Source organism: Muntiacus reevesi, chromosome 14 (genome assembly GCF_963930625.1).
Source record: "Muntiacus reevesi chromosome 14, mMunRee1.1, whole genome shotgun sequence".
Taxonomy (NCBI): Eukaryota; Metazoa; Chordata; class Mammalia; order Artiodactyla; family Cervidae; genus Muntiacus; species Muntiacus reevesi.
In genome coordinates, this window is record NC_089262.1 from 46501247 (window position 1) to 46573335 (window position 72089).

At 38.9% G+C, this 72089-nt stretch overlaps 1 protein-coding gene across 2 annotated transcripts; it reads right to left on the minus strand.

Moving 5' to 3' along the window:
• Positions 1 to 2409: 2409 nt before the first annotated feature.
• Positions 2410 to 31306, minus strand: MIER3 (MIER family member 3). 2 transcript variants are annotated; one of them, XM_065905516.1, is made up of 13 exons: positions 31281 to 31306; positions 29796 to 29820; positions 26401 to 26546; positions 17568 to 17702; positions 16218 to 16338; positions 15246 to 15331; positions 14984 to 15056; positions 12605 to 12756; positions 10295 to 10376; positions 8821 to 8912; positions 6734 to 6861; positions 6508 to 6650; positions 2410 to 6394 (listed from the first exon to the last, which is right to left on the minus strand). In XM_065905516.1, the coding sequence occupies exons 1-13, from the start codon at positions 31287 to 31289 to the stop codon at positions 5937 to 5939; spliced, it is 1650 nt and encodes a 549-aa protein (XP_065761588.1). In that variant the 5' UTR covers positions 31290 to 31306; the 3' UTR covers positions 2410 to 5936. The 2 variants fall into 2 exon arrangements, with proteins under 2 accessions (XP_065761588.1, XP_065761587.1); XM_065905515.1 differs by having other exon boundaries at positions 8821 to 8915.
• Positions 31307 to 72089: the final 40783 nt, after the last annotated feature.

Here is a 72089-nt window from a genome sequence, read left to right on the forward strand (position 1 = left end):
ACGGGAACTTGTGAAATTAGGCCAAAGTGAGACATTTAGCTTGGGAAGATGAAGACTAGGGGAAGTTATTTCTGGAGTCTACCAAACAAAAGACAGGGATCAAGACCATCCCCAAGAAAAAGAAATGCAAAAAGGCAAAATGGCTGTCTGAGGAGGCCTTACAAATAGCTGAGAAAAGAAGAGACGCTAAAGGCAAAGGAGAAAACGAAAGACACCCATTTGAATGCAGAGTTCCAAAGAATAGCAAGGAGAGATAAGAAAGCCTTCCTCAGTGATCAATGCAAAGAAATAGAAAGAAACAATAGAATGGGAAAGACTATAGATCTCTTCAAGAAAATTAGATACCAAGGGAACATTTCATGCAAAGATGGGCTAAATAAAGGACAGAAATTGTATGGACCTAACAGAAGCAGGAGATATTAAGAGGTGGCAAGAATACACAGAAGAACTGTACAAAAAAAGATATTCACGACCCAGATAATCATGGTGGTGTGATCACTCACCTAGAGCCAAACATCCTGGGATGTGAAGTCAAGTGGGCTTTAGGAAGCATCACTACAAACAAAGCAAGTGGAGGTGATAGAATTCCAGTGGAACTATTTCAAATCCCAAAAGATGATGCTGTGAAAGTGCTGCACTCAATATGACAACAAATTTGGAAAATGCAGCAGTGGTGACAGGAAAAAGTCAGTTTTCATTCCAATCCCAAAGAAAGGCAATGCCAAAGAATGCTCAAACTACAACACAACTGTACTCATCTCACACGCTAGTAATGCTCAAAATTCTCCAAGCCAGGCTTCAACAATATGTGAACTGTGAAATTCCAGATGTTCAAGCTGGTTTTAGAAAAGGCAGAGGAAACCAGAGATCAAATTGCCAACATCCGCTGGATCATAAAAAAAGCAAGAGAGTTCCAGAAAAACATCTATTTCTGCTTTATTGACTACACCAAAGCCTTTGATTTTGTGGACCACAAACCAACCGTGGAAAATTCTGAAAGAGATGGAAATACCAGACCACCTGACCTACCTCTTGAGGTACCTGTATGCAGGTCAGGAAGCAACAGTTAGAACTGGACATGGAACAGACTGGTTCCAAATCAGGAAAGGAGTATGTCAAGGCTGTATATTGTCACCCTGCTTATTTAACTTATATGCAGAGTACATCATGAGAAATGCTAGACTGGATGAAGCACAAGTTGGAATCAAGATTGCCGGGAGAAATATCAATGATCTCAGATATGCAGATGACACCACCCTTATGGCAGAGAGTAAAGAAGAACTAAAGAGCCTGTTGATGAAAGTGAAAGAGGAAGAGTGAAAACGTTTGGCTTAAAGCTCAACATTCAGAAAACTAAGATCATGGCATCTGGTCCCATCACTTCATGACAAATAGATGGGGAAACGAAACAGTCACAGACTTTATTTTCTTGGGCTCCAAAATCACTGCAGATGGTGACTGCAGCCATGAAATTAAAAGATGCTTGCTCCTTGGAAAAGCTATGACAAACCTAGACAGCATATTAAAAAGCAGAGACATTACTTTGCCAACAAAGGTCTGTCTAGTCAAAGCTATGGTTTTTCCAGTAGTCATGTATGGATGTGAGAGTAGGACTATAAAGAAAGCTGAGCACAGAATTGATGCTTTTGAACTGTGGTGTTGGAGAAGACTCGAGAGTGCCTTGGACTGCAAGGAGATCCAACCAGTCCATCCTAAAGAAATTCAGTCCTGAATATTCATTGGAAAGACTGATGTTGAAGCTGAAACTCCCAATACTTTGGCCACCTGATGTCAAGAGCTGACTCATTTGAAAAGACCCTGATTCTAGGAAAGACTGAAGACAGGGAGGAGAAGGGGATGACAGAGAATGAGATGATTGGATGGCATCACCAACTCAATGGACATGAGTTTGAGTGGACTCCGGGAGTTGGTGATGGACAGGGAGGCCTGGCGTGCTACAGTCTATGGGGCTGCAAAGAGTCAGACACGACTGAGCGACTGAACTGAACCAAACTATGAACATTATAATAAGGAGGACTAGTTTACTATAAATATACTATGAAATAGTAACATCTAATCAAATTTCAGATTTCAGGTCTCCCTAAATGACAACAGTTACTGAAAACAATGTTTGAAACGTAACAGACATTCAATAGTATTTCCTGAATGAAACTAAAAGTACATATAATCCTCACTTTGGGATAGCTAGAGTTTTATTGTATTGATAGATGAACATTTATTGTAGAGGATTTAAAGTATTTTACCTATCAATTGTATTTACCTATCAAATATCATTTACTACATCTAAAACCAACTTAACAGTGCTTAAATATCTGCCCACGTGTTACAGCTTAAGAGTCATTAGATAAAAATCTATTTGTGGAAATACTCACACGAACCAAGAAAAAAAAAGATTTCCAGCTTTTTATTTCTGGAACTGTACACCAGGTATTAAAGTACAACAAATACAAAATAATGCTCAAAAAAATCAGTGTTTATGTACAAATATTAAAATCAATGCAACAATAGCAACTTCCTCTTGAACATCTGATACTAAAACTTGTTCTGATTGTCACTAATCAATCTCATACTCACGGCGTACTTATTTCAAACCAGGACAACTGGAATCACTCGTCATCTAAGAGGAGTTTTAATTTCTACCATATTTAACAATAAAACTAACAGTTTCCTCCTTTTAGTGAAAAAATTAAGAACTTTTTAAAAAACATAGTAATGTCAATATTTTTATAAATTATTTCAATTTCCATTTGTAGACAATGTGCTTTGAAACTCCGGGCAAACAATCTCCTTGGTGGTCAGGTTTATTCATTAGTTTACATTCAAAGTTGAAATATTTACTAGAGACTTTGGTTAAATTAAATAGTTTCACTATGCTCTATTAGAATCTGATGTTCTCAAATATTATGACCCTCAATTGTACAAATTAAAAAGGAAACAATTGCACAGTTCTTTGACCTAATTGTACAGACTTTAGTATTGTTTAAACAGTATTCTACATCCTTCAAGTAAATTCAGCAGTTGACCATAACAAGAGGAAAACTAAACACTGAAAAAGCTAGCATGAAAAAGTGGAGTACAACTAACAAAAGTAAAGTATTGCTATAATCACAGCACCAGTTTCACTTCTAAATGAATCCGCTGTCCTCTTCAAACCCCCTGTACATAAAAAGACACATCAGCCAACACTGCAACTGCTCACCGTGGATTTTTGGTTTGTTCATATGAAAATAATATGGCAAAGAAAAAAAAAGAATTTATCACAGTTTGTTATAAGAATTGTGCTTAACTCTTGATAATAAAGGCATTATTGTTTCTTCATAAGACTGCAAATCAGTTATTTTCACACTCTCAAACGCAATTCTTCTAAGAAACAGTAACAAATTCTCTGTTAAGATGCTTAAATGGAGAGGAAAAAAAACCCAGTAAATCCAGATTTAAAAGGAAATTCAATAAATAGTTATTTTACATGAATAAAGTCATAGTGGTACAATTATGAATGTCACATCAAGCATGCACAAAAATGGTATTATACATGGAGGAAGCAGTCAGAAAATATTGAATTAGATCTAAAAAGATATGAAGAATTTACAGATATATACAAAAATCTTGCAAATTATTGCCTCATTTTAACAAGGAATTAAAAGTAAACGTTACCAGCTAGTTAGCACTCTCTAAGAGGCTAAAATCAGATTGATGTTTAAAAATCTATTAAACTAGCTGGAATTTATTTTTCTCTCATATCATTTCTGGATTTTGGTCAAAAATCTTTATTTAAATAACTAAAGTGTCCATTCAACTTGCTGATAATCAAAACTTTAGATAAGAAACACTGTTTCCATCTTATATCAAGATCCCAGCAATGCATAGATAAACTGAATATATTACTGCATCAGCTACTGAGAATGGGCATGTTCATTTAAGTGCAACTGGTATTAGCATTCAGTCATCTTTGTGTAAATTATTTTATACAGACCAGCCACTGTAAACCCAGAGTAAAAATTAAAGTTATAACAATGGAAGATTATGGCCAGTATCTTACTAAATTATAGATGTATTCATTTTTAACAAAAGAAATTAGGTTCAAAGTTTAGCACAACACCACAGCAATATGAAGCTGACAACTTGGATAAAAATATCTGAAAGCAACAAAAAGCCCAGGCTACCCATTATTTACTGTGCGCATACAGGAATGCTGACTTTAGATGTATAAATTAGAGACTGACTTTAAGTTATTAATTTAACTACTTTCGTCCACTGTGCTAAACTAACTTTTTTAGTAAATGTGCTAATGCGTAAACACTTCAAAGCAATCTTCATTAAAATGCTGCAAAGAAAAATAAGAATACACATCATCCAAAACTAAGGATGTCATTGCAGTTCACAGTTTGTATAATAAATACCCTCCCTTTCCATCACTAAGGTCACTACATTCTATCTAGTCATCAGCACAACCTTGAAGCGACTTATACTTAAAAATATCAGCAATATAGCCAAATATTTACGTTTTGGCAAAGCAAGACAACTAGAAGAAATTGAAAAATTTAATTAAGACGGTGCAAAAAAAAAGGAAAATTCTATAACTGAACTATAAAAGCAAAGCTTATCACATCCTAACACTGCATTACATATTGCGTGAATTCACCTTATAACTTAAAGATGCATGTCTACAGAGCAAAAATGGCCAGAGTTTATGACAATGGTTTCTCATTCACAATGTTTAGAATAAAAATAAAAGTGAGTTTTGAGACGCATCTGAACGTCCATCACTTTTTAGAACTTAAAAGTGGTAACGTACCATTGTATTTCAGATAGAAACTCACATTTTTTTCCCCAACTGGTCCAAGTTAAACAGAAAAGTTTAAATATACTTCAAGGTTCTACTGCATTATGTGTAGGATCTAGAAATCCCACCTAAAGATTAACATTTGAACTGCAGCACTACAAAACAACTGAAAAGGTGTCCCAAAATGTAAACCAGTCTAAGTGGCAACATCCTCGGCTTCGCAGACTGGGCCCTGCAAGTCAACTGCCTCAGGAAAGACCAAGTCATCAATGACCGGTGTGACTTTTATGACTACAATCTTGATAATGGTGGACAAAATCCCGTCTAAATACCATATCTTCAAATGCCAATTTTTTAGCCATTAAATGAAATTACACAGAAGTTTTCCGGCAGTAAAATGACCAATTCTGTGTAAGGTAGCCCTGGTCTAGAATTTTGAAACAGGATCCAAGCAAGCGTCTTCATAATTTGCACGCAGTTCCTCGTGCTGGCTTCTATAAAGATGGACTTGCTGTTTTGTAAACTGAAGTGCTCTAGTTGAATAACATGAGAGAAGTTTCCATTTTAAAAAAATCCTTGCATGTTTGTGCAGTTTAAAGAAACCTACCCCTGCTTTTATTTAATTAAGAAAATAAAACCAAAAAATGCTACATTAAGCAGGGATCAGGATCGGTACCTGTAAACATTGTTATTCCACTGCATCCATTACGGCAAAAGGAATCTACACGAAGAGAAGCCACTCCATTCAGTTCAGAACATCTGTGCTGGTTTTGAGCTGGTGGCCTCTGTCTACAGGTTTTAAAACTGGGAGTGAGGGCAGTGGGGAACAGAAAAGAATAGAAAAAGAAGGGAGTGGGGAAGAGGTATTAGGGATGAGGAAGAGATAAGCAGAGCTTAAAGCTGCACCACAGAGTTCAATCTTAGTTCCCAACTCTGCTGATCATAGTTCATTTCCACATTTATGGATTGAAAATGAAAATACTCTTGATAAATCAAGATATAGTTCTATACATACTGACATCACTGATGTCATAGTGAAAAAAGTTCAAACTTCCAGTGAAAGACTAAGCAAACCTGATACTTTCCTGGTACTGGTACTGCACACCCATGGTTTCTGGGCCCTTCACTCGCTTCATTCAGAGTGCAGGGCGGCATGCTGATGCAGAGCGTGGGCACTGATGAAACCATTGGTCTCGTTGGCAGACAGACTGCCAAAGTCAGCCACAGACACAGCCATTTTGGCACTGGTGATATGATGTGTGTGATTTTCAAAGTCCACACCCAAATTATTTACAGAAACCTCATTCATAAAGGATTCAGGAACAGCAATGCCCATTTTCAATCTCTTTGCTGGTCTTTCTGACTCTTCACTGCACATGTTCATGGGGTTCAGCTCTGAGTGATAAAATCCAGTCTCAAATAAATTAAAACAATCACTTTCCCCATTGCTGGGCAGGGTGAGTAACTCCTCCGTTACAACAGGCACATGATTGACTTGTCCACGGGGCGTGTTGCCCAGTGGAGGAAAGCTATCATCCAAACAATTCACATCCGTTGGATTGCAGACGGTCGCTACACTGTTGGTCAAAGCTAAAAAGAAATGAGAAATGGTTTCAGTAAGTGGTCCTACATCATGCGACAAAGAGGATATAATTCTGTCCCACATTATACTAAAAAATGCAAAAAGATGCTCATGTTCTTACCTGTCAAATCACTGGCAGTGAAAGAGTTGAGAATGTTTAGCTGTTGATCAGGTACAGGCTCAGGTCGGTTAGAAGTTAAGGCTGAAGAATTTACTGTCCCACCCAGAGCTTCTGTTTCATCCACCAAACGATCCATATAGTCCCTAAAAAACACACCCAAATAATGTTGTGACTGCATATCACAGTTAAAAACAAAAATCCCTGAAGTCAAGCCCACGGTACTTACGTAACTCCAGGGTGATGGTTATATCGTTTCTTTCCAAATTTTGTCTGTTGAGCAAAGTAATCATAACGCTCAGATTTCTTCCACATATAGTAGAATGCTACACATTCAGCAACTGTTCTAGTTCTCACCTAATTAAAAAAAGTTGAATTTTTTTTAAAAACCAAAAAATTCTACACATTTTTTACACATTTTTAATAACTTTTTTTTACACCCTTCAGTCTTATTTTCTATCTTCCTAATTATGAAATTCCGAACATGTTACTAGTAAACTGTCTTTATTTTCATACTATTTAATAATGAGGCTACCTTCCAAAGCCCAAGGCTTTTTATTTAAATCAGAATGTAACAATAATAGTAATAAATGTGCACCCAGAAATTATCTTACATCTTTACTGAAAATCTTAAAACACTGGCACACTTTACTTTTCTTCACTGAACTTTCACCATAATTCTGACTGTACCAAGGTACTTGTTAACCCTGAGTGATCCATGAATGAGCCTCAATGGGATGTAGTAATTCCCAAAACGTCATTCAAGTACACTTTTCTAGTGAGAAGGGTGCAGCTTCATCAGATCATCAAAGGGCTCCATGACCCAAAAGAGACTCCGTTTGCAAAGGGATCAGTACTCAACCACATCTGGAATTTAAGATGATTGCCAGCTAAAGGCAAGATTTTTCCTCTACCATGCATTTGGTTCTTAGCTGCAACAAAGTCTGGTAGAAAATCAACAATGATAACAAAATTTGAGCCTCATTCAACTTGGCTCCACATCCAGACTAGGGTTTCTGTAACTATATACAGCTAAAGGTATGAGTTTAGACATACAGAAAAAAATTCCATATCTTTACCCATATAAACACTTTCTCCCCTGCTTAATCACCCAATAAGGAAGTTTCAGAACCTCTATTGTGATTAGTGGCTTTGTTATAAGATCATAATATAGGAACAAGCATTTTAAACCAAGAAATAAAGTATACCTTTCAATAAACACATTAACCATAAGTCTCCAAAACTTGAAAGCAATCAAGATGTCCTTCAAATAGCAAATAGATAAACAAACTGGTACATCCATACAATGGGATATTATTCAGTTATAAAAAGAAATGAGCCACAAAAAAAAAAACATGGAGGAACTTAAATGCATATTACTTAAGTCAAGAAGCCAATCTGCAAAGGCTACATACTGTATGATTCTAATTATATGACACAATTTTTAGATCACTGAAGCTATTCTGTAGGATACTACAGATACTACAGGTGGATATGTATCATCATATATTTTTAAAAATCCATAGAATATATAACACAAAGAGTGAACCCTAATGTAAACTATAAACTTTGGGGGATAAAAATATGGCAGTGTAGATTTATCAACTGTAACAAATACACCACTCTGGTGTGGGATGCTGATGGAGGAGGAAACCATGTGTGTGCGGGAGCAGGAAATACATGGGGCCTCTGTCTACTTTCTCTATTTGGCTATGAACTTAAAACTGCTCTAAAAAATAAAGTCAATTTTTAAAAAACTGTGTATATATTCTAAAAAGCTTAAGATAATTATATCTCATTAAAATATGATTTGTTTATTCTTTCTTTTTGTCCTACAGAAACTAGAATTCTGAAATATTTAACTGGATATTCAATGCTTATTGCTAGTCAATATTCTAGGCCTACTGCTTTTTAAACTAGATTTTGTATTTCGGAGCACTATTGGGTTTGTGGCTCGGATGGTAAAGAATCTGCCTGCAACGTGGGAGACATGGGTTCAGTTCCTGTGTCGAGAAGGTCTCCTGGAGAGGGAACTGGCAACTCCCTCCAGCATTCTTGCTTGGAGAATCCCACAGACAGAGGAGCCTGGCCGACCATGGGGTCACAAAGAGTCGGACACAACTGAGCGCCTAGATGACATGACACTGAGTTTACAGAAAGACTGTTCAGAAAGTAACCAATATGTTAATAGCATGGGAGCATTAACAAGTTATGGCTTTTTTCCCCCACCTAAGTGACTTATAAATTAGTTGCTTATATTCGTTGTAATCACTAAGCAATTTTTCTGTTTGTTTCTGTCTAATCTGCCTAACTTACCTTATTCTTCTGTATAAGATGAAAATCTTTTCCAAAAAGCATGAGTGCATGTTCAAAGCTCCGGCATTCTTCTTCTGTCCATGCAGTCATTCCTTCTAAAGAAATTTTAAAACAAAATAAATTGGCCTCAAAACTCATATACAAATCACTGATTTACTTACAGTATGGTTTCCTAATAAAAGACTATAAACTTCTACACACACACACACACAAGTCCTTACTGAAAGTATGCTTTCAGTAATCCTAACTAAAAAAATTTAGAATACCAAAATATAAACATTAGGTTTTTTTCTCTGACAAGAATTTATTATTTTTTCTGTAATTTATGTTCATTGTTTTTCTGATTTCTTTTTTTAAAACAATGAGCATTTTTAATTAGAAAAAAATAAAATGTTATTTCCTCTATGGAAAAAAAAAGCCTTACTTTGGTCTTACATCAAAATCATTTATGGTCTCTTTAATTAGAGACCATAAATAATCAACACACATTTATTTAAAGTCAGTTTGCAGAGTGCTATACTGCAGAAATATGAAGGGAATAAAACACAGCTTTTGCTCTCAAAAGACTAAGTCCCATTCAACTTCCCAGCAGATATTAATATTGATGAATTAAATCTACTTGAAGCAGAGGAGACCTGAAGTACCTCACTCACAACGGAGAACTGGTCCCCAAAGCCATTCACAGTAGTCCACACAAAGGTGAAAAACAGTTTGACTAAAAAAGAAAATCTTAGAAATCTTGAACTAAAGAAAAATTAAATGCACTTAGCTTTCCAGAGTTTTGAGAGCTTAAAATAATTTTTTCAAAAAAGCAGCTATTACAAGGAAACCTTTCAAGAGACTATTTCACCTGCAAGTTTCGATGCATTGTTTTCAGCTTTTATATTTTTCCAAGTTTATTTATATATATTATTAAGCATTATTTCACTCTACATGTACTTAATGAAAGCTATGGTGCATGCAATCCATTTATATGACAAAAATACTGAAATTAAAGTTAACCGTTTTCCTTGACACACACAAATCAAAACCTAAGCACTATAAAAATGTTTTACATGATTACTAAAAATATACTTCTTGCATGTTTATTATACATGCTTGGAATGTATTACACGTTTCTTTTTTTTTAATCTCCTTCTCATTTCCTGTCTGGTTTGAGAAAAAGAAAAACCAACTTTTTTCCCCCAATGAAATCATAAAAATCATTCTTATTAATTACTTCAGATATACTGTCATCTCTGGGGTCTGCTTTGTTCTGGAGGTGACAGGGGGGTAACTAATTTGTATTTGAACAATCTCTGGTATGTCTAAAAATAGAAGGCAAGAAAAGGAAAAAATTATTTGCTATGAAGATGAACACAGATCTTACACAAAAGTGTGATAGGACTGCTCCATCCTTTATGATACTTTGCTTATTCTGAACCCCAAGACCACCCCCTGTCCTTTCCCTCTTTTAATCCCAAGTGCTTCTTACCTTGAGATGCCTTTCCACTGCAGCAGTATCTTTCAATTGCTTCCTTTATATTATGGTTACACTTGAGAAGTTCATATAATGCCTAGGGGCAAGGGGAAAAACTATTCAATAAAATTAACCAAAAGTTCATACTTGGCAGCATTAAAAACACACACACACACACACAAAAACATGTGCATTATAAGAATCCTGACAAATACCAGATGAAAGGCTCATTGCAGGACTTCTGAAGCACATGTTTGCCCACACATTTAATTTATCCTGGACACTGACTCTGGTGTCCCAAAAGTTTGTTCATTCTCACGCTACTGCTCAGAAGTCATCTACCAGTATCATTCCTCGCTTTTTCTTTTTTAATTGCTAGATCTTCTGAGCTGGGAGAATTCTATTTTAGATGTTTATTTCCAGTTGGGAAAAGTAAGAATCATGGTCTTGTCTCTTGTTACCACCTACTCCCTGACTTTTAGAGTTTTAATAAAAGACAACAGCAGCAGGCCTGGAGTAGAAGGAGAGATATTTTAATGACTGGAGTTTATTATGGTCTTAGTTATTTCCATTTACTATGGAAGATACCATTTCTTAAAAATCAGAATTTCTTCCCATTAAATCTGTCTGGAATTATGAATATACTAAATAGCAACAGACAGAACCCAACTGAAAGTTAACTAATAATCTACCTTGCCAAGTAAGTTTCAAGAAAGGCAAGGATATGAGTAAACCTATTAACACATTAATAGGTTAATAATCAACACATTAATGATCAACCATTAAAAAAAATTTCAACAGTTGCTAAAAAAGCTTCAGATAAATCAGTACCCATTTTTATTTTTAAAAAGACAAAAAGTGTAACAGTTGTAAGTAGCTGGATATTATCTTATTCTAAGAAAACAGCCGGCATCAAACCATGGCTGGTATTAAGCTTAATGTAAAAACCTGAGGTGTATTCTGTAGTCACTCACTCAGCTGTATCCAGCTCTTTGAGACCCCAGGGACTATAGCCCACCAGGCTCCTCTGTCCAAAGGATTTTCCACGCAATACTAGAGTGGGTTGTCTTTCTCTTCTCCAGGAAATCTTCCCAACCCAGGAATTCCGAGTCTCCCGCCTTGGCAGGAGGATTCTTTACCACTGGGCCACCTGGGAAGCTCTTTCAACAAGAGCAGGCCTCATACCACTATTACTACCAAAAGTCTCTGAGAGTTATGGCTGATGTAGACATATAATAGAGTAAGAGATATAATAATGGTGAGGAGGGAACAAAAGTCTAATTCAATAATAACTTTAAGACTAGAAAACCTAAGAGAAACAACTGAAAAATCATTATACTAAATTAGTTTTAACAGCTTGAGAAAAAAAATTTTAATCTATATATTTCTCTAAATCAATAATATACAATACAAATATACTAGAGATCCCATTTACAAAGCTAAATACATACACACATTTCAGGACAATGAGGAATCAATTAGACACATGTGATATTTAAACAAAAACATTCAAGTGATTAAAAAAGTCAAATAAACAGAGAATCAGATCATGGTCTTCAAGTAGAAGGTTTAATGTTTTAAAGGTACTAATTCTTCCAAAATCAATTTACAGTTTTAACAAATTATCAGTAGAAAAATCCAACAGGATTTCCTTTTGACAGCTGACAATTATTTGGAAATTCAAGTTTGACTCCACCTATCTCTGGGCACCATTAGTCAGGTTTAACTAGACTAGCAATAACAAGTGAAAAGGTATATGAGGGGGGCAAAACAATCCCAGAGAGAAAAAACCCTTATAGGCCATACTCCCACCTCTATCCCACACACCATCAGGAGACTGCTCTGCATCTACAAGTACAGTACTTAACAGATACCCCTAAAGCAAATTTATACACACTTAATAGACATTAACTTTAACCACTTCCTTAATAAAGTTCAAGAATAATCCAAGAAGTGACTTCATTGTAAAATCTCAAAAGTTCAATCATAGAGAATGTCTAAATATACGATGGAATGTACAGTCACCAAGAATAAACTATTAAAGAAATCTCAATAGCAAAGAAAGTGAGATTAGGGGATTAAAAGGATACAAAATGGTATCTAAAGTAGAATATATGTGTGTATAAAGGAAAAAAGCCAGAAGACATGAAATAATACAGAATGGTTATCATTAGGTCCCGGGGTTTTTTTAAACCAGTATCTTCCAAGTTTTAGAATCAGAAAGAGACAGCCAGTTAATACACTAAAAATACTTTAATCAAATATAAGAATATCAAGAAGATACTACTTTAGGTAGCTGCTATTTCAACAAAAATTGATGTATACCTGTTCATTATCCCTTGTATGTGTTCCTGCAGAAATTCGATCCATAATTTTTTCATTTCCAGTTCTTAATGAGGTCTCAACAAGGTACTCCTTAACTTTGCTCTCCAAAACCACACCAGGACGCCAAAGTAACTGGTCTTCATTTTCATACACTGATAAGAAAATCCCATTAACACATTAAACGTATCAACACACTACAAGATATACACAAACTGTTCTCCCTCTTCCTATACAAGTTAACTAACTTTGAAGACACTGCTCATCTGATTGTCTAGCAAGCTGAGTCTTTCATCAATAAAGGTTTAAAACAATTTTTTTTTTAAACTTTATTAAGGACCAAGTATTCCACTGACTAAAGCAAGCAGGTTTTTTTGGTGGTTGGATTTACCAAATTAGAGGCTTTCTGTGTAGTCTAAGAGAGACTTTTCTAAGTAGTCTAATATAAAACCCAGCAGTGGTATCTTACATTCTTCTAATGAGGGGATAAAAGTAACCTGTGTAAACTCAGTAATAACCTTGGTGAAATTTTCTCTTTAACTCCCTAAATGACTCTATGAAATGTCTAGAGGTTAAAAATTGCAAAGAAATTAAAACAAATCAACAGAAACAAAAATATCAGCCAGTAATGAAATAACTAGGAAACATCTATTTTTCCTTTAATATACTGATTAAAAATGGAAAAGAATGGTAAACCGTAAGAGAAGCAAAGTTACCACCTTTTAAAGAAGCTCATACTTAATAAGCAAACATCACTAAAACAAACTGTTTATTAATGCAAACACTGCTACCATTCTCAAAGCTTCCACTCCACACAATAAAGTCACACAGATGGCCCAAGTATTTACCCCATTGCTTCAACTTCAATCCATTCTTTAAGTTTATAATAATTACTAAATATAGCTAATGAAAGTAATTTACTGAGAGCTCACTATACAGTGGAGACCATAAAAAAAGTGCTTTACGTTCACAACTGTATAAGGCTGGCACTACTACTCCCAATGAGCAGGAAATTTAAAAAGTGTGCCTATGAAGCAATCAGACTGAACTTTTGAGCTAAGTTTCTGGAACCAGTTTCTTAATTCTTTGGTCAAAACTTAAAAGGTAAAATAGTCTGAGTTTATTTCCTCATAAGACAGAGAAGGTATACGCTCCTTTCTGAAAGTGCAGAACTGAGCAAATATCACCTCCATTATGTCTCATCTAAGGACTGGCTGCTGCTGAGCATGAACTCTGCTCAGGGCCAAATCTATGTGGTTTCCAAGTTGAGCTAGGAAAGTGTACCGGGATTTTTACTTCCCACCACCTCATCCGTCCACATTTTCAGAACTAGCTATAGTTACAATATACCAAAAATGTGAGGGAAACTGATTACACTTAAGTAGGAGTGTGTAACAAAAGCAGCAGAATCCTTGAAGTAAAGTCAAAGTCGCTCAGTTGTGTCTGACTCTTTGTGACCCCATGGACTGACTATACAGTCCATGGAATTCTCTAGGCCAGAATACTGGAGTGGGTAGCCTTTCCCTTCTCCAGGGGATCTTCCCAACCCAGAGATCAAACCCAGGTCTCCTGCATTGCAGGTGGATTCTCTACCAGCTGAGCCACAAGTGAAGCCTGAGAACACAGGAGTGGGTAGCCTATCCCTTCTCCAGCAGATCTTCCCGACACAGGAATAGAACAGGGGTCTCCTGCATTGCAGGCAGATTCTTTACCAACTGAGCTATCAGGGAAGCCCTCAATCCTTACATTCTATCTTTCAGGGCTGGGGCAAGGGAACTTCTTCAAGCTTCATTTTTCTTAAGCATTTCTTCCCTAGAAGATTTTATCCCTACTGTTCTCATATCTCAGGTGATACAATGCAACCAGCTCCCACTGGAGTGGGATGTAGGCCAAAGAGTTGTACATTAAGAGCGGCTCCACTATTTTAACAGGTGCTTAAGCATACTAAGTGGCTCAGAGGGTAAAGCGTCTGCCTGCAATGCGGCAGACCAGGGTTTGATTTCTGAATCAGGAAGATCCCCTGGAGAAGGAAATGGCAACCCACTCCCGTACCCTTGCCTGGGAAAGCCCATGGACAGAGAAGCTGGTAGGCTCCAGTCCATGGGGTCACGAAGAGTCAGACACGACTGAGCGACTTCACTTTCCACTTTCCACTAGCATACTAAGAAGCACGGCAAGAGGTGGAGGGATGGAGGGGGTGAGCAGTGGTTCTCTGAGTCTCATGGCTAAGTTTGATACATTATTCCTAAATCAGGCTAACTCTTCCCTGACTCCAAATCTATCTTTACACTCACAGGATGAGTATACAATCAGATACTGAAATAACATACTGAGAGATAACTTGACTTACCAAATATTATCAACATTAAAAGCCTTTCTTACCTTTCTCATTACCAGCATATTCTCCAAGATACGGTGGAATCTCTGCTTGATATTGTAAACCAATCATTATTTCCTTCAGAAAAATTTAGAAGTAAAAACAACTTATTATAAAAAATAAATACTGGGGAAAAAGTTCCAATTCATTCATTAGTTACTACAAGTCTAAAGTTACCTTGCAAAATTACCTTAAATTATTTCAGAAATGTTTTTAAAAGCTACTTTAAGCCAAATGTTCTAAAGTTGCAATGGTAACTTAACATACCTTCCTCAGATCTTCAGGTGAGTTACCACTGTCTGTTTCAACATCTTCAACCTCTGATTCTTTATCTCCATCACACGTAGTATTTGCTTAAAAGAAGAAAATTAAATTTTTAAAAAGGGTTTTGCTGCCTTTCTTTGGAGCACCTGAAAGAGTGGCTGATATTTGTGATAAAAATTTGCAGAATAAATGAGATCAGCCCAAATACACTAAACTTCGTGTACTAGTCTAATCTTTACACTAGTCAAGACATTGAAAACATGAAGAAAATGCATGCTATCATTATAATTATTTGGTGTACAATCACACAGTTTGGAGAGGCAAGAGGAGAAACTAGAGCACTGGACCACACTGATTACATTAATCCAGAGAGAGACACACAGAGAGCGGCACAATGAGTTCATAAAAACAGGTTTTTTCCACACATATGTGTATTGTATTGGAACTTGTTAACTGAACAGTTCTTCTGCCATAAAAATATCTGAGAAATAAGCAAAACTGCATGCAAGAAATTATTTCAGTCCAAAGACCTTTTAAATATTGCTGATATATATCAAAAGATAACACTAAGGAATTAAAAGGAAAGCATTACATAAATCACTAAAACTACAAAAATACTGTTGGCAACTGATGGCAGTTTTCAAAACCAGGAAAGTAGGAGCTTTTTAACAGAAACCTAAAAAATGTCTATAAAATTTCATGGCTGAACCAAGACTGGTTGCCTTAGCAACAGATGAGTCTTGAGAAAGAAAACAGCTTTGCAAAACCAAACAAATGCTTTCATTTTTAAACAGCATATTAGTTTACATCTCTCCCAATAAAAAAAGGTTATGATCTTATTCAGATTATCATAGTATTCTATTTCAATTAAGTAAAACACTTAAAATATTCTGATAAAAACTACATTACGTAACAAAATGTACTCAAGCCAGCGCATCAGCGCTACTACTGCTCAGTAATGACTGGATATCTTACATCGTAAAGGTCGAGGGAAGAAGTCAGAAGTTTCATGGGAAGTCACAGATGGAGTCAGATCATCTGCAGAAGACTGAGTTTCCTCATCATCACCTGACAATAGGTCTTTTGCTATTTCCTCCTATAAGAAGAGGAATGCAACGCTAGGGTTAGAAATAATTATATCCCATCAATATTGAAAAAAAATCTTTATAACATTATTCATAAATATGATGGTATTATAATACAGTTAAGAACTATTAATAGTTGAAGCCTCAGTTTTGAGAAAAGTAAACTTGAAATTCTCCTATAATTTACTTCATGTACATAATTACTTAGTAACATTTACTACTTAAGTATATATAATATTTAATGACCACATACTATTACACATTTATGATGTAACAAACAATCTGTGGGTATTTGTGCCCAATTTGTGGGTACGCAGAGAACTTATCTGAAGTGGCAGACTAACTTTTAGTGAATTTACAACAAAGATAATCTTACTTCTAAGCAGTTAAAAATTAAAATTCACTTTCTGCCAACTTAAATAACTAAAACAGAAGTCTCCATACTCCACTCTTTCAGTAACTTTAAAAAGTTCAACTAATGTACCACTCGGACTAGTGATATAATATTGAAAGAAACAGTTCTGAATTAATTTTATGTAAGTGTATAGTCATCCTTGTGCCTGGCACACAGTAGGCACTTGATCTTTGCTGGATGACTATGGCCATTAAGGTCTTTGGTACATTTACATCACTTTTGAAAAGTGGGGACAACACAACTCACAGGAGGAGGTTCCAAGATGTGGATCCCTCTCCCTTCTGGAGACCTGAAAGTCGAGGAAAGCTTCCCAGGGATCCATCAGCAGAGACCACGACTATGAACTTTCCTCGCCAGGGACTGGCCACCCCCACATCCAGCCTATGCTAAAGACGTACCACTGAGGTCTTGGCTGCTATGGCCACTGTCACTCCCAGAGCCCAAGAAAACAGAACTTCTCTCCAACCACTCCATGCCTAAGACAGCTTGTTTGAAAACTTCTGGGTATCTATTAATCAATGCATTCATATGTCCACAGGATCAAAAGAAGTTAGGGCAAAATCTAAGTGTAGATATAATATATCTACACAGGAAAGATAAAAAGTTATGGAAGAAAACTCTAATATTCAAATTATTAAGAAGTTATTACTACTTTTAAAGCAGTGAGATCAAAGCCAAACAATATTCAAATCAGTCACCAAAATGACAAGAGCAACAGGTCCACAAGAAGTTTACAATTCAGAATTACAAAACACTTTAAAGAAACTAGTAAAAGCAGTCAATGGGAATAGATCTGGGATTCTTCTTCTATATGCTCGTACTTACTTTGTCTAGTGTCATATCTGGTAGTTCATCTGCAAGTTCACTTGGGGAGCTATTTGCACTGGAATTTGCAACAGCTGGAATTGTAGGTTCATAGCCATAGAATGCCAATAAATCTTCTAGAGGCATGTTTCCTTCCTATTCAAGCCAGAGTACAAACATGAGCTCAGGAGATGCCACAATGCTGAACGGCAGATAAACCATGATGCCATTAATGTTCAGAAAGCACATATATCAAAAGGGCAGTACCAAATCAAAAATCAAGTTTTAGTTTTGCTTTCTGTACAATATACAGAAAACAGGATCAAATACTAAGAGCTATAATTAATATCTGAACAAAAACCGAGCAATTAACACTTTAATTTTCATTTTCCAGCATCATTTTACTTTTTAAAAACTTTGTCAAATATTTGCTTTAGGGCGTACTTTTTCTTCCATTTTTCATTACTATATTCACCTTGAAGTATTACTTCATATAATTTTTAGCTTGTTTCCCTGCAATTAACAGTTGACCACTTGATTTATTCTTTGTGTTAATAGGAAGATACCTAATAAGAAACCTTGGCTGAACATTTATGAACACTATTATGTTTATATATTAATGTTCAAAACACAGTTATCCTTTGATATTCTTACTACTGTATCTATATTCTCTACCAGCTATTTTTTTCCCCCACAACTTTCTGATGAAGTTTGCACTACCACCAGTTTACAGATGAGAAAACTGGGGCTTAAATTCTGCATCTGAATTCCAGGCACTCTAGCTCTCTTCCTGGCGATGCTGCTTTGATAAAATTACATACTCTGGCTGCAGTGCTGCCTATGTTATGAATACTTATGCAATGCCAGATAGTGGCGCTCAGTCACTGTTTTTCCCCTCCACTAATCTGAAAATAAGTGCTATATTTCCTTGTTAAAAATATTTTAACTCAGCCACAAAGTGCATAGAACCACTTATAACTATCATTTAAATAACTTCAAAATCATACACCCCTAATGTACAGCACAGAGAACTCTACTTGGGGCTGTGGTGACCTAAAATGCGAAGGAAATCCAAGAGAGGGGAGACATGTATATGTCTGGCTGATTCACTTTGCTGTACAACAGAAACTAACGTAACATGGTAAAGAAACTACACTCCAATAGTAAAAAATTTTTATAAACCCGTACATCGATGAACTAGCTAATTTCTTAAATATTTTGAAGATGTTTATGTCCATCTATAAAGAGGTCTGCTTTTAAAACTTGCTTACGGTTCAGTGTTCCCCTTAAGAAAAAACATCTAACTTATGAAGCAAACTGCATGAAAGTGTGAAGCAGAGTATGCAAAAATATGCCCAGCTGACCACAACAGTGAGCTAACAAGGAGAACCAGCGATGCCCACCCGAGCCCGAAGGGGACATGGGTTCTGGAGATCCCTAAGAACTGGCCTGCAGTTTACAGCTGGGCTTCCCTGGTAGCTCGGACAGTGAAGAATCTGCTGACAAAGCAGGAGACCTGGGGTCCATTCCTGGTCAGGAAGATCCCCTGGAGAAGGAAATGGCAACCCACTCCAGTATTCTTGCCTAAAGAATCCCAGGCACAGAGGAGCAGGGTGGGCTACAGTCCATGGGGTTGCAAAGAGTCAGACACGACTGAATGACTAACACACTTTTGCATTCTGCACTATGCCTGAATGAAATAGGTTCATGTTATGAGCTTAGAATAAAGTATATGATAAAAGGCTAATTTGTAAACTTGCGATAGGAGACACGCACCTTTGCAATGACCATGCCATTCATTAAATCGTTTCAGCTTGGAACTGAAATCAGTCAAAACTGCTTTGGAAGCATGGACAAATTCAGCACAAATTAAGCTGTATGGTCAGGATGAACAGAAGTTAACCCATGCCATGGGAAAACCTCATGAATTATTTCTCCAAAGAATGCCTTGAAGGTGCCAGAACCACACTGAGAATTTCTCCAGTCCTGTTCCTTGTAAAGTCCACACAGCCCATTCCCTTTCATTCATACTATTTATGAGACTGAGTTGCAACCTTTGTCAACCACCTGTTAGTGGTATTTCTCCAAAACTTTAAAGTTTCAGATTCCCTCCATGTACTGGGGAGATGGCAATTTTCATTCATCATGCACTGATAGTCCACCTTACCATCAATACAGCATTTACTGGGTTCTAGGAACTGTGTGGAAGACTGCCAGCTATAGAAAAAGAAAATTTTAAAAAATCCTGCTCTCAAGGAATTCAGTCTTGGTGGAAGGAACTGATAAGTTAACAATTATAAAACAATTATAAAATTATAAAACAATTATAAAACACCATGACAGCTGCAATAATCAATTCTGGAACTGGTGCTATGAAAAGGTGGGAAGGAAGACCTACATCCAGGATTTAATAGTATACAATAGGGAAGTGTCACACAGAGGATAATGATTGAGCGAAGTTTGGAAAGACAAAGAAGCTTTTAACAGATGAGGGTTGTATACTAGGGACTTGTGGTTCGTCATCAGAAACAGTGACTGAGTAGAGACTGCCAGGAGGCAGGAGTTGCTATGAAACACAGGTCTTATTCCACAGCTTAACAGATGAGGGGGATACTGACAATACTCAAATACAGAACTGCCAATTATCCTAAGTGCAAAAGAAACAGTCCTGAGATACAGAATTACGTGGAGAGCCTATTGTCATGTGGTCGCAGAGGAAGACAAGTGACCTTCAGCTGAGGGCCGAAATCTGAGAAGTGACCAATCAATCCTGTGAAGAGCATTCCAGGCAAAGGAAACAACACACTTGAGGCCTGAACGTGGTTTTCCACTAAGCCAATGGCCAGAACACGAAGAGTAGAGTGAAGAAAGGTTCAAGAGGACGTTAGAAAGAGAAACAGAGGCAGATCACGAGAGGCTTCTCGGCAAAGAAACTTGGGATTTATCCCCACAGCAATGGGAAGCCACTGGAGAATTATAAAACTAGAGTGATATGACTTTATTTCTTCTTAAATCCTGAGCAGCTGTACGAAGAAAAATTGCAGGAGGTGGAGAGATAAGAGAAAAGCAGGGAGACCACTTGGGAGACTCATGCTGGGTTAGTGATACAGACGGAAAGAGGCAAATAGGTGAGATCCATTCTGAGGTGGGAATCAAACGGATTACGGAGTAAAAGGGAGAAAGAAGGACAACTCCCCAGATTTCTATCTGAGCAACTAGGTGGTGGTGACTTTTACTGAGACAGAAAACACTAAAGGACAGGAAGGCTGATGAAGGAATTAAGGAGCTCTGCAGAGGACACAAGTTAAGTTTGAGAGGACTATGAAACATCCAAGTGGAAAAGTCAAGCTGGATGAGAGCCTGGAGCTCGGAGGATCAGGCTGGGCTAAAGATATAAATCTGGCATTCATTAGCATCTAGATGATATTTAAAGCCACAGGAGTAGATGAGCTCACTCAGGGAGAGTAAAGAGAAGAGGATCTATGTTTTATTAGAAGAATTTTCAGATATACTACCCTATAGGCAATGGGACACGTCTGGAAAATTTTGGACATGATTTTCATTCTGAAAATAATGTCCTGGGGGAGTAGAAGAATAAGAGCCCGAATTAAAGAAGGGAATTATCCAAGCAAAATTAAGAAAAAAGAATCTGTTTCTTGACTTACTTGATAGAGGGAATGTAGATAACACAGCAGTCTAAGTAGATTGTCCATTTCTGGCCTGAGAAGGTTAAATAGCTACCGCACAATTATGAGACCAAAACAAAAGACAGATAAACTTCAGGGTAGAGGGTGGGATGGTAGATGATGGTTTAAGGTGAAAGTTGAAACAATGGGCTTGAATGAGTCATCCAGAAAAGGCAGAGTGAGAAAGACAAAAGTTAGAACCCTGGGGTACAGGGTTTAATTGATGATATTCATCAATGAAAATAGGGGTAAATAAAGTAAAGGCCATAAACACAATGGAGAGAGATGTCAGACGGTAGAAGCAGAACTAAGAGAAAATGCAGGATTATTAAGTAAGTTAAGGAAAAAGCAAAAATGGAGAAACCACGGATGGTCACTCAGGTCAAATATTAAAGAGAGATAAAGCAAGATACAGATAGACATGAATTCTTTGTATTTGTCAATCAGGAATTACTGGTGACCTTACAATCTGTTGGGAGAAGCAAAGCTGAGGACTGAATGAGCGGAGAGACAATACGTACACTATAAAAGGTGAATGAAGAAGGCAACATAGGGTCAAAGAAAAATTTCCAAATGTGAGAAATGTATGAGTAGGATTCCACATTGAAATTAAAAAAAAAGGGGGGGGGGGGTGCAGAAGAATAAACTGAGGACTAAAAATGAAAATTCAGGACTAGCCTGGGATGTTGATGATACTTTTGGAACCAGAAGGTAGAAAGAAAGAATACGTATAAAAGCTAATTTTGCATGGGGCAAACAGAAGATCTGAGCAGTTATTCATGAAAATTCTACTTTCTCTATAAAGACACAAGTGTGATCATCTGTTGAAGGAGGAAGTGACCATCTCAGCGGAAAGCTCATTAAAACAGCCAAGGGATGAGACTACAATGACCCTGAGAAGGGGCTGGTGCTAAAACACAGAAATAATCTGTACTAAGACTTTAAAGCAAAACTGGACACGATTAATCCAGTCTCCAAAGTACTTTACAAATGAGCTTTCTATTACAGCCTATTAATAAATCACTTAGTCCTTTGAAGCATAGGAGCAATGTTTTCAAAATTGAATTAGCAAATCTCCAAGTCTCTAAGGATCCATGGTGTTGAGATCAACTCACAAGTTTGATGTAGCACCATATTCCAAGGATGAGGACTTTATTTCTAAGGCATTTTGTTGAATCTATTTAAATTTCAAGGGTCCATTTGAGTCCAGTCATACTTATAAATGAACTGTTTTATAAGTTGAAGGACTTCTAACAGGAAGAGCACATGATTTAGAGACAGAGGACTCCCTAATCGTTAACTACTACTGTGGGCAAATCACCTAACCCCTCTCATCTCTATTTCCTCATCTGTAAACAGAAAAACACATTATTTCCTTAATCCTATGATGCACAGCCTCACATACCAGAAATCAGAATGCATCCTATTACCAATGTACAGATTTCTCATAGTAAGGCTCTTCTCTGCTCCCATCTATGCTATTTCTGAATCTACAGTACATCTTACAATCAACAAGGCCTCTGAGCCAAGGGAATAATGCTAATATTTCTCTGACACACCTGACGGTGTTGCTAGATAGGGCCAATGATATTGTCTAAGTAAGTTACAAACTAATTTTAATATAACACCAGTATGATACCTTAAAATACAGGCTGCAAAACAGAATACATGTAACTTTCTAAAATGCTTTAAAAATAAATAAATAAGGATGTAAACCAAAGTCTAAGTGGTAGAAAAGATGTTTTCTACTTTTCTCATTTTACAATGAATGTCAGAGAAGAAATCTCTACATTAATAAAAGCAGAAATATAAATTACTTTTGAAAAAGTTTTAGGTCTAATTCTAGGATTATTAAGTAAAACTTATCAGGAAACAATAACATGAATAAATTAAAATATAATACAATATAAACACAAACCTTATTTTAGTATATTTGGCAACTAAAATCTTGTCACACAATCTATCTTTATACTTACCAAAGTGCCACTATAAGAAAACTAACTTTGTACCTCTCTTATTTTCCATAACATACAATGTACTAAACATTTGTACAAAGGGCATATATAGACTATAAACTATCAAATTTATTTACTATGAGCATGAAAACTTGTAATTTTTTAAAACATGAACATGAAATCCCTAGGACTGTTGCCATGTACCAACATCTGAATCACTGTTCTATAAGATTAATAGAATACATTATTTTAAATTGTACAGAAATAATTTCAAATTTCTTTTAAAAGTAAAATGATGCTTACTCTTTATATATGTTGTCTCTATCTACTATTTCTTTTGTTTTCATGTTTCATTAAACATCAATAAAGAATAGAGACCCCATCTAAATTATGCACTTCCCAAGTGGCTCAGTAGTAAAGAATCCAATGCAGGAGACTCAAGAGACATGGGTTCGATCCCTAGGATGGGAAGATCCCCTGGAGTAGGAAATTGCAATCCACTCCACTCTTGCCTGGAGAATCCCATGAACAGAGGAGCCTAGAGGGCTGCAGTCCATGGGGTCACAAGGAATCAGACAGGACTGAGCACCTGGGCACACATGCTCGCAAGCACTGCAGTTACGCACTACTATAGATAAGAATCACAGTGCAGGGTGGGGGGAGCAGTCAGCCACTCTTAGAAATGGTTCTTCTTGTGCTTTGCTCAATGAGAGAAGGGTGAGCCTTCTGAGCAGGCACATAGCACTCAGGTCTTCACTAAATTTATTGAAAATCACCTGTATTTTTCTGTCCCAATTTCCAAGAATGTGACAAGATGCCAAGAAGAAAAACTGCCTAAATACAGAGAAGTTGAAATATTTAAAGGCCTATAATTTTTCTGAATCTACAAATTCAGTAATAGATATCATCACAAAGCAAAGATTTAATTATTGGAGTTTACTAAACAAAATGAAAATCACAGGAATAGAAACTAGGTGTTTCTGTGAATAGCTAAGTAAATAACTCTTTGCTGTTGATTATTTCTCTATATCTTCCCTAATTTTCTTTTAAAACTCATTAAACACAGATTAAAGCAGATATTACTATAATCTCTGGAAGATTAAAACCTACATATCTGAAAAACAAAATTTTACTGGTCCATAGATCTCTATCAGATTACCCATGCTCAAGTAGTAACTATGTTAACACATTAAAAGAAATTTAAAATTCATACTAGTGACAATACATCTATTCGTATACTAAGGCACAGTCTAGTACATTTGTATTACTTTCTTATATCATGCTGTAACTGGACTGCTGTCTCCCTATCTTTAACAACAAACACATAATTAAAGAAAGTGCATCATGAGACCTCCTGGGACTTTTGCTCATGCCCACAGCAGTATCCTGACTTAAAAAACTACAGGAGAGACGTAAGAAGAAGCCTTCCACCAACTTCCACATGAGGCTCAACATCTTTTACCACACATAAATCTTTTCTCCCATAGCTCTCACTGCTTACACAGTTCTTAGCAGAGGACATCAAAAAAATCTTTGCTCCCATTTGTCACCCCACACTAGATCATAAAGCTGCTTGAGTCCAAAAACACTGTCGACCTGCTAAATTTTGTAATCCCATGACCTACCACAATCCCTGGCTCAGTGATAACGCTAGTCGGATTATAATTCTCAGTTATTCTAGGCTACCCACTCATGAGAAGCAGAAAGGAATTGCCTGAAAAAACTCAAGGCAGACCTTGAGAATACTGGGTATCTTTTCTTATCAACAGGCAACACACTGTCATCACCCCTGAAAGAAGTAACAGGCAAGACTTTTCTTCTAGAGTATTTCCAAGCAATTTTATCTCTGTATTCCCAAATCTGTTTGGCTTTTGTAGGAGATATATGTATTTTTTAAATGATTAAATCTAATTGCAACCATGTTGCATTAATTTGTCAAAGGAATGAACATGTTTAGAAAATCTCAACTCTTCAGGAGCAAGCCTGGCGTCTAGGCCCTGAAGACTCTCCCTCTGTCTCCCTGTGTGTTAAGTTGAAGGAAGAAATGCAATAATAGCCCAGCTTTGCCTCACAAACGCAGAAGAGAGCAGACAAGAATGTGCTTTGTCTTCTTCAAGAAAAAGAAACGAAAACTTCAGTAGTATTCCTGAAAAATGTGTTATTCTGGGTTGATTAGAAATTTGCAAATAAGGTTAGTTTATAGATAAATATAATCTTTTCAAGGAATCCTCTTTCATGGAGGCCTCTCTCTGTAGTTTCTGGTTATAAGTATGTGTTTAAAAATCAGTTCATTTGAACTTACACTGATTGGGGGTTTTAAAAGTTATAAACTACATTTACCCTACCAACTTTTTAAAAGATAACTGGAGTGTAGGATAGAGGGTATTACTAATTCAGTAAAACAATGTGGTATAGTGCCAAGAGGCTGGGCTAGGATTTAGTCTCCTCCAGTTCTCTAGATCTCAATAATCTCACCTGTAAATGTGCCTATTTCATTGTGCTGGTTATAAACTTAAAAATGGTTGGAAGCAAAGTGGAAGCATTAGTCACTCAGTCATGTCTGACTCTTTGTGACCCCATGGACTGTAGCCCGACAGGCTTCTCTATCCATGGAATTCTCCAGGCAAGAATTCTGGAGTGGGTTACCATTTCCTTCTCCAAGGGACCTTCACAACCCAGGGATTGAACACCAGTCTCTTGCATTGCAGGCAGATTCTTTACAGTCTGAGCCACCAGGAACAACCCCACCTCCCACCAAAAAAAAAAAAAGAAACAGGTTAAGAGGTAAAAAATAATTTTTAAAAATTAAATGAAAGTGTACTTATTAGACTATTCTTCAAAATAAGAAAATCAGTAACATTCTGTACAAAAGTAAATATGCTGATACTATTTTTTTAATTGAAGTATAGCTGATTTACAATGTTGTGTTAGTTTCAGGTGTGTGGTCAAGTGATTCACTTATTTATATATGTGTGTGTGTGTGTACATATTCTTATATACAAGTATATATATTCTTTTTCAGATTCTTTTCCATTTTATATTATTACACGATACTGAATATACTTTCCTGTCCTATACAGTAGGTCATTCTGATACCATTTTTATTTCAGATAGGTTATAAAATAATTTATAACAGAATTCAAAATTTTTACTATGTTTGTATTAAATCTTCACTATAAGTTTGTATTAAAACCCTAAAGTAAAATCCTTTACCTTTTCTAAGTCTTCGATTTCAGAACTGAAGTTTTTACCCTCATCCATCATTTCCTCTTCTTCAAGAGTTCTTTCATCATCATAGTCATGGACCAACATCTCAGCAGTGGGGTCAAAATCATGATCCTCAGAAGACAAAGACCCAACTAGAAAGAAACACACTCAATCACTTTACAAGTTCATAAGGCTATTTACAAAAGAAAATAATTTGTGTTCTACTGCCAGCTCCTTTTAACGTTTATATGTGAGCTTTATTAAATGCATTTATTATGTACTTCACAAGTTATAAAGTTAAGACCATACAGTTTCTGAAAAGATATTTAAATTAGCAAAAGAAAAAAGTCAGTTTATAACCATTTTTATAAGGTGTCCAATCCATGAGAACATGATTTCTAATAGCAACAAAGTGATTTAAATGGAGTGGTCTTTAAAAAAACGTTCTAGTAGAAAAGTCGCTTATCAGTTAGTTTAATACGTTTCTCTAAAAGCAGCAGAAAAATGTCAAAAGGGTTATGAACAGAAAACTTCACAAGAATCTTCTATACACTGAGGCTAAAAACTTCAGGAGAAGGGAATATTAATTTTACTCAATTCTCACTCTCAAATAAAAGTTCAAATCACAAAAAGAAACCTGGTTTTTTAGAACAAACACAAGTTTCTGTGAGGCAGCTACACAGTAATTCAGTCTTCAAAAGCACCACATCACTTTTCATGTCTGTAACAGTATTTCAAGCTCCCCAAAACTAAACCATAAGATTATATGAAGGGAATACAGAAAATCATTATCTATGAGCTTTGGAAGATATATTCCATTGCAAGTTGTTTTGGTCAACTCAAACTTGTTTATAAGATGGTAGTGCCTGGAAATTCCCTAGAGGTCCAGCAGTTAGGACTTCCACAGCCAGGGGAATAGGTTCAATCCCTGATCAGGAACTAAGATCCTGAAACCCTTGAGATGTGGCCAAAAAAGATGGCAATGAATGATTTTTAATGGCAAATCTGAAGTCAACAGGATACCCTGAAAACCAATTGGAGAAATGAATACTATCTATAATCGCCAAGAGAATAAGGTCAAATTTATGAAAAACAGAGTTTTCTCCACTTGTTTTACTCTAATATGTAATCCAACTGGACCGATGACTCTCAGAGGGGGAAGACAAGAAGTAGTAGAATTTTAAGAGTGGAGAAAGGGAGAACTGGAAGGAAGCATATTCAACACAAAAAAGTTTGATGTGTTTTTTTTACTCAAGCTTTAATATTTTAAAACTTCAAACACTGAAGGACATTGAGATCATTACCAAAACACTGAATTAGACCAAAGATTCTTCCAAATCACAGACAATTCAGTGTTTTTGGCTCTGAGTTCAGAGGACTCTAATCATTAGTCTTAAAAATAATAAAATTTCTACAAAATGTTTTTAAGAGGTGTGCATTATGATGTTATTTTTCACATGCTGAAAGATTTTAACCTGCTGATTTAAAAAATCTGTTGACGTATAGGTGGTTCAACAATTTTAGAGAAAGATGAAAACTTGTTAAATAGCAGAAAAGCAGAACAGCAACCATGACGAATTTTCTCTTTTGGAGAAATTCCCAGATACCTTCGGGGTATGCCAAAGTGTAAGGTAGGAAATGTGAAGTGAAGTCACTCAGTCATGTCTGACTCTTTGAGACCCCATGGACTGTAGCCCACCAGGCTCCTCTGTCCATGGGATTTTCCAGGCAAGGGTACTGGAGTGGGTTGCCATTTCCTTCTTTTCTACCTCTTTAATGGCTGAGCTCTACCCTCTTCCTAATCCACATCGCTTGGCTCACTTCAAGACTTCCCCTTGAGGAAAGCATTCATTCAATAAGGGCCAGAAATGGAAGGGCCTGAGAGTCTACTCTTGGCTCTGTCCCTGGTTTTCTGGGACCTGAGGTAAGTCATTTAAACTTTCTGGGCCTGGGTCCAGTTTTTCATTTATAAAATATATAGGGTTGGCTTAGATGACCTCTAGTCTCTTCTGGTTCTAAAATTCTCTTAAAACTTGGCTAATTGATTAAAAATAAGTTATAAGTTTGTTTAAACTCCAAAATCACACTCTCTTGCTTTTTATTTAGATTGCAACTTCTTAAAAGCAGACAGTGATGCAAAATGGAAAACTTCCATTATCATCCAGATGTTTGGCATCTTGTACATAAATATTCTTTCCCTCAAATCAGTTCTAACAAAGAAACGTCTGTCTCAAAAGCAAACTAACTTAAAAGTAATTTAAAAGTAAAGACTATTTTCAAAAGCTATTTTCAAAATAGCCTCAAATTTCTTCTATTTGGTGTTAATTATTTTATAATACCTTAAATGATAATCAAATGAGACCTTGAAGGTTGACTAAATACACAAAGTAATATGCAAGGAAAATGTTCACTATAAGGCAACATGTGGTTAACTGAAGACTTGGAAGCACATCCAGACTCTGCTATTAACTAGGTAACTCTCAGCAGAGTTATTTAAAAGTCTCCTCCAGTGTAAAATAAAGGAGTTGAACTAGTTTAGAGGCGCTTTTCTTGGAGACTATGAGGGAAAAGAGGCGGCCAAAATGGGGCTGGAAAGGGAATGAGAAATGGAAACAAAGCTGTCCTTCCATTTCATCGCATGAGGAAAGGTCTTTACCAGGGGACAGGTTTCAGGGGTTCCACCAACCCCAAACTGTATGCTATTACCCATTATGTGCAGAGTTCTGTAAACAGAGTCCCTTGCTTTCATCAGATCCTGACAAGGGCTTCTGACACCATAACAGTTGAGAAACACAGTCCTAGATGGTCTAATGTTGTCTCACTTCAAAAATTCTGTATGACCAACCTCAGAAAGTACGTGTTTCTTTTAATTAGGCCAGCTTTACCTAACTCTCAGTTTTCAATTTAACACAATCTACAGGCATTTCTCAATTTTGAAAAATGTATGAGACAAAGGGGAGATGGGGAGAAGTGAATATCAATATGAGCAACCCTCAAATCCTGACAAATTAGAGAGACGAATTGTCAAAGAAATTAAAATCTAAACTGCTTAAGTTGGAGGAAAGTTTGGGATAGATGTGGGATTAACTGTTTCAGGCTTGGAGAAAAATAAAAAACAGGGTATGTGAGAATTAGATATATTACTTTCAAAGAACATGTCAGTTAGCAGCTTTGTAACAAAGTATTTTTTTCAACATGCAAGGAAAAAGAGAAAATATGAGATAGAATAGTTGTTCCTTCCTCAAACAACTTAATTACCAAAAAGAACACCGAAACCTCTTAAAAACAAATGATGAAAAACTCGCAAAACAAATTTTTGTTGGAGGAACTGAGCAATAGATCTTTGGGCCCCCATCACCAGCCCCTGGGGCCCACTGAAAAGGTAACACAACAGAACAAACCTGGGCTCGAACTTCCAAAAGAAGCCTAGGAGAGAAAAGAAGACGTGCGGTTAGATCGCGAAGCCAAGGAAAGAGGCAGCGCCGGCAACAGGGCGCAGAGGAGGCGGAGCCCAGCACTCCTCCGCAGCTGCCAAAAGTGCAAGACGCAGCTTCGCTCCACTCGCTCCTGGCCCCCTTCGGGCCCCTCTTGGCTGCCTCGCCTTCCTCCCCGAGTCCCCAGTGTACAAACTCGCAGACCCGGGACGAAGCCCGGTGTCTAACAGGCAACTCCAAGCCGCCCCTTGGAGCTCAGCAAGTTACAAAGCAGAGAAGCAGAACCCAGAACAGTCGGCTCGCAGCATCAGTCCCCCATACCCTAGCATTTCAGTAGTCCCCCGAATCCCACTGGCTCTCCACGGCCCCAAACAACACCTCGCAAGGCAACACCCTTTCCTGGAAGGGGCTCGCCCTCTGCATCGAGTCCACCCCCTTGGGGCCCGGTAGCCCCAACTCCGGGGCTGTCCTCTGTCCCCGAGCGTAGGCCAGCTCGAAACTGGACACTCGCCCCCAAACCAAAAGCGCAAGCCCCCCATCCTCTCTCCCCCGTCTAGAGATGCGGATCCGCAGTCCCAGAGACAGTGGTATCCTCCCGGAGTATTTAGTCGCTCCCCGAGCCCAACAGCGAGCTCCTCGACCCAGGGGGCTCCTGCCAAGGGGCTTCTGCCGCGCCACCCGCCCCCCATCCTCCCGCCCCAGCTCACTAGTCCCGGGGGACACGTCCAGGGCAGCTCCGCTCGCCCTGCCGACCCCCTTAATCGGAAGGAAAGTGGGGCTACCGAGAGCCCGTGGAGATAGCGTCGAGGGTCTTGGTTCTCCCCGTTTACCCCCAGGGGCTCCCGCACCTCCAGGGCTGCGGGGCGGGGAATCTTGCCTCTGCCGAAGCCCAGCGGCCGCGCATCCCGCTCGCCTCCGCGCCGGAGCAAAGTGGAGCGTGAGACTCCTTCGGCCCGCAGCCCGGACCCAAAGGGCCGGGGGCACAGAACACTCCTCCCGCAGGGCAGTGGCGCAGCCCGCTCCCCGCTTTGCGATCCGGCCGCGGAGGTGGGGGCTCGGCCGGTTTCCACCCACCCCGGCCCCGGGAGGCGGCGCGGAGGCTCCAGCGGCCCGCGCAAGCTGCTCGGCGGCACGGCACGGCGGCGTCCCCCGACCGGGGCTCGCTGCCGCCGGCCGCCGCCGGCCGCCACCTCCCGTCCGGCCCCGTCGCCCGGCCGGGTCGGGGCTGGAGCCGCCGCGGCCTAGTCCCGGAGGGAGACCGCTCCCGCGCCCGCTCCCGCCCCCCGGCCGGCCCCGCCGCCGCCCGTCGCCGCCTTGCGGCCCCACACCGCCACGCCGCCCCCCGCAGGGCCCCGGGAAAGGCCTCGGATCCCCGAAGCCGGCTTGGGGACCGCGGGAGACCGCCGGGCGCCCTCTCCAGCCCGGCCGCTCCTGCCCGGTTCCCCTGCTCACCTCCGCCATATTGGTACCTTTAGGGCGAACGAGCAGCGCCGAGCCCAGTCCCCGGATGGGGCGCCTGAGCCAATCGCAGCAGCCGCCGCCGCCGCCGCCGCCGCGGTCCGCCCGGCACCCGCCCGGCGGCGGAGGCGGCTCGGCCCCTTATAGGGCAGGGCGGCCCGCGACACCCCCGGCCCGCTCGCAAGCCCACCCCGCCCGGCGCCCCGCGCCGCGCCCCGCGCCCTCTGCGGGTGCCTCGACCCGCACCAGCGCTCACCCGCCTTTCCCCTCTCGGCTGGAGTAAAGTTCCTGCCGAATTGGAGGCAGCCGGGGGACGGATGGAAACGCTGGCGCGGGACAGACTCTCGTCCAGTCAGTCGAGGCCCAAGAGCCGGTCGGGGCGGCTGCGGACCGACTGACAGACCCTCCGGTCCCGGTGGGCGTGGGGGAGATGGGCAAGAGACTTGGAGGCACAACTCGACAGACTTCCCTAAGTAAGGATCGACGGCCGAGAGGAAGCCCTGGAGAAATGGGAGGTGGACTGAATGGACTGACTGATGGACGTGAATAAGCCCAGAATGAGAGGACAGCGACCAGGCATTTTGCGGTTTCCCCTAAGAGACCTGCAGAAATGGGAAGTGCTGATCAGCGTACCCTGGCCCATGGAATAAACGGTGGAAGAGGTCATTTGCCAAACTGACTCTGGAAGATAGTGACAGTACAGAAGAAAGGGCAATAGGGCAAAGAAGTGATGATGAATAGACTTCCACGATTCAGAGAAGATGCTTATAAAATACAAACGGTGAACGCGCGAAAAAAATTAAAACAGTACTAGAGATTGTTAGTCACTCAATAGGGTGATTTGGGGATAGGGTTAATCCCAACCCCGCCCCCCCACCCAACAGGAATGACCCAGAGGTACACATTCTCTAGACCTGTGGAAGGGCAGAAATAGTATACCGAGTCCTGAGCCCAGTTTTAAGAACTCGACCTCGCACTTCCGTCCCAAAAGTTCAAACACTTGCTTAGGGTCAAATGGGAAGCTAGATCTGTGGGCTCGTGGGTGGGTTAAGGATGGAAGATAAAGTTTAAGAGGTGTGCCTTCTCCTAAGCATGCCTTATAGCAGTTTGGTCTTCATTGGGAAGCCTAAGTAACTCCTGGCAGGTCAGTTTTCACGCAGAACAACTTTGAGCAAAGTACCCCAAAATACTCACCAGCTACTAGTTGGTACCCCACAAAGGTAAATCTTGCAAGAAGTTTGAGCCCATATTCCTCGTTGGCTTGGCACACAGTTGTCTTGACACAGGAGACAGTAATAATGATATGTATGGAAACCAAAGTGAAAAAAAAAAAAGATAATAATGTGGAAAAGAGAAGTCGACTGTAAGGTCCTGGATAAGTGAGATGCAAACACAGAGAAGTGTGGCAGGACCCTATGAAGGCTTGGACAAGAGTGTAATCGCTGATATCAGGGCCCTTCTATCAACTTTTGCTGAAACACTAGTGTGAAAAGATAGAGTTGAGGCTATCTGCCGTAATCTCACAAATTGAGAGACTTTTTAGAAGCTTCAACTTTCCATTCTTTTTGTCCAAACATGAAAGATCTGGGTTGTAATCTGGGGTTGCCTTCGATTCTCCCTTCCAATGCTGTAAACTAGATTATGGATAGGAGTGGAGAGGGTTACTTTCAACAATTTTAAGCAAGGCATCTCAAAATTAAAGTTATTCCACTGGTAAAAGTTATTTATTTATGGAAGTTTTAGGAGAAAAGTCACTTCAACCATTTCAAAACATCATAAAGACATGGAAAATTACACTTTCCCTGCTGTGAAAGATATCGTTCGACCTTTTGTCCAGTCAAATAACTCAAAAACAGCTGAACTTTGAAACCAGAGGGCTTGGCACACATTGTATGTTCTGTCCTCAATGAGGCGTTTAGAGTTTTCAAAGTAAAAAATGGCTTGAAATTAAGTGCAAGTGATTAATTTTAGAAATGTGGCAGTGAGCACATCCCATGGACAGAGTCATTAAACACTACCCTGAGTTTTTGACCACAGGCCGAGCCACCACAGAACGGGGCTAGAATAGAGTCATGAAGTATCTCCAACACCCTCCTTGTCATACTTAACACTAAGGAGAAACGTTTTCTTCATAGCAAAATGTGGCCCATCTAAACTATAAATCTAGCCTTAGGTTCCATTTTGCCATATCTGTGAAATATACAGACTCACACACTTGCATAAACTTAGTAAGAGTGTCTGCAAATTCTTTTTATTAAATTGTGAAGATTTTGTGTAGACACTTGTAATTTTGACTGCTTATGTTCTCTTTATCCTAGTATATAATTTATGTAGTCTATGTCCAAGGTATTAAATAAGGATTCATAGAAAGATAAATAAAGCTAAATTAATTTGAAGTTTAAAGAAACAGAGCCACTTTCCACTCCTAATCCCCAGAGAAAAAGTTCACCACCAGTCTTACATAACATATTCCTTTTATGATAAAGTGTGTACAGTCTACTGTTTGTACATGGATCTTTCATTCTTTTTGATGACATGACTTCCAAGAGTCAGTACAGATAAAAAGTCCCCTTATTCTAGAGAGTTGAAATAAAAAATTACTTTTTATTGTTGTTATTATTATACTATCACTACACAACAGATGGCAGATAGAAAGTAAGTCCTATACTGGATGCTGGGCACTATGGGATCACTGCAAAACTCCTTGTCAAAGCTTATAGTGTAACTGAGTAATAATATATGTGGTAGATGGGAACCAGAGCAAGGAAAACTCAAAACTGAAACCAGGGTATTCCCTAAGGAGAACCAAAATGTAATAGCGCCTCCAGCCATCTTTAGAAATGAAATAAATCAATATTATAAATGTGTGGTCTGAGATGTCTTACAATAAATATATACAATAAAATAAGAAAATGTAAATATTGTATATAAAATGAGGACCAGTGAAAATAATTAGCCTAGATTAGATGAACATTCAGAGAAGAAGTTAGAACAAGAATATATGCAGGAAATGAGGTGTGACTTGCAACATGAGACTTAAGCCATGAATTTGGCTTAGAACTTTCTTGAGTCAAAGCAAAAACATATATACAATCAGTTGCTTGTCCTTGAGATTCTTATTGTCCTTGAGAAGAAATGTACAAATTCTTCCATGGAAACAAAGCTTTTCAGAACCTTTAAAGAAATGCCTTGCCTGAGCTACATAACAACATAGAGGGAAATATCCTCTGCTAGATCCCCAAAGGGTACTAGCGGGGTTTACAACACTGTTTCTTTTAGTGACCATCCGTGAAAGTTGAGGGGACCCTATAAATGTATGACCTACTGAAAGCAGTTTTAATAGGGTCACGGTAATGCAATACAAATATTTAGCTTTCTACAGACTCCATCTATTAATAAACAAAGAGAAAATAATAGACTATCCAAACTTAAAGTCTCAATCTCAAGTGCCTGTGCTAGTCAGACAGGTGCAATGAATGACTGAAGCTGAACATTGTGAAGACTAAAGTAGAGGCAACAGCAAACCAGGAGACGGCAACCCTGCCCGAATGGAGCAGCAGCTAACTCAGTCTCAGCAGACTGGCTTCTGCCTTGAGAGAATGTGGGCCCAGTGTTTACAGGCATTCTCGATTTCCAAAAACAGCTGGAAAACTGGATTATTATGTGAATCTTCTGATTTTTCAATTTTATCAACTAATTTAAAAACCCTCCAACACAATGTAGGACAAATAAATCATACTAAATAAGTCATGTGAACTCTGAGCTTCCAGCTTGCAGACTTACAGAATATCTCTTAACCTTACCTCTTAAGATGGCTTTGGATAAGACTAATACCAACAATTCAGTTCTCTATTACATCAGACTTCTTGCATTTTTCTAAATATACCCATTTATCATGTGTGAAACTCAAATACTTTTTGATGGATAGGTAGAATGGATGACTACTCTCTGAGAAAGCTAATTCACTGTAGTAAGCTTTGCCTAAACAAAGATTGTGAGCAGAAGGGAGATGATCTATGTAGTAATTTTTAAAAAGAAAAGAGCTTTCACAGAGATAAAAAAGAGAGAATGAATCCTCAATTCACTACAAAGCAAAAGGAACCTGGTCCCCTAACAGGAGAATCTACCGGACCCATGAGTCAAGGCTGTGCTTATAACAAGAAGATGTTTTCAGGCTAACATACTTTTGTAAGGCAACCCAATTGTAAGATCTTAAAGCTCAGTAATGTCCCTTAAGGGACATTCTCAAAAGAATTTTGAAGAACTGTATCCCTTTTCACATATTCAAAAGTGTGAGTGTCTCAGTCATGTCCTACTCTTTGTGACCCCATGGACTGTAGCCCACCAGGCTCCTCTGTCCATGGGGATTCGCTAGGCAAGAACACTGGAGTGGGAAGCCATTCCCTTCTCCAGGGGGACCTTTCTGACCCAGGGGCCGAACCACATATCCAGGTTGACATCTAATTTTTTCATTATAAATTTAAATAGTTGCAGGCTTCCCCGGTCATCCAGTGGTAAAGAACCTGCCTACCACTGCAGGAGACATAAGTTCTGTCCCTGGTGCGGGAAAATCTCACGTGGAGCAGCTAAGCCTGTGCGCCACTACTGAGCATACACTCCGGCGCCCGCGGGCCACAACGACTGAGTCCACACGCTGAGGCTGCTGAAGGCACACGCCCTGGAGTCCGCGCTTCACAAGAGAAGCCTCTTGTTCATAGAACGAGAAGCCCGCACATCGCAACTAGAGAGCAGCCTGCTCGCGGCAACTAAAGGAAAGCCTGCACAGAAACAAAGGCACAGCACAGCCAGAAATAAATAAATAAAACTATTTGAAAGTTTCAATAGTTGCAAAGGATATTCTTTCCCACATATTGTAATGGTGGTCATTTAAAAACAAAGCTTTATAACACTATAAAAATGTATGCAGTGGAATTTACATACCATAGCAATTTTATACCTCCATCATTCTGTAAAAAAGGAACATAATTCTTCTTTAACAATAGGAGATTTTACATGATTTCTCTTTCTCCTTCAACTCATATGCTCGTTCTGTTTCCTCCAAAAATTCTATTCCAGTGTAATATGCTTTTGTGATCTGTAGTATCCTTCTCTGCCACAAAAATAGTTCTATAAATCAACACTCAAAATTAAGTAACTTTCCTCTAGACTATCAATACAACTATTATTAATTCACAATTGATCAAAACAATATGAATGCATTATAAATTTTGATTAAATTTTATTGAACAAAAATACAAATTACCTTGGAAATCAATATCTTAATGAGTTGAACCTTAAAAAAAATTTAGTTCATGTACCTATGGATAACTATTTGTTAATGCTAGAATGAGAATAAGTTTAAGAACAATTGCATTCTTTTTATTTGTGTAGAAGTAAGCTCTGAGAAGCCATATTCATAGAATAAGAAGATAGAATGGAAGAGTTTTATTATTAAGCCATCACTCAATTCTTTGAACTTTTTAGTAACAGAGCATGCAGTGATCTAGCAAACACTTTTAATGATCTTACACTGATATTTTGATTGCCTCCAATTTTTAATGAAAACAAAGAATTAAAAACTTCCTGACTTACAAAAGGATTTATTTCCTAGCCCTTACAGTCCTGTACTATACTCACTTTAATTTTGATGAACACAAAAAAAGACTGTGCCAAGATTTATCAAATGACCCTTAATTGTAACAGTTTTATTTATTTTTTTCCACTTAGGAGCACCTGTTTAACCTAACATACTCAGAAAAGGGAGGTAAAATGGAAATATTCTTAATTCTAATACTTTCTTCTGAATACAGTATTTTAAATAAAACTTATTTATTTTTATTATGTCATGTGTTTAAATATATTTTTGTTGAAAATCTTAGAGCTGTGAACTTAGCCCTTTCAGTTTGTGAAATATATCTTCCACATACCCAACTAGCAAAGACTGTCTTCTTTGTCAAAACAAAGTGCCAGGTCAGACTTGCTTTCTTTCAGAAAAAGCCTGCCTTCCTTTTTCAATCCTAATGAGCATGTTAAATCTTATCTTGAAGGATGTTACAAAACCACAGAGAAATAAATTATAAACCATGTACAATAAGATACATTATCATACCACCAAAAGGAGGCAATTCAAAATTAAAATGATGTAAGATCTAATAGAGTTAATTTATTCAGTTTATAAGTTTATAAAAAGACTAATCTATAAGGAGTTACAAAGGAGGCAAGAATATACAATGGAGGAAAGACAATCTCTTTAACAAGTGGTGCTGGGAAAACTGGTCAACGACTTGTAAAAGAATAAAACTAGAACACTTTCTAACACCATACACAAAAATAAACTCAAAATGGATTAAAGATCTAAATGTAAGATCAGAAACTATAAAACTCCTAGAGGAGAACATAGGCAAAACACTCTCTGACATAAATCACAGCAAGATCCTCTATGACCCACCTCCCAGAATATTGGAAATAAAAGCAAAAATAAACAAATGGGACCTAATTAAAATTAAAAGCTTCTGCACAACAAAGGAAACTATAAACAAAGTGAAAAGACAGCTTTCAGAATGGGAGAAAATAATAGCAAATGAAGCAATGGATAAAGAATTAATCTCAAAAATATACAAGCAACTTCTGAAGCTCAATTCCAGAAAAATAAATGACCCAATCAAAAAGTGGGCCAAAGAACTAAACAGACATTTCTCCAAAGAAGACATACAAATGGCTAACAAACACATGAAAAGATGCTCAACATCACTCATTATCAGAGAAATGCAAATCAAAACCACAATGAGGTACCATTACATGCCAGTCAGGATGGCTGCTATCCAAAAGTCTACAAGCAATAAATGCTGGAGAGGGTGCGGAGAAAAGGGAACCCTCTTACACTGTTGGTGGGAATGCAAACTAGTACAGCCAGTATGGAGAACAGTGTGGAGATTCCTTAAAAAACTGGAAATAGAACTGCCATATGACCCAGCAATCCCACTGCTGGGCATACACACTGAGGAAACCAGAATTGAAAGAGACACGTGCACCCCAGTGTTCATCACAGCACTGTTTATAATAACCAGGACATGGAAGCAACCTAGATGCCTATCAGCAGATGAATGGATAAGGAAGTTGTGGTATATATATACACCATGGAATACTACTCAGCCATTAAAAAGAATTCATTTGAATCAGTTCTAATGAGATGGATGAAACTGGAGCCCATTATACAGAGTGAAGTAAGCCAGAAAGATAAAGACCAATACAGTATACTAACACATATATATGGAATTTAGAAAGATGGTAACGATAACCCTGTATGCGAGACAGCAAGAGAGACACAGTGTATTGAACAGTCTTTTGGACTCTGTGGGAGAGGGTGAGAGCAGGATGATTTCGGAGAATGGCATTGAAACATGCAAATTATCATATGTGAAACGAAGTCCAGGTTCGATGCATGATACAGGGTGCTCGGGGCTGGTGCACTGGGATGACCCAGAGGGATGGGATGGGGAGGGAGCTGGGAGGGTTTCAGGGTGGGGAACACATGTACACCCATGGCGGATTCAAGTCAATGTATGGCAAAACCAATACAATGTTGTAAAGTAAAATAATAAATAATTTAAATAACATTTAAACAAACAAAAAAATAAGCAGTTCCTCATTACTAAGTTTGTTGCCATTCAATGTGGTGGTTTAGTTACTAAGTCGTGTCCAACTCTTGCGTTTCCATGGACAGAGGAGCCTGAGAGGCTACAGTCTATGGGATTCTCCAAGCAAGAATACTGGAGTGGGTTGCCATCAATGTAATGTGCAGCTAAAGTGGATAAGTTATTTATATTACAAGGAATATGATAAAAGGCACAATATTCTTTTGGCAAACATGTGTACATGTATGTGATGAACCTTGGTTTTTGCTTTGGGAATAAAAAAGAATTATCAGTAAAAAATCAGAAACTCCATTAATTTCATTTGTGTTCAAAATTTCTTATGTATTTGATAACAGAGAAAGGTATATGTTGCTAAAAATAATCCTCCAGAAGTTAGCCTTTCATTTTGTTTTTAATAGGTAAAGGAAAAACATTATAAGATGAAATCATACAAGAATTTTTACCTGTAGCTTTTTTCTAGTTTTCATAGAGTGGAGGTCTCTGAAAACATTTGCTTCCTCTCAAAACATGGCCTACAGACAGGCATTGAGATTAATTTAAAATACTTGCTTAAATAGTTTTTAATATTTCCTCTCAATTCTTTATTTTGCTCTTTCCAGAACTCTCCTTCAAGAGCAATGCATTCCTTGACAGTGGTCAAGAGAGAAAAGAAAGTCATTACATAAAAATTATTCTCCCCCTCACTACCTATACTCCACAACATAAGTCTGATGTCAGAAAATTCCAACAAGGGCCAAAGCACTCCATTCCTCATGCCACACTTTATCTTTTACTGAAATTATATAAGACAGGGAGATTTAATATGTATTAAAAATGGTCTAAAAGCTTATTATGTTTCCTTTATTTAACGAAGTTTTCTTCTTAAACCTTATTTACTCTGCTGTTGCTCAGTCACTAAGCTGTGTCCAACTCTTTGCAACCCCATGGACTACAGCATGCCAGATTTCCCTGTCCATCACTGACTCCCAGAGTTTGCTCAAACTCATGTCCATTGTGTCGATGATGTCATCCAACCATCTCTTCCTCTGTTGCCCCCTTCTCCTCCTGCCTTCAATCTTTCCCAGCATCAGGCTCTTTTCCAGTGAGTTGGCTCTTAGCATCAGGTGGCCAAAGTATTGGAGCTTCAGCTTCAGCATCAGTCCTTCTAATGAATATACCAGGTAATTTTCTTTAGGATTGACTGATTTGATCTCCTTGCAGTCCAAGAGACTCTCAAAAGTCTTCTCCAGCATCACAATTTGAAAGCATCAGTTCTTCAGTACTCAGCCTTCTTTATGGTCCAACTTTTCCATCTGTACATGACTACTGGAAAAACCATAGCTTTGACTATAGGGACCTTTGTCAGCAAAGTGAAGTCTCTGCTTTTTCATATGCTATCTAGGTTTGTCATAGCTTTCCTTCCAAAGAGTGTCTTTTAATTTCATGACTACAATAGGTGGCACTAGTGGTAAAGAACCTGCCTGCCAATGCAGGAGACACAGAAGACGTGGGTTCGATCTCTGGGTCAGGAAGATCCCCTGGAGTAGCAAATGGCAACCCACTCCAGTACAGTACTCTTACCTGGAGAATCCCATAGACAGAGAAGCCTGATGGGCTACAGTCCATAGGGTCACAAAGAGTTGGACAGGACTGAAGCACCCAAGCACAGCGCAATATTTCATGAAGGTATGTACATTCTAAAGACATAATGCTATTGCACACTTAATAGAAAATGAGGCTGAAAACAAACAAATGGCAACAACAAAACCTAACCTGTTAATTAAAGACAAACATTGACAAGGAATCTTGGGACTGATTCTGAGCTAAATATCATTTAATCAATAACATGCTTTTTCATTATATACATCATGTTCAGAGGACTCATCATCACTCTTTATGAAATATGAAATTAGAAAGTACACTGAGTGGCTCCAACTGTGAATTATTCTAAGATTTAAAACATAGGAAATTAATCCATGAATTAGTTATACAGGTCATGATTTGACTGAGATGCCAAACAGGGGACTCTGAAGCAATCCATAAATTTTCAAAAGCAGAAAGTGCTACCACTTCTGAGCTGGAGAGACAAAAAGAAGAGTCAATGCTCCCACAGCCCAGAGGCCAGTCACTGGAGGAAACTGGCATTATTGTATGCTTGACCAACTACAGTGGAAGATACAGCTATGATGAGGACGCCACCAGGGACACAGCGAGAAGGACAAATACTCTGGCTTTTCTCTTCCCCTTCCAATTTCCCAGCAGTGCCTTCCGTTCCCTGAACTTGGGAAAAAGCCAGCTGACCCAGGAGCCTGGGAATTGAAGCCTATAGAAGTTGAAGCTTATCATATGGAACAGTTCGAGGGAAGGATATAGAGTGAAATTAATATACTTTGGTCACCTGACCAAAGACAGGAGGAGATGACAGAGGATGAGATGGTTGGATGGCATCACCAACTTGATGCACATGAGTTTGAGCAAGCTCCGGGAGTTGGTGATGGACAGGGAAGCCTGGCGTGCTGCAGTCCATGCGGTTGAAAAGAGTCAGATGCAACTGAACTAAACTGACTAGCACAGGGTAAAGATTGGTCGGGGCTTCCCAGGTGGCTAAGAATTAGCTTGCCAATGCAGGAGACATGTGTTTGATCACTGGGCTGGGAAGATCTCCTGGAGAAGGAAACGGCAACCCACTCCAGTATTCTTGCCTGACAAATGGCATGGACAGAGGAGTCTGAAGAGCCAAAGTCATGAGGTCTCAAAAGAGTCAGACACAACTTAGCAACTAAATCAACAACAACAAAGACTGACCCAGAAAACAAGATAGGTTAACTTGGAGAAATTGTTAGAAGGCCAATAATTTTACAGGCCAGGGAACTGTACCTTGAGGGAAATATATAAAAAATACAGCTATAGCATAGTTAACAGTGGAAAAAAAACAGCCCTGAATTCAAATGCCATTAGCACATGTGACTTCAGAGAAGTCATTTAATTTATCTGAACCTCAATTTCCTCTTTTAAATCTGTGCTCTAACCCTCTTAGAAACAATGTGCATTACATCAGAATTGTCCCACGGAGGGGTGAGGAAGCTGGAATTTTATTTGCCAGTTTTATCCCATCTCCCTTGAAGGTCACTCCTGGGCACTTTTGGCCTGCCCTTCCTTCAAGAGGGCCAAGTCCACCCTGCAGCACGCCAGCCTCCACGTCCATCACCAACTCCCGGAGCTTACTCAAACCTTAGGCAGAGAGATGCAGAAAGCAGGTATGTACAGATACTGTCTGAAGATGCCTCCAGGGTAGACTGAGGAATGTGGATCAAACATTGGCAGTATCTGTTGCTGCATAACTGAAAAAGATCTGGGAATCGTAATGAAGATAGAGCTATGCTGGAGATGCCACCAGAGACAGAGAGAGAAGGACAAATACCCTGGCTTTTCTCTTCCCCACTCCAATTTCCTGCCAGTGCCTCCCATTACCTGAACTCGGGGAGAAAGCCAGCTGACTCAGGAGCCTAGGAAATATAGCCTATAGAAGCTGGACCCTATCACATAGAGCAGTTCAAAGGAGGATATAATCCTTCCCTTAAATCAACACAGTTGTGCTCTTATGTTCCCCTAGATCAGTGCTCTTCAAACTTTCCTGACCTATATCCACAGTTAGAAATATGTTTTTACATAATTCCAGTGACAAGAGAACAAACTCTGTATGATTTCAATACCTTTAGACCACGAAACTTTTGCCCCTTGTTTTATCACTTTGGATATGTTCCAGTGTCTCCTAGTTTATACTCTTTGGGAACTTGAATAGACTTTGTATCCCACTGTTGTATGAAAACTGTATAAATCTTAATTATGTTGAATCGGTTCAAGGTGCTTTTCAGGTCTACTATATCCTACTTGTTTATATATTCATTCTATTAATTTTTGAATGCTTGATACTGAAACTTCAACTAAAAATCTTAATTCATCTACTTAAAACTTGTAATATATAGTGGAATTATATGTAACTTTGTTCTGGATTTTAAAAGTCTCCTGTGTGTTATCATACTTTCATAATTTAAAAAATAGAAAAAGAAATATGTTTTTACATTGTAATACAGTACACCTGTGTGTTTGTATACTTACACATGTTTAACTAAAACAAAACTTTCATTAAACAAAACTTATTCCAAGCAGCACGGACTCTGATAGCTTTATAAGTCTTTAGTTTTGTTTTTTTTTAAAACAAAGGTTGCAAGTCCCAAAATTGATTTCATGATCCTCTGAAGACCTTAGTTCATTTTCCTTGCTGCTCTATCTATAGGCTGCTGCCGTGACAAGGAACTGGAGCCAGAAGGTAAATAAACTTTGTCACTACGCACTAAAGTCATTAAGCACTAAATTCAGCTGACGTTTCTTTCATAGCAAGAGATTCTCAATGAAGGATGCAGTGTGTTGACTCATATTTTGGCTCAAACTCCTTGTCTAGTCAAAAACCAGTAATAAACAGTTTATGGATTCACACTGAGTAGTATTGCCCTACACCACACTTGAATGGGGTTTTAAAAATGGCTTAGTTTTAAGCATAAAGAAAGAATTTTTCTAACATTTACCCTTCTCTGTTAAAAGATCCCTACCCCTCCCAAATTTTATTCAGTTATTTCTTGGAACTTCTAAGGGACATCTCTGATGCTGTCATCAAACCACATTTACAGATGGTCCCCACCCTCTCCTTCGTGCCAAAGACTGGAAGCAACAGTAAAGACCTCTGTCAACCCTGTCTGCTTACCCCTGCAAGAAGGACCACTTGGCTGATCCTGGCTCCCTTTCTGCTGCACCCAGCCTACTTGGAAATAAGATTCAAGTTCCCCTTTTGTGGGTCAAAAGGGGAGGAAAATTGGGTCCCACACCACAACCATGGACCCTTCTCCAGGCTACAGGTTAGTTCTCTGAAGCCACTACCTCCCAGAACAGCAGTCCTCAAACTGGTGAATGCTAGGGCAGTGAGTGTCAGCCAGGACCCATTTTGCCCCCATCCCTGGACACTGAGTGATATCTGGAGACATTTTTGCTCGTCACAACAAAGGGGGCAAAGGGGTTGCTAACTGGCATTTTAGTAAGCAGAGGTCAAGGGTGTTGTTGAAGACTCTACAATGCATAGGACAGATTGCACAACAAATGATCAGATGATCAGCAGGTCAGTGCTGAGACTGAAAATATCCACCCTAAGGGTACTCACAGGCTTCCTGGGGTCAGCAGGCAGATTGCTCTTAGCCGACTGGTTGCCATGACATGCTGTACTTCAGTCATGTCCGACTCTTTGCAACCCTATGGACTGTAGACTGCCAGGCTGCTCAGGCCATGGGATTCTCCAAGTAATAATGCTGGAATGGGTTGTCATGGCCCCCTCCAGGGGACCTTCCCGACCCAGGGCTCGAACCCACGTCTCCTGAGGCTCCTGCATTGTAGGCGGATTCTTTATGGCTGAGTTGTTACTTATCTTCAATTATATTTGTAATCTTCCCTAAATTGGGCCTTCCAGTCTGCTAATTCTCCTTTCCCACCTCCCTTTTACAGTGGCCTTTCCCCCAAGTCCCAAATATACATTCCCTGATATAAAAACCTCTGAGACACCCAATAAGGGACAATTTGAGTATATGGCTTTTTCCTGTGAGGCAATCTCCTGGGTGCAAAGCAAAAGAGCTTCATAAAAACACGAAAGCAGCATGCCTTGTCTCATGCACTGCTCAGAGTTCTCAGGGTGAGAAACTCCTGACAAATCTCTGAAGCTCATGCATACAACTATGTCTTGGAGTTAACATCCCAAAGTAAGATAAATTGATCACAGGGAGACATATGAACATGTTTGTACTAACTGATCAACGAAATCAGATCTTTTCTAACTGAAAATTCAATCTGGTTAATGGGTCTGACAATGAAGACTGGCTTCATTTCAATTATATAGCAGACATCTCCATAAACTAAATTGGCTAAATCTGCAGGTACAATATATGACATGCTAGAAATGACATCCTTTTCAATTATTTAGATTTACAATAGAAATTTTACATGCTAACTTAAAAATGTGAGAGGAGGATGATACTGTTGGTGCAAATGTATGGTGGTGCAGCTACAGTGGAGAACAGTATGGAGGTTCCTCAAAAAAATGAAAATAGAATTACCATATGATCCAGCAATCCCACTCCTGGGCATATATTCAGACAAAACTCTAATTCAAAAAGATACATGCCCCCGAATGTTCATAGCAGCACTATTCACAATAGCTAAAACATGGTCAACAAGAGTCAATAAGAGTCCAATATGCAGTACTTTGGTGCAATCTCAAAAACAACAGAATGATCTCTCTCTGTTTCCAAGGCAAACCATACAATATTCACAGTAATTCAAGTCTATGCCCCAACCACTAATGCCAAAGAAGCTGAAGTTGAATGGTCCATAAAGACCTACAAGAACTAGAACTAACACCAAAAACAGATGCCCTTTTTATCATAGGAGACTGGAATGCAAAAATAGGAAATCAAGAGATACCTGGAGTAACAGGCAAGTTTGACCTTGGAGTACAAAATGAAGCAGGAAAAAGGCTAACAGAGTTTGCTAAGAGAATGCACTGGTCATAGCAAACATATTCTTCCAACAACACAAAAAGCAAATCTACACATGAACACAAGATGGTCTGAAATCAGACTGATTATAGTCTTTGTAGCCAAAGATGGAGAAGCTCTATACAATCAGCAAAAACAAGACCTAGAGTTGACTATGGCTCAGATCATGAGCCATTTGCTTTATTGCAAAATTCAGACTTAAAGAAAGTAGGGAAAACCATTAGGCCACTCAGGTTATGACCTAAATTAAATCCTTCATGATTACACAATGGAAGTGACAAATAGATTCAAAGGATTAGATCTGATAGCCAGAGTGTCTGGAAGAACTACAGATGGAGGTTCATAACATTATACAAGAGGCAGTGATCAAAACCATCCCCAAGAAAAAGAAATGCAAAAGGACAAAATGGTTGTCTGAGGAGGCCTTACAAATAAGTGAGAAAAGAAGAGAAGAGAAAGGCAAAGGAGAAAAGGAAAGGTATACCCATCTAAATGAAGAACAGCAAGGAGAGATAAGAAGGCCTTCCTAAGAAATCAATGCAAAGAAGTAGAGGAAAACAATAGAATGGGAAAGGCTAGAGATCTCTTCAAGAAAATTAGAGATACCAAGGGGACATCTCATGCAAAGATGGCACAATAAAGGACAGAAACAGTTTGGACCTAACAGAAGCAGAAGATATTAAGAAGAGGTGGCAAGAATACACAGAAAAACTACACAAAAAAGATATTAATGTCCCAGATCCACAATGGTGTGATCACTCACCAAGAGTCATACATCCTCGAGTGTGAAGTCAAGTGGGCCTTAGGAAGCATCACTACGAACAAAGCTAGTGGAGGTGATGGAATTCCAGCTGAGTTATTTCAAATCCTGAAAGACGATGCTGTGAAAGTGCTGCACTCAATATACCAGCAAATTTGAAAAACTCAGCAGTGGCTATAGGACTGGAAAAGGTCAGTTTTCATTCCAACCCCAAAGAATGGCAATGCCAAAGAATGCTCAAACTACCACACAATTGCACTCATCTCACATGCTAGTAAAGTAAAGCTCAAAATTCTCCAAGCTAGGCTTTAACAGTACATGAACTGGTAACTTTCAGATGTTCAAGCTGGATTTAGAAAAGGCAGAGGAACCACTGGATCATAGAAAAAACAAGAGAATTCCAGAAAAACATCTATTTCTGCTTCATTGACTATGCTAAAGCCTTTGACTGTGTGGATCACAATAAACTGTGGAAAATTCTTGAAGAGATAGGAATACCAGACCACCTTACCTATTTCCTGAGAAACCTGTATGCAGGTCAAGAAGCAATAGTTAGAACTAGACGTGGAACAATGGACTGGTTCCAAATTGGGAAAGGAGTACATCAAGGTTGTATATTGTCACATTGCTTATTTAGTTATATGCAGAGTACATCATGGGAAATGTCGAACTGGATGAAGCACAAGCTGGAATCAAGATTGCAGGGAGAAATATCAATAACCTCAGATATGAAGATGATACCACCCTTATGGCAACAAGTGAAGAGGAACTAAAGAATCTCTTGATGGAGATGAAAGAGGAGAGTTAAAAAAGCTGGCTTAAAACTCAACTTTCAAAAAACTAAGATCATGGCATCCAATCCCATCACTTCATAGCAAATAGATGAGAAAACAGTAGAAACAGTCACAGACTTTATTTTCTTAGGCTCCAAAATCACTGCAGATGGTGACTGAAGCCATGAAATTAAAAGATGCTTGCTCCTTGGAAGAAAAGTTATGACCAACCTAGACAGCATATTAAAAAGCAGACATTACTTTGCCAACAAAGGTCTATCCAGTACTCATGTACAGATGTGAGAGTTGGACCATAAAGAAAGCTGAGCACTGAAGAACTGATGCCTTTGAATTGTGGTGTTGAAGAAGACTCTTGAGAGTCCTTTGGACAGCAAAGAGATAAAACCAGTCAATCCTAAACGAAATCAGTCCTGAATAATCACTGGAAGGACTGATGCTGAAGCTGAAACGTCAACACTCTGGCCACTTGATGCAAAGAACTGACTCATTGGAAAAGAGCCTGATGCTGGGAAAGATTGAAGGCAGGAGGAGAAGGGGACGACAGAGGATCAGATGTCTGGATGGCATCACCAACTCAGTGGACGTAGTTTGAGCAAGCTCTGGGAGATGGCGAAGGGCAGGGAAGCCTGGCATGCTACAGTCCATGGGGTCACAAAGAGCCAGACATGACTGAGTGACTGGACAACAATAAAACATGGAAAACAACCTAAATGTCCATTGACAGAAGAATGGATAAAGATGTGGTACATATATACAATGGATTACAATTCAGCCTTAGGAAAGAATGAAATAATGACATTTGCAGTAACATGGAGAGAAGTCGAGATTACCATACTAAGTAACTCAGAAAGAGAAAAACCAACACCATATGATGTAATTTATGCAGAATCCAAAATATGACACAAATGATTCAGAAACAGACTCTCCGACATAGAGAACAGAATTGTGGTTGCCAAGAGGAAGGTGGTGGGGGAGGGATAGACTCGGAGTTTGGGGTTAGTAGATGCAAACTATTGTAGATAGAATGGATAAACAACAAGGTCCTACTGTATAGCACAGGGAAATATATCCAATATCCTGAGATAAACCATAATGGCAAAGAAAATAAAAAGAATGTACATATATGTATAACTGAATCACTTTGCTGTACAGTAGAAATTAACACAACATTATTAATTAACCATACCTCAATTTTAAAAAATGTGAGAGGAAAGTGATAGAAGCCAGAATAGAGGTTACCTATAAGTAAGAGAGGGCAGGTATCAACAAAAAGGGAGCATGAGGAACCTGCTAGGGTGCTGAAAATGTTCTACATCTTGATCTCAGGGGTGGTAATGTCGGTGTATAATTATGGAAAAATTCACTGAACCATACACTTAAAATCTGTGTACTTTAGAAAAGTTCTATTTTAATAAAGGCAAAAAAATAAAGTTTTTTTTCAAAAGTATTTTATGAGATTATTCAAGCAAAAAATGACTACTGCTTTGGGAGAATGAGAGGACTAGATTTTCCTGGACTTTTTCCTTCTTTTCTTACAATCATAGTCTAAAACATGTCTCTTCTATCCTTTCTCCTCAAGACTTCTTCTTTCTAACCTATCTCATTTTCTTTCCAAATCCTTCCACTAAGGCCCCAGAAGCTGCATTCTGTAGTCAACATACCCCTACACCCTGAGTCACTTACCAGGCATGTCCCTCTGTCACCTGCCTTACCTGAAGTCTACTCCCTCTCCTTGATCGCCCCTCCCCTTTCCCCACAGGACTTTCTCATCTTTTCAGACTGCATATACCTCAGAGGCACGAGGGGCAGTCTGTGTCCTTGCTCTTCTGATATAAGCAAGGTGCTCCACCCTCTGAGAATCTTAGCACTCAGTCATACAAACTTCACCCCCATCAAGGTCATTTACTGACTTCTTGGCCACTGCCCTTCACCCGCTGAGGATTTGGTGGCCACACAGCCTTCTCTACCTCGATCCCTGCTATTCTCTTGGTTATATTTATACTTAAAGAACAGATGACTTCAGTTTCGGTAAAGTTCAATATATCCATTTTTTAAATGGTTGGGTCTTCTGTGGCTGCGTGTGTGCTAAGTTGCTTCAGGCATGTCTGACTCTTTGCAGCCCCTTGGACTATACCCTGCCAGGCTCCTCTGTCCATGGGATTCTCCAGGCAAGAATACTGGAGTGGGTTGCCATGCCGTCCTCCAGAGGATCTTCCCAACCCAGGGATCAAACCCATGTCTCTCATGTCTCCTGCAATGGCAGGCGGGTTCTTTACCACTAGCACCACTATGTAATTTTTGCCCACTCCAAGCTCTCAGAGATTTTCTCCCATATCTTTTTTTTCCAAATATGTTACAATTTTAACTTTAATATTTAGGTCTATGATCTAATTTGATTTTTATATTTGATGTGAATAAAAGGTTAATTTTTCCTATCTAGAATATACAGTTGTCTCAGCACCATTTGTAGAAAAGCTTCCCCCATGGAAATAGTTTGACAGCTTTGTCAAAAATCAGCTGCATACAGTGGTCCCTTGGTGTCTATTGGGAGTTGGTTCCAAGACTCCCCCCTTAGATACCAAAACCCACAGATGCTCAAATCCCTTATAGAAAATGGTATGGCATTTGCATATAAACTAAACCTCCCCATATACTTTAAATCATCTCTAGGTTACTTATAATACCTAATACAATGTAAATGTTATGTAAATAGTTGTAAATACAATGTAAATGCTATGTAAATTGTTACCAAAGTACAGCAAATTTAAGTTTTGCTTTTTGGAAATTCTTGGAATTTTAAAGAAGTATTTTTGATCTGAAGTTGGTTGACTCTATGAATGTGGAACACATCAATGCAGAGGGTAGACTGTACTATGCAATTTTACATGACAGACTTGAGCATCTGTGGATTTTGGTATCTGTAGGCAGTCCTGGAACCATTCTCTCAGATACCTAGGAACAACTATATATATAATACATATTATGCATACATATTCAACTGAATCAACTGAGATGTTTATATTACATTACATAGATATTATATAGAGTTTCCCTGGTGGCTCAGATGGTAAAGAAACTGCCTGCAATGCAAGGGACCTGGGTTCTGTCCCTGAGTTGGGAAGATCCCGTTAGAAGGTAATGGTTACCCACTCCAGTATTCTTGCCTGGGGAATTCCATGAACAGAGGAGCCTGATGGGCTATAGTTCCTGGGATCTCACAGTTGGACACAACTGAGCTACTAACACTACTACATATAATGCCTATTTCTGGGCTTCCTATTTTGTCTCATTGTTCTATATGTCTATCCTTAAGACAATTCCACAGTCTCAATGACTTATAGTAATAAGATACATAATAAATCTTGAAATCAGGTAGTGCAAACTCTTCAACTTTGCTTTTTCAAAATCATTTTAGCTATTCAATATCCTTTGCTATTTCCATGTGAATTTTAGAATCAGTTCATCAGTTTCTACAAAATGCCTATCAATGTCTTCAGTGAGATTACACTGAATCTGTACATCAGTTTGGAAGGAAATGATATCTGAACAACAGTAAGTTTTCAAATCCATGAGCATGACATACCTCTTCATACATTGAGGTCTGTCTTTCTTTCAGCAGTATTTTATAGTTCTAAGTTTACAGGTCTTGCACTTCTTTTTATTAAGCTTATCCCTAAGTATCAATATTTTATGTATTTTCAAAACTACTTTAAATGACATTATAAAAATTTCATTTTACAATTGTTGACAATACATAAAAATTTAAATTTTATATATTGACCTTGTATCCTACAACTTTGCTAAACTTGTTTTAGAAGCTTTTTCATAGAATCTGTAGAATATTCTGTTCACAAACATGTCATCTATAATTATGGCAGTTTTACTCCTGCCTTTCTAATCGAAATTATCTTTTTCTTTTTCTTGTTGTAGTGCAATGGCTAGGACCTCCAGGACAATGTTGAAAAAATACATATGTTTAGAGTACTTACCCTTCCTTGTTCTTGATATTCCTGGGGTAAGGCATCTTATTCTTTTACTCTTGTGGTAATTATGAAATATATTCATGATTTCTCTGACACTTCTCCCTTCAAAAAGTGGAGCCTAATACCCCTCCCCCTTGAGTGGACTGTAGTTAGTGACTTGTTTGTAATGAATAGACTCTGGTGGAAATGACGGTGTATGACTTCCAAAAGACCAGGTCATAAAGGGCATTGTGGCTTCCTCCTCCTTTTCTCTTTCTCCTGGATCACTCACTCCAGGGGAAACCACTTGCCAAGACATGAGAACATTCAAGAAGCCTTGTGAAGAGATCCACATGGTAAAGACTTGAGGCTTTCTACAAACAGTGAGTAAGAACCTGAGGTTAGAAAATCCTCTAGCCCTAGTCAGGCCTTCAGATGGCTACAGCCTTCACTGAGGTCTTGAATGCAACCTCACGAGAGAACCTCAAGCAGAACCACACTACTAAGCTGCTCCCAAACCCCTAACCCTCAAAAACTGTGAGATGGTAAGTATTTACTGTTTAAGATGCTCAGTTTGGGGATATTTTTTTATACAACAATAGATAAATAATACAGCCATTAAGTCTCATCACATTTCCAATATATGCTCTTTATCAACATTCCCCTCTATTACTAGTTGGCCGAGAGTACAATGAGGTACCATTATACGCCAGTCAGGATGGCTGCTATCCAAAAGTCTACAAGCAATAAATTGCTGGAGAGGGTGTGGAGAAAAGGGAACCCTCTTACACTGTTGGTGGGAATGCAAACTAGTACAGCCACTATGGAAAACAGTGTGGAGATTTCTTAAAAAACTGGAAATAGAACTGCCATATGACCCAGCAATCCCACTCCTGGGCATACACACCGAGGAAACCAGATCTGAAAGAGACACGTGCACCCCAATGTTCATCACAGCACTGTTTATAATAACCAGGACATGGAAGCAACCTTGGTGTCCATCAGCAGACGAATGGATAAGGAAGCTGTGGTACATATACACCATGGAATATTACTCAGCCATTAAAAAGAATTCATTTGAATCAGTTCTAATGAGATGGATGAAACTGGAGCCCATTATACAGAGTGAAGTAAGCCAGAAAGATAAAGAATATCACAGCATACTAACACATATATATGGAATTTAGAAAGATGGTAATGACAACCCTATATGTGAGACAGAAAAAGAGACACAGATGTACAGAACAGACTTTTGGACTCTGTGGGAGAAGGCGAGGGTGGGATGTTTCGAGAGAAGAGCATTGAAACATGTATATTATCTATAGTGAAACAGATCACTAGCCCAGTTTGGATGCATGAGACAAGTGCTCAGGCCTGGTGCACTGGGAAGACCCAGAGGAATCGGGTGGAGAGGGAGGCGGGAGGGGGGATCGGGATGGGGAATACATGTAACTCCATGGCTGATTCATGTCAATGTATGACAAAACCCACTACAATATTGTAAAGTAATTAGCCTCCAACTAATAAAAATAAATGAAAAAAAAAAAAAAAAAACATTTAGCCTTGGTATGGTAAAAAATAAAAATAAAAAATAAAATAAATGAGTATTGAATTCTGTCAAGTACCTTTTCTTCATACATTGAGATGATCATATGGTTTTTCACCTTTATTCTGGTAACATGGTGATTTTCAATGTTTGACCAAACTTTCATTCCCGGGATAAATGTTACTTTATACATTCATCTTGTTGAGCAGTAAAAATTAATGAACTGATACATACAACAACATGGATGAATCTCAAAAGCACTCTGGTTCCATTTATACTAAATTTCACAAAATGGCAAACTAATCTAGAGACAGAAAGTAAATCAGTGTTTACCTGGCACCAGAAAGAGGGTAGAGATTGACAGCAAAGGGCAGGAGGAAAGGGTGATGGAAATATTCTGTATCCTGGTTACAGCAGTGGTTCCACAAATGTATAGTACATTAATCAAGGCCCTTAAAATGGTGCACTTAGACGTAAGTGAATTTCACCTAAAGAGAACTGATGTTTAAAAGTTTATACCCGAATTCTGTGAAATTAAAATAGCTTGATAATGTATTTCCATGTCATGCCCATTAAATAAAAACACTAAAACAGTAGGTCTAGGTTATCTTTAAGCATGGTTATCTGTGTTACAACTAAAGCTAGCAATTTGGTTAATGACCACAGTAAGGAAGAAAACACTGCCCTAGTTAATGGCTTTAATCTATTTTGCAAGTCTAAATGGTTGTTAAGTAAGGCTTCTGCTGTGTATAGAATCATTACTGTTTCGAAGTGTACTCACTGGGCCTATTTTCCTACAGAGAAATTCAAATATATTTGGGAGATCCAAACTCAAGTCAGTTTTCCAAGGAAGAAACCTCTACTTCAGTGATCCCAGGCTCAGAATAAAGGGTTAAACAGAAACACAATCCATGACTTTTCTAATGGTTTTTCTCATTGTGCTGACAGCATTCTCCTTTAGCTGAGGTAATCTTGAAATCTGTATCACCCTGAACTAGGACTCTTCAGCCTGGAACACATAGAACACCAACTGATTGAACGCCAGTGGTACAAGCGATGGAACCCAGGTCTCCCGCATTGCAGGAGGATTCTTTACCAGCTACTAGGGAAGCCCAAGAATATTGGAGTAGGCAGCCTAACCCTTCTCCAGTGGATCTTCCTGACCCAGGAATCAAACTGGGGTTTCCTGCATTGCGGGTGGACTCTGTACCAGTTGAGCTACCAGGGAATCCACAAATGTCAACACTTGTTTCTAAATAAACCAGCCATAAAAGAGAAGCTGTTGATAAGAGGAACAATTAACATTATCAATTGTAAGTTACTGTCAGTAAAAACTGATTTTTTATAACCAAACCTAATGCTGACCCTCCTCTCTCTTATCTTTGCATCTGCAGAAAATGAAAAAACTGGAGGCAATGAGAGTCTATCTGTAAATTGATAATTGCACTGACCGTGTTCTCATCCTTGTCACTCTCAGGTTGGAATTCTAGAATAGCTGCTGCCCCCAAACAGCTCCTCCTGCAACCCTCAGCTTGTCATTCCAGCAATATGAACAAAAGAGAAAGAAAAGAGCTAAGGAATTTGTCAGTCACATTCAACTTTCCTCTTTCTCTACTCTTTTATTTTAAGGGTGGAATCTAAGAACCTCATTATCTGCAATCCCTTTTCCTTAGTTGGGGAAGCCAACAGCTGGTTATACCTCTGTGATGGTAGATGCCTTCTGTAAGAAAACTTGAAGACCCCTGAAATCAAGGACGTGTGTATACTCAGTCGCTTCAATTGTGTCCAACTCTTTGCAACCCCATGGGCTGTAGCCCTCCAGGCTCCTCTGTCCATGGGATTATCCTGGCAAGAATACTGGAGTGGGTTCCCATTTCCTCCTCCAGGGGATCTTCTTGACTCAAGGATCGAACCTGCATCTCCTGAGGTTCCTGTATTGACAGGTGAATTTTTTACCACTGAGCAGCAAGACAATTGAGGTCAGGGAGCCAAGAGCCAATAGGAAGAACTAGGGGACCATAATCAAAAAGACAGGTAACTGTGGATGAAGATATGAAAAAATTAAAACCTTCATACACTGCTGGCAGGAATGTATTAATAAAATGGTGCAGCTGTTTTGAAAGGCATGCCGACAGGTCTCAGTAGCTTAAACATAAGCAATTCCATTCCTAAGTGTACACCCAAGAGAAAGTAAAACTTATGTCCATGCAATAACTTATAGACAAATGTCAGAGCAGCATTATTCATAACCATCATGAAGTGGAAACAACCCAAATGTTCATCAATTGAAGAGGATAAACAAAATGTCATATATCCATACAATGGAATATTATCTGGCAACAAAAAAGAAAGAAGCACTGATACAATATGGATAGATCTTGAAAACATTATTCTGCATGAAAGAAGCCAGTCACAGGGGACCACCTATTGCTTAATTCCATTTATATGGAATGTCCAGAATAAGCAAATCTATCGAGACAGAAAGTAGATTAATGATTGCCTAGAGTGATAAGGGGAAAGTGGCTCATGGAAGGGGGGGTGGTTTGTTGACTAACTGGTACAGTGTTCCTTTTGGGGGTGTTGAAAAGATTCTAAAATTAACTATGTGACGGTTGCACAACTCTGAATTTACCAAAAGCCATTTAACTGTACACTTTAAACCAGTGAACTGTATAGGATGTGAATTACATTTTAGTAAAGCTCTTACAAGAAAAATGAAACAAAACAGGGGGCCAGGGCAGGAATGGAAAACCCAAAACTTAGCCACAGAGAAAAAGGAAGCAGGCAGGTGGCCTGAAGCAGTTCGCAGGCCACGCTATGTGCTGCTGCTGTTGGTCTCTATTTGCTACAACAGGGGGCACAGATGAGATGAGCTGAATTTAAACTGTGCAGTGAGCTACTGTTTTTATAGCAGAAGACTGCTTCTATAGTTGCTATTGAAAGGTTCTAAAAGGCTGCTTCTGTATTCAGGTCTTTTTAGAGGGCAGGTGGCGAGTACCTTGTTGATTTGTTTATTTAGGTCCTCAGAGTTAGGAAGTTGAATTACTCATACTTGGTTCAAGACATTTTTTTTTTTTATCCTCATCGAACCCATCCAAGACTTTTTTGCAGGGATATATTCTTTTATATTTATTTCTTTTTACTCCTGTATTTCACTCAAACCACCATTCTAGTGGGCATAATGAACATTTTCTGATTTGTGTGTGTGTACTTGCAGATTGTTATTGCTTTGTATGCAAGTACTCTTAATTTTAATATGATTGCATTGGACATCTCTTTCTGGTTCTTCTTCCTCTTCTTTTCACTAAGCACATTGTTTTTAAGACCAATCCACATATCCACACTGTTAGGTATGTATCTTTGCTCACTGGTGTGTGTCCACTACATACTACCTAACTACTTTCCACATGATTGACATACAGGCTGCCTTCTTCTCTCTGCTACCCTCAGTAATGTGTGGCATCCATGAGAATGCTCCTCACAGACCTCAGACCTCAAGAAGGGTAACTGAGCAAAGGCCCCAGCTGCTGTACTCTGAAATCTAGCTCTGGGTTTCACCCGCGTTCACATTGCTCACTGGCTGCTCCCAGCCAGGGACTAGGTACATCAGGGACACTAAGGCGGGCCCATTCCTGGGAGACTTGGGATTCTTCTCACAGCTGATTTTGGCTTGAGGACTTCCTAGTGGCCTCAAAGAACCTTCCTTAGTTTGTGTGGCAATAATCTAGGACACTTCCACCAGCCTACCTTCCCTTTCTCCTTCACTTGGGATCAGACTTGCATTATGCTATGACAGTCCTCCCAACCCTCCCCATTTTCTCTCACGGGCATATCCCCCAATAACATCTTTGTAAACTTAAATGATTTAATCCACATCTTGGCATCTCCTTTTTGAAGAGCCAGGCTAATCCATAAGGCTGTACCAAACATCCTCATACATGTCCCCTAATAAAGTGGTGTAAAGATTTCTTAGGGATGTACATCTAGGATGGAAATTGTTGGGTCCTAAGCTGGGGCCAAATATCTGCCTGGAGGGGCTGCTCCCATCTGCTTTCTCAACAGCAACATACGAGATTCCTATGTCTTCTCATCTCTCTCTCTCAATGGCATTATCTGCACATTTCTGCCCATCTTACAAGCGTAGAACAGTACCTCTTCATTGTTTTAAATTTCTTTTCTCTGATTACTAAAGTTACCAGTCATTTCTTCATATTTTTTAGTCTTTAGGGATTCCTCTTCTATAAATTGCCCGCTTCATTCTTTGCTCACTTTTATGGGGTTGTTTTTTGGGGGCGGTTTAAGGAATTCCTTGTATATCTTAGATATTGAGCCCCTGCTGATCTTAGACTTTGCAAACATCTCCCAATTTACCATCTAGTAACTTTTTCCATGATATCCTTAATGGAACAAAATCATTCATTTTAATATCAAGAGCATCTCTAGGAAAGGGGAGAGTTATTAACATGTCACATCATGATCAAAAGCTTGAACCATGGCCAAAATCACTCAGACTTCATTCCAGGCTTACCAACTCCAAGATGTGGACATCTAGGCAAGTTATCTTTCTTTCAACTTTTTATCTTTAAAATGGGGGTAATATAAGAGAACCCAACTCCATCTGAAGCAATTTGGATAAGTAGATCAACTTAAGATGAAGAATCATAAAAATCCATACATATACTATTTTCTTTTAACTTAAAATATACAAATATTTATGTTCACATCTTCATACAGAACATAGGCCTTTTCTTTGACTAGTCTTCACATCTTTTTTCTTACCTAATCCAATCTACAATGCATTGGCAATAATTTCCAGTTTGGGATTCCTTAAGGTATATCAAGAATTTATATCTCTTTTATATTTACAGTGTTTTTCTTCCTTTAGCAATTGTTCTTACCCATATTTAATTGACAGAAACTTTTTGTGATATCTTTCCAGAGCATTCTGCTTAATCTTCTTAGAAACAACTCTTCATATTCATATTTAATATTTATGTCCTAACTAATCAAATTGCAAGATTGTAACAAGCACCATAGGCACAAACAGGCTTGAGAACAAAGATAATTTCTTTTCATAAGCATATAATTCAACATATGGGAGCAGCTGGAGAAGGGAATGGCAATCCACCCCAGTATTCTTGCCTGGAGAATTCCACGGACAGAGAAGCCTGGAGGGCTACAGTTCATGGGGTCACAAAGAGCCGGACACGACTGAGTGACTAATACACACATACGGCAGCAGCAGTACACAGACAAATCAGAGTCCTTGGCTGTAAATATTCCATGTGTCCTTAGAATTCATCCTTGTAGGTCATGGAGGAAATGGAGTGCCTTGGAGAATCTGATGGATTGTTTTAGTAGACTCTGCTTGGGAGTTTCCATTGTTATCTGCTTTTACCACTGAGCCACCCAAGAAGCCCTTCAACTAGGGTACTGGGCTACTAAGCAGGTCCTCTGAGGACACGTGGAAATGACTTTGATAGAGTAATAAGAATCACATTATCACATTATAAGAGGGTTTGGCATGAAAAGAAGCTGCATAGTGTACGCCCTAAGGATACTTCTATAGTCACATCCCAGAAGGTAAAATTGGGAAATAGTGAAACTATGACACAGCTAGTTATCTTTTTTTTTTTTTTTTTTGCTTTCCTCAGAGAAGATTTGCATGTGACCCTCAAACTTCTCTGCTCATTCAAGTTTTAGCCATTCTTTTTGTGACATGGATCTATGGAACAGCAAGTGCCATACCTTTAACTCACTCGTGATTGTCTTCTGTGTAACTCTATGGGATTCAGCCAGGCCTGGCAATACTCACGTGTGGATGGAAGGAAAGGAGACAGTGAGACTTGGACTGTCTCTGTCCTTCAGGGTCAAAAACTAGGGAGGAAGAGGGAACCAGCAGCTGCAGGGAATTTCAGCTCTGTGCACATTGCAGGGCGGGTGTGGCTGGAGAAAGCTGAGCAGGCAGCTGAGAAGGAAGAGGAGCCCAGCAAACACAGCAGTGGGGCATTGGAGGTGGAGCACCCTCAGAAGTCAGGGACACCCAGCCAGGAATCTGTCAGCACGGGAGATATTTCTGATTCTGGTCCTGAGATCTGGACTGGCAAGGCCAAGGGAGGCTCCTGTTCTGAGATGGGGACATGGCCAGGTTACTGAGAACAGGCTCCAATACAGAAGCCCAGACTCAAGAGATGGAGGCCTGTGAAAGAAGATGGAGAATTCAGAAACAAATTAGGCACTGCTTATGGACCTCTGTGTGGGTTGGCCCCAGCTGAGCTGTGGTAGAGAGACTGCTTTCAGGGAAGAGAAAAAGGAAGAAACCAGGCTCTAAACTGGACGAAAGAGGTGGGGGACTGTCAACTGTCAGTCGGCAGTGGGATCCTTGACAGCCTCTGTTGCCCCACTCTGAGCTCAGTACTCTGCTCCCTGGAGTCTCTGGGCCGCAGAACATTCCCTTCTCACGCGCTGGCCCTGGAGTAGCCCCATAGACCACACCACAGAGCTATTACCAAGGCGATAAAGGAAAACCTGTGAAACCCACTAGGCTGAGATTTTATTTTATTTTTCAATTTCTAAGACAGATCACTTTTGTGTGTGTGTGTGGTAACTTTATTTATATTTGCATACAGTAATACAAGTACAATGAGGTATCATATATTCAGATTATACTTAGCATTAAGTTTAACTATAAGCTGTAAAAGACCTTTGGTATAACAGCACTAAAGCGCTGGCAGGTGAGGGTCCATCCATCGTCTACAGCAGCCTCCCTGCTCCTCCCCACCAAAGAAGACTTGTTTCATTTCCTCCATTTTCCTGTGAAGTAATGGCAATTTCACAAAACTGTGGCCCAGCTTAGGCTGAGATTTTAAATATTTAGTCTTCTCTGCAATTGATTCTCAGTCGACTTCTTTGCTCCCTGCTGCCACCTTGCACCTGCCACTAAAGCTCTTTCTAGGCAGCCAGCCCCAGCTTCCTAAATCTGGGAGCATTCTCTTTAAACAAAGTCCATCAGAGGTGTCTAAATGGGAGACAGAATTGGACAAAAGGAACAGAAGAGGGAAAAGGGCCCATTCTAACTGAAGTCAAAGTTGGAAGGATACTGAAAAGTAAGTGGTATTGACAGAGGTTGCAGGATGCTCTCCAAAGTGTTCTGTGCCAGGACTGAGTCATCCTTGGGTGTAAAGTTTTTTGATGCTGATCTACAAATGAATGAATAAGTCAGTAAATGAATCAGTCAGTGGGCTGACAAATGAAAGACTGATGAGGCTAGGAAAATGGCAGTGTGCAATCATCATACAGATATGTGTCGTGTGTGTGTTTGTGTATGAGTGTGTGTATATATGTGTGTGTGTGTATGAAGAAGGACAATTTCAAAGCATTGATGGGTATAATAGGTACACAGGGGGATTACTCTGGTTCTTAGAGGGGGACTGGTAAAGCAGTAAAGGAAAGTAACAAGCCCCAAATTGCCCAAAAGTCCCCCACTCCAAAAATGGCAAAAGATATGTGAGGCAGCTGCATACTGGTAGCCAACAGTTATCATTTTCAACTCTTCCTTCCCCCATGGGATGTGGAGTAAAGAGGAGCCCAAGTCAAAAGATGCTCCATTCATAATTTCTATTTCCTCCTGGTTCAGACTTGGAAGATTGAACTTTTCTAAGAATCTGTTCATTTCTTCCAGGTTATCTATTTTATTGCTATATAGCTGTTCATAATAGTCTCTTATAATCCTTTGTATTTCTGCATTATCTGTTGTAATCTCTCCTTTTTCATTTCTAATTTTGTTGATTTGATTCTTCTCTCTTTTTTTCTTGATGAGTCTGGCTAAAGGTTTGTCAATTTTGTTTATCTTCTCGAAGAACCAGCTTTCAGTTCTATTAATCCTTACTACTGTTTCTTTCATTTCTTTTTCATTTATTTCTGCTCAGATCTTTATGATTTCTTTCCTTCTACTAATTTTGTTTTTTGCTGTTGTTGTTGTTCTTCTTCTTCTTCTTCTTTTTCCAGTTGTTTTAGGTGTAAAGTTAGGTTGTCTATTTGATGTTTTTCTTGTTTCTTGAGGTAGGATTGTATTGCTATAAACGTCCCTCTTAGAACTGCTATTGCTGCATCCCATAGGTTTTGAGTTGTTGTGTTTTCATTGTCATTTGTTTCTAGAAATTTTTTTATTTCCCTTTTGATTTCTTCAGTAACCCGTTGGTTATTTAGAAATACATTGTTTAATCTCCATGTGTTTGTGTTTCTTACAGTTTTTTCTTGTAATTGATATCTAGTCTCATAGTATTCTGGTCAAAGAAGATGCTTGATATGATTTCAATTTTCTTAAATTTACTGAGGTTTGATTTGTGACCCAAGATGTGGTCTATCCTGAAGAATGTTTCATGTGCACTTGAGAAGATGATGTATTCTTCTGCATTTGGATGGAATGTCCTGAAGATATCAATGAGATCCATTTCATCTAATGTATCATTTAAGACTTGTGTTTCCTTATTAATTTTCTGTTTTGATGATCTGTCCATTGGTGTGACTGGGGTGTTAAAGTCTCCTACTATTGTTGTGTTACTGTCAATTTCTCCTTTTATGTCTGTTAGTGTTTGTCTTATGTACTGAGGTGCTCCTATGTTGGGTGCATAGATATTTACAATTGTTATGTCTTCCTCTTGGATTGATCCCTTAATTATTATGTAGTATCTTTTCTTATCTTTTGTAATATTCTTTATTTTAAGGTTTATTTTGTCTGATATGAGGATTGCTACTCCAGCTTTCTTTTGCTTCCCATTTGCAAGAAATATATTGCATCCTCTCACTTTCAGTCTATATGTGTCTTTAGGTCTGAAGTGGATTTCTTGCAGGCAGCATATATATGGGTCTTGTTTTTGTATCTACTATTATCCAACAGAGTTCTTGAAGTCCTAGCTACAGCAATCAGAGAAGAAAAAGAAATAAAAGGAATTCAGATTGGAAAAGAAGAAGTAAAGCTCTCACTGTTTGCAGATGACATGATACCATACATAGAAAACCCTACACATAGTATCAGAAAATTACTAGAGCTAATCAAGTGAATTTGGCAAAGTTGCAGAATACTAAATCAATACACAGAATCACTTGCATTTATATATGCTAACAATGAAAAATCAGAAAGAGAAATTAAAGAATCAATCCCATTCACCATTGCAACAAAATGAATTAAATATCTAGGAATAAACTTACCTAAGAAGACAAAAGAACTGTACACAGAAAATTATAAGACACAAATGAAAGAAATCAAAGATGACATAAACAGATGGAGAGATATTCCATGTTCCTTGATAGGAAGAATCAATATTGTGAAAATGACTATACTACCAAACACAATCTACAGATTCAATGAGATCCCTATCAAATTACCAATGGCATTTTTCACAGAACTAGAACAAAAAATTTCACAATTCATATGGAAACACAAAAGACCCCAAATAGCCAAAACAGTCTTGAGAAAGAAGAATGGAGCTGGAGGAATCAACAGATTATACTACAAAGCTATAGTCATCAAGACAGTATGGTACTGGCACAAAAACAGAACTACAGACCAATGGAACAAGATAGAAAGCCCAGAAATAAACCCATGCACCTATGGGTACCTTATTTTTTGACAAAGGAGGCAAGAATATACAATGGGGCAAAGACAGCTTCTTCAATAAGTGGAGTTGGGAAAACTGGACAGCTACATGTAAAAGAATGAAATTAGAACACTTCCTAACACCATACACAAAGATAAACTCAAAATGGATTAAAGACCTAAATGTAAGACCAGAAACTATGAAACTCTTAGAGGAAAACATAGGCAGAACACTCGATGACATAAATCAAAGCAAAATCCTCCATGACCCACCTCCTAGAGTAATGGAAATAAAAAACAAGAGTAAACAGGTCCCAGTTAAACTTAAAAGCTTTTGCATAGCAAAGGAAACTATAAGGTGAAAAGACAACCCTCAGAATGGGAGAAAATGATAGCAAATGAAACAAATGACAAAGGATTAATTTCCAAAATATACAAGCAACTCATACAACTCAATACCAGAAAAACAAACAACCCAATCAAAAAGTGGGTAAAAGACCTAAACAGACATTTCTCCAAAGAAGACATACAGATGGCTAACAAACACATGAAAAGATGTTCAACATCGCTCATTATTAGAGAAATGCAAATCAAAACTACAATGAGATATCACCTCACATCGGTCAGAATGGCCATCATCAAAAAGTCTACAAACAATAAATGCTGGAGAGGGTGTGGAGAAAAGGGAATGCTCTTGCACTGTTGGTGGGAATATAAACTGATACAGCCACTATGGAAGATGGTATGGAGGTTCCTTTAAAAACTAACAATAAAACCAGCATATGACCCAACAATCCCACTCCTAGACATATACCCTGAAGAAACCAAAACTGAAAAAGACACATGTACTCATTGTTCATTGCAGCACTATTTACAATAGCTAGAACATGGAGGCAACCTATATATCCATTGACAGATGAATGGATAAAGAAGTTGTGGTACATATACACAAAGGAATATTACTCAGCCATAAAAAGGAACACATTTGAGTCAGTTCTAAAGAGGTGGATGAACCTACAACCTATGATACAGAGTGAAGTAATTCAGAGAGAGAAAGATAAATATAATTTTCTAATGCATATATATGGAATCTAGAAAAATGGTACTGAAGAATTTATTTACAGGACACCAATGGAGAAACAGACATAAGAATAGACTTATGGACATGGAGAGAGGGGAGGAGAGAGTGAGATGTATGGAAAGAGTAACATGGAAATTTACATTACCATATGTAAAATAGATAGCCAACAGGAATTTGCTGTATGGCTCAGGAAACTCAAACAGGGGCTCTGTATCAGCCTAAAGAGGTGGGATGGGGAGGGAGATGGGAGGGAAGTTCAAAGGGGAAGGGATATATGTATACCTATGGCTGATGCTTTTGAACTGTGGTGCTGGAGAAGACTCTTGAGAGTCCCTTGGACTGCAAGGAGATCCAACCAGTCCATCCTAAAGGAGATCAGTCCTGGGTGTTCATTGGAAGGACTGATGCTGAAGCTGAAACTCCAATACTTTGGCCACCTGATGCAACGAGTTAACTCATTGGAAAAGACCCTGATGCTGGGAGGGATTGGGGGCAGGAGAAGGGGAAGACAGAAGATGAGATGGTTGGATGGCATCACCGACTCGATGGGCATGAGTTTGAGTAAACTCCGGGAGTTGGTGATGGACAGGGAGGCCTGGCGTGCTGCGCATCACAGAGTCACAAAGAGTCGGATACGACTGAGCGACTGAACTGAACTGATGGCTGATTCATGTTGAGGTTTGACAGAAAACAAAATTCTATGAAGCAATTATCCTTCAATTAAAAATAAATTAAAAAAAAAAAAAGATGCTCCATTCAACCAGCCCTTTCACTGACAAATCCCTAGTGCTTACTCCCCGACACTACACAAGAAAGAATCACTCACAGAGTTTACAACTAATGCTTGAACGCAAATGAAATTCTGTGTCCGTGAAAGACCAGCGACCCCAGCACTGGCTAATAGAGTACCTACACACGCACTACACAGTGGAGTGGTACAACTGCGGCTATGCAGAGCACGGTGACTTCCCACAAGATTTTATCCAGCCAGTATAGGAGAATAATGTGTCCTAGTGGCCTGTCATGGATGACCTTGCAGAATGAACATCAAGTTCTCAACTGATGGAGAGAGTGAGTACCAAGATCACCTAGAAAGATATGTCAAGCCTCGCATGCCCCAGATATCTTAGCCCTGATTCTGGTATTTCCTGCCTGAGACATAAGCTTCGAGAAGACAAGGAATTAAACCTGAAGTTATCTGCATCCAATAGAATACCTACCTTGCAGTGTAGGCTGAATAAATATTTTTATAATCAGATAATTTGATTATAATAATAGAGTTTGGAGGGATTTGGGTCCCTCTTTGCTTGAAAAGACCTTAGAGTTCAACCAGTGATTTTATTTAATGGCAGAAATTAGGTCCCGAGTGGCGATGTGACTTGTCCAATATCACACATCTAACTAATGGCTCAGCATGGTAACTGAAATTCTAGAATTCAAGATAGTTAATATAAAAATGTAAATTAATCAGTGAACATAATTATTTTCTGCAAAGGGCAAGCCACCAGTTTTAGGAAATTGGTCAGATGGTCTGACTACAGGAAAGAAAAGACATGCTAGGCTCACATGTCAAATGTGGGGTGTATGGGCCTTGGGTATGTCCTATATTCAGGTTCCTGGCTTCTCTATCCCAATACCAACCAAGCCTTGCCGTACAGTCCTAAGCCTACAAAGTAGAGCATGTGGACATGGTTTATCTCAGGCAGCGGGAGAAAAGGAACCAGTGTCAAATGCCAATTTCAGTGCTTCAAAGAGGATCCTGAGAGAGATATTGATTAATCAGGAACAATTTAGGTGAGCTTCCATTTCAAGACATGTAATCTCTATTATGAAAAGTCTCACCACAATTAAAACAACTTTTCCAGCAAAATGAACAGGAAAATGAACATGGCTATCAATTTCATGGGGAAGGCTACTTCTACAGTCACGAGCCAAGAAACCAGAAACAGTCACTTCTTTTTCACTGGGCCAATGCCAACACAAAAAGCACAGCTTTTTAGGTTGTGCTTTTAGGTTAATTTCTTTTCAATATTTCACACCCCAAGGATTTAAAGCATAAATCTATTTGGCTTTGAGTTGTTGGAAAGCAGGTTGTTGCTTAAAGAAACATACCACCAAGAGTGACACTTTAGGTGGCCACTAAGATACCACCTAGAGAAGATATTGATGAGGTGCAGTCATCTTATCAACTGTGGTTTGGTGCCTGAGCAGCACAGTGAACACTGATGTGGAGGCTGTGTGACTTTGTCAAGCAAATGGCCCAGTGCCTTTTTGTTACCCTTTTGACAGTATGGGGACCTTATGAAACTGGGCTCTGTGAAGCACATGCATTGTGTCTTAGGATTCTATCCATCCATCCAAACAATTTAAACTGATATCCAGGGTTGCCATATGAAATATGTTTTTAAAAATATATCTAGTCCTGATTTTTTTAAAAAAATGTTTAGAGAAGCCTGTTCTTGGCCACTGTATTTCCAAAACTATCTCTTGCCTATGCCAACAACTGAGCACACAATCTATGTTATCTGTGCCTTCAACCACTTGCACTGTTCTTCATCTTTGAAGCCAGCTGTTGAAGGGCCTTCACTGCAAGGTCACTCAGCCTCCAAAGAGGATCACTTGACAACGGCACACATTCATCCAAAGACAAAGATAAGAGCCTTTGCAACTGTGTGTGGCCTGAGTGGTTGCACAACGTCAGTGAGATGATAGAGGTGTTACCAGGACAGCAAGCACTCCTTTCTGAAGTTCAAAAATGAATACTATTGCCTTTCCTGCCCTGAGATAACTGATTTGTGAAATCCATCAGTCAAATGAGATTTTAAAATCTTCCAATGGGATGACTTGCAGTATATACAACATTCTATGAGCTTATCCTAAGACAAATAAAATCATACCCAAGCCTTCATATTTTCATCTAACTCCGGTGTTAGTAGTTAAAATAATCAAATTTTAACATATTTTTTTCCAACCAAGTAATTTCCCAGACAAATTTGAGAGTAAAAGGCTCTTCTACCAGAATGATTTCTATAGAATGTTAAATGTAGCACTTCCATTAATGTGCATCTCAGTATTTAACTACATCTTTCCAGGCACACCTCTGACAGAGAAAAGTACGGAAGAATGGCAGAGTCTACCTACCCTAGGATAGGCTTACATTTAACTTTCCAAGGAATTTCAGTTGCAATAAATTTTCCCCAAAATTATAGCATGATAAGAGACTGTAATTTTAAGTAATGAGACTTACCATTTCCTTCTTCTGTTGCCCATGGTATGATGATTTAAAGTTAGCAAGTCCTTGCTCATACTTACAATCTATGAAATTAAAATATGTGTGTGGTTTTGATCAAGGCCAATGAAATTTGGCAATTCTGAACTAGTTATATAAGAACAATTCCAATTCAATTAACTTAAGAAAATAAAAATGTGATCCAGATTAACATACAAAGATATTCAAAATGGTATTTGTATTATAGGAAAAATTGAGAACAATTTTAATGCTCAATAAGAGGACACTAAATAAATGATGGTACAGCCATTAAAAATGATGATCAAAATGTAATAGTATTTACTTTAAATGTTAAATAATGGGGAAGTTATAAAACACTAAAGACAGATAAGCTAACTTTTATGGGAAATTTTATCTATATACACAACTAGTTCAAAAGAATATGCAATATAACTATGGCTTATTTTAACTTTCTTCCTCCTTTCTAAATTTTCTAGGATAAATATATGAGGACCTGCATAACTTTATTTTTTAAAACATTTCATTTTAAAAAGAATAAAAGTATCAGAAACCAAAAACGCTACTTGCCAAATGTTTGTCATAAATATCTGCAGCCCCTCCTTTCTACCTGAAAAGTCAGAATAGGCTAACTGATGAAACAGATAAACCCTACATCTTGGCAGCTTTCTTAGGCAGCTCTTCTCTGAGCAGTGACTTAGGAATCAAGGCACTTTCAATCTACAGCCTTCCTAGATCCTTTGCATTAGGTCAGCAGGTGAAGGAACAGGGAATTTGTAGGGTTGCACAAGTTTTCTTAGACAAGTCCCCATGTAACTCACAACAATGCTATTGACCAGGTCTTGTTCATAATATCAGGTCTAAAAGCTGAGAAACAGTTAGTTACAAGAAAGTGAAAGTGAAAGTCACTCAGTTGTGTCCGACTCTTTGCACCCCCATGGACTATAGAGTCCATGGAATTCTCCAGGCCAGAATACTGGAGTGGGTAGCCTATTCCTTCTCCAGGGGATCTTCCCAACTGAGGGATCAAACCCAGGTCTCTCACATTGCAAGCAGGTTCTTTACCAGCTGAGCTACCAGGGAAGCCCTTAGTTACATGGCTAGGGGAAAAAAGGAAATAATTTGGTAATCAAATTATCACCTACTTGTTACACAGAGGTGTGAATGAAGTTTTCTTCTAAGAACTAGAAAATGAGGAAATGAAAACTAACCTAGGTAAAGTCAAGCCCAAGCCCCAGAAGGGCTTTCCAGGTGGCGCTGTGGTAAAAGAATCCACTTGCCAATGCAGGAGACGAGGGTTCAATCCCTGAGCCAGGAAAATCCCCTGGAGAAGGAGACAGTAACCAACTCCAGTATCCTTGCCTGGAAAAATCCATGGACAGAGGAGCCTGGCAGGCTACAGTCCATGGGGTCACAAAGGGCTGGACACGACTTAGTGACTAAGCATGCACGCAAAGCCAAATGCAGAAAATAAATTATATCCAATTCCTACCTTTTGAGCAATCAACAGGAGAGAATCAAATGGATATTGAAAAAGGACATTCTCACCTATGCTCTATACTCTAGGACTTAGTTTTTCAACCAGCAACTCATGACCATGTTGCCAGCACAGAATGGCTTAATGCTATCCATGACTTCAACCTAGTACATGGCAGATAGGCTAAAGATAGCACCCAGAATGCATTGGGCTCATAGGGTCTTCAGAAACATGACTGTACCATAAGATCTTAAATTTTAGCACAAATATTAATATTATCAGTCACTCAGTCATATCTGATGCTTTGTGATTCCATGGACTATATTCCTCTAGGCTCTTCTGTCCGTGGGATTTTCCAGGCAAGAATACTGGAGTAGTTTGCCATTTCCTGCTCCAGGGGATCTTCCCAACCCAGGGATTGAACCTGCATCTCCTTGCACTGGCAGGCAGATTCTTTAAAACTGTACCACCTGGGAAGTCTCTTAAACATTAATTAATTGAATATTTTAACCCAAAATCTAACAATATGAAGCACTCATATAAAGAAAGAATGTATTACTAGAAAGATATTATTTTCAGATAATTCAATAAAAGAAAAGAGCTAAAAGTAAGAATTTGGCAGTTTATTCATCACCATTCAGGGAGAGACATTAACTCATAATTTTAGCAAATATTCATTGAACTCTGTGGCTCGCAGGCTTCTAAATTTATCACACACATTATATCACCTAATTGGGTAACAACTCTTAGGAAATAACTTCTGTCATTATATCCTTTCAACAGAGGAAGAAACAGATGGTCAGGAAGTCTAAGTGACTTGTTGAAGTTTTCAGTTTGTGTCAAGATTCACAAGTGAACCGAAGGTTTCTGATACCAGGAGCTGAGAGTCAGTTTACTCATAACATCACATGGAACATGAAAATCATGCTCACTTTAGAGGTGTACCCTATGGCAGAACAAGCATAATTCATCATGTTCCACCATGGCCTAGATGAAATACTTCCCCAACCAATTGCTTCTAAACTTGGCTGGTGTCACTGGGAGCTTATACAGTTCCCAAGCCATATCCCAGCCAAGACTAAAATGAAACTCTCTACAAGTAGGGCTCAAGGATCCATACTCTTAAAAAGCTCCTAAAGTGATTGGGAATGCAATTACATTTGGGAATTAATACTCCAGAATTTCCCTCGCCTCGCTCTGACTCACACAATTGAAAGATTCTACGTAAAAATTCAGCCATGTTGACAATGGGACAGTGTATCCTAGATGGTATGCATAAAATTCCATTTACAGGAAAATGTATACTATTTTGTAAATTACCTGGGTTTCCCAAGTAGCTTAAATGGTAAAGAATCTGACTATAATGTGGAAGACCTGTGTTCGATCCATGGGTAGGAAAGATCCCCTGGAGAAGGGCATGGCAACCCACTCCAGTATTCTTGCCTGGAGAATCCCATGGACAGAGGAACCTGGTGGGCTACAGTCCATGGGGTTGCAAAGAACCGGCCACGACTGAGCAACTAACACACACAGTTTTCAGTTTTGTAGATTCGTCTTTTAGAAACTTGATCAACACAACTAGATTCCTCCTCCTCCCCATCCCCACCCCAAATCTCTTCATTTCATACTGTGGTTGGGTTGGGTGAAAAAGAGTCCTGGTTTGCCCAGAGCTCTTCTAGTTTTCACAATGAAAGTCTCACTTCTCAGGAGGTTTCTCTGGTCAAACTGGTACAACTGGTAGGGCGACCAGTGCATCCCACTTTGCCTGAGACCACCCCATGCTTTATTTTTTTTTTCACCCCATGCTTTAAAATTGAAAGCCCCGTGTCCTGGAAACCCCTTGAATCCCAGGCAAACTGCACTGGCTGGTCACCCCTAGTCACAAATCACTGCCTCCCTATAAGACTCCCTCTGCATGGTCTGATCCCTCTGCCCCCAGCCCCTGTGCTTTGAGTGCTAAGTCATGTCCCACCCTTTGTGACCCCAGGGACTGTAGCCTGCCAGGCTTCTCCGTCCATAAGATTTTCCAGGCAAGAATATTGGGTTGGGTTGCCACTTCTTCCTCCAGGAGATCTTCCCAACTCAGGGATCGAACCCGAATCTCCTGCACTGGCAGGCAGACTCTCTGCCACTGAGCCACCTGGGAAGCCCTACATAGTCTGATAAACACACAAATTCTCTATTTTATCTCTTACTAAAGTATCCCATCCCCAAGGACTCAATGATTCTAAAGTATACAGGAAATGAAGATTTCATTCCTATGAAGGCCTCATAAGTTAAAACACACAGCTGAGAAGCCACACTTGGAACTCATTCAGAGAAAAGAAAACCATCCTTTAGGATTTTCCAAAAATGGAATGTTCTGTAATTTCTTCACATCCTTTCATAACCAGGATTGAAAAAGCAAACAAAGGTGTGTTGCTATCAGTTCCAAATATCGATGGGAAGAAATTAAAGGATCACACCAGATAATGTGATCACAGAAACTCCAAGGTCTCTGGAGTCTGCAGAAAAAAACTTAGAGGTCACCAAGTGTTCCCAATTAAAGACTCCCAGTGCCTCCCTTGTTGACTAAATGCCTCTCTAATGTGGGGTTCAGACTTCATTCCTCATCTGTCACACTGGTTATGTTTCAAGTGAGTGACCCAAGTAAGTTTGCCTAGTAGATTTTTACTTTGTCTCTGAGACCTTTTCTTCATGTAAGAATTGGTGAGTGCTGGGTCAGTCATTTAAACATTAACACATCTGAATATTCATAAACAGGGTCTGTTTTAGTGTTCCCAAACTCTGCTTCATGAATAATTCACATGTTTGACAGCAACCTATGTTATTCAATTTATTTAAAGACTACAATCAATATAGCATGCTGCTCTAAAACATAGCAACCAGTCCTTTAACTGGAGTGTGCTTTACAATTTCTTTCCAGTTATTTCTCCATCACACTGAACCACAAATATAGGGTAATTACTAATAATTCTATCTCCATTTGCATGTCACCACAATCAACATATTGATTGCTTTTTGATTATAATAAATGGTTGGTTAAATTGAAGGTTTGCGATTAAGAACGTTAAGCTCTGATATTTATTTAATTCAGCTGCACCAATTTAGGTTCTACATGGTAATTTCATAAAAAGCCATTGAGAATCAAAGTAGTTATTTGAATCAAGTTATAAAGAAAGCTCGGTTTCCCCAGGAGAACCTGGCATTTGAGTAAATTACACCAACTAGGGGTTTGGTTTTGCCTCTCAGAACATACAAAACACTTCAGGATTATGCTTATTTTGATATGTAAATAGAATGGAGGAAAACTTAGGAAATTTCTTAGGTTAATTTCTTATTTGAGGATTTTAAAAAGTAAGCCTCAGAGAAATACTAAATAGAGACTAAATGAAACTTGCTCTAGGCATAAACAAGGCCTTTGACTGGGTAAAGACAAAACAAGAATTATAGGAGAAATATGATAGAATAGTCACCCTGGTAGAGAATTCGAGAGGTTAGCAATATTTTGGCTTATAGCCAGGAAACCCATTTCAAAGGAATAAAAATCCACAATGTTTTATTAGAGTCCTTCAGGAGCGGGCACCAAATTTTTGTATAAATCCAGCTTGGTGATTAACAAAAATCAGCCCAAACTAGAATGATCAGTGTTAGGAAATTCTTAGTGACATCACTTGGAGTACACTGCCATCCCACTTCCTCTTATTCTCTTTGAATGGCCATCTTTCAACACCTTCCTCATTTATTCACTTAAGAAACACAATAAATTCTGATGAGACTTTGTCTCTCCCTCCACCAACCAGGGATATGATGAAGTTATTCAGAACCAACTTTCTTTCATACTTTCTTAATTTGAAGGCACACAGTTCCTATTGTCATGTTTCTGAAATCAAGATGTATGGTTAATATATTCTTTCCTTCTCCTCCCTAAAAAAAAAGCTACTATTAATTGCATAATCTCACAGTTCATACTGTCTTAGACAGAAACCATGATAATATCATTGCTCATGGGTTCATGTAGACCAGAACTTCCTTGGAAATATGTAATTTATCTGGATGATGCCTGACATTTTAGAAAAACCCAAGTCTTTCCTATTCATAAAGTTAC

Excerpts from the sequence above, each read along its gene's own strand:
- MIER3 (XM_065905515.1), bottom strand. Across the intron at positions 17,703-26,400 it reads AAATCGAAGACTTAGAAAAG|GAAGGAAACATGCCTCTAGA; the intron begins GTAAAGGATTTT and ends TGGCTTGAATAG. Across the intron at positions 10,377-12,604 it reads ATACAAGGGATAATGAACAG|GCATTATATGAACTTCTCAA; the intron begins GTATACATCAAT and ends CCTTGCCCCTAG.